Source organism: Triticum aestivum, chromosome 3B (assembly GCF_018294505.1).
Source record: "Triticum aestivum cultivar Chinese Spring chromosome 3B, IWGSC CS RefSeq v2.1, whole genome shotgun sequence".
NCBI lineage: Eukaryota > Viridiplantae > Streptophyta > Magnoliopsida > Poales > Poaceae > Triticum > Triticum aestivum.
In genome coordinates, this window is record NC_057801.1 from 841,870,099 (window position 1) to 841,942,187 (window position 72,089).

General features: G+C 45.7%; 1 pseudogene; it reads right to left on the bottom strand.

Moving 5' to 3' along the window:
- Positions 1–546: 546 nt before the first annotated feature.
- LOC123068111 (disease resistance protein Pik-2-like) lies at positions 547–50,753 on the bottom strand (annotated as a pseudogene).
- Between the last annotated feature and the right edge of the window lie 21,336 nt (positions 50,754–72,089).

Below are 72,089 nucleotides of genomic sequence, written 5' to 3' on the forward strand. Positions count from 1 at the left end.
TGTGGCCTTAGGGCCATGGGTGCGCGCTGGATCTCGGCCCTTGCCGGCGGGAGGGCTCCGTTTTCAGGTGCTTCTTCAAGTTTTAGGGTTTGTGTCCTGCTTAAGAAGACGAGACGGCGGCGGTTTCTTGAAGATGGAATAAAGTTTTCCCCGCCTAGCCCCCGTCCCAATGATGTGTCTAGCATCGTGGAGGGCATGTGGAGGTGTGTCTCCGCCGGATCTCACGAGATTTGGTCGGTGGTTGTCTTTGGTGGATCCGTTCGGATCCGGTCTTTGTTCGTCTTTGTTTATGTGTCTTCACGTTGGATCCTTCCCATCTAAAATTCTCTTCATCGGTGGCGGTTGCTGTTCTGGAGCGTTGGTCCTATGGGACCTTAGCACAATGACTTCCCGACTGTCTACTACAACAAGTGCCCGGCTCCGGCGATGGAGGGACGAGGATGGCGGCGCGCCTTCGGCTCACTTCAGTGCTTGTAGTCGTCGCTAGGTGGTCTATAAATCTGGATGTAATTTTTATTATTTCTGGTGTTCGTTGTACTGCCATGATTAAAGATGAATAGACTGACAGTTTCCTGAAAAAAAAAAGAATGAAAACTCATGAATGGTTACATTTGGTGGTGGATCTTTTCCATGCATGGGTGCATGTTGAGGTAGGTCATGCAAAGATATCACAATGCTCACGGAGGAAGCCGACGACCTCTATTTCCTACTATGAAAACTTTGTTTTTGCTAAATGCCACTCTAACGTCTGACATATCATTTCTACCACTCTTAGCTTTTGCCAATGTATCATAACTGCCATTCCGTGCCAAAATAAAAAAAATTCAATTCACTCTTGCCACTCTGGAACTTTTGACGATGTATCGCAATTGCCACTACAAATTTTGTTTTTGCCATAAAATTTGGCAAAGCCTAGAGTGGGAAAAAAATCCTTTCTTATTTGGGATCAATGTCATCAACAATCTCAGCTGTCCTGTTTGGGTCGTGGGGTGCACCTGAGCTTTCTCGGTGCCTATTGCCGACTGGAAGGACGAATCTAGAGTCCGTTTCTTAGCCCGAACCATCTCTTTTTTTTGCGAGGAAACTTCCAATCTATTCATTTTCAATCACGACAGTACAACAAACATTAGAAATAATAAAAATTACATCTTGAGCCGAAGGTGCGCCGCCAACATTGTCCCTCCCTCAACGGAGTGGGGCACAACTTGTTGTAGTAGACAGTCGGAAAGTCATCGTGCTAAGGCCCCATAAAACCAGCGCACCAACACAGCAACCGCCACTGATAAAGGATAACGTAGATCGAAAGGATCAAGCCCAAAGAAACACGAACATAGACGAACAATAACCAGATCCGAGAAAATCTACCGAGGATAGATCCATCGGAGGAACACCTCCACACGCCCACCAAAGATGCTAGACGCACCATCGGAACGGGGGCTAGGCGTGGAGACCTTTATTTCAACTTCAGCGAGCCGCCGCCGTCTTAGCTTCCTGAGCAGAACACAAATCCTAGCAAAAATCAAAAGAACGACTAACAAGGAAGCCCTCCCGCCGGCCCTTGCCAAGATCCACCACACCCCCATGACCCTAGGGCCACCGGAAGCGAGGCAAACCTGTGATGGCTCCAGCGAGAGGCACGAGCCCTAGCTTTTTTTTAGGAGGAGGCGGCGGCTGCGTTATGTGCATCTGAAGGGGCCTTAGCCCAAGGCATCTCAATTGGGGCAACAACAAGCTTATAAGTAACAAATTACGTTTCGGCTGCCAAGTTAGCATTTTTTTTTTGCATGCTTTGGGTTGCCAGGGATTGTGATCACTCCTTTGGGACCCACTATTTTGAATTTCTTTTTTTGAAACGGAGGCAAAAACTTTGCCTCATCCATTAAATAAGAGAGGATATAGTTTGTTATAAGCAACCCAGGCCCGGCCCTGATGAGTGATCACTCCAAATTTTGTATCTAGGTTTTCTATAGTTCTTCTCCAATGCCCCAGCCGGCCAAAACGGCAATTACTCCTTACTCTCCAAGAACTCAAGATCTAGCAATCAAAAGGAACACGGCACCAGTGCTCTCCCAGAAGTTTTGCTCGATGGATCCAGTACAAAATCGATCTAGGTTTGTCAAATATGTTCTTTCTTTACCTAGCATGTATTCAAACGAAAACCTTTGATCCCGTGTATTTATTAAAAACAAGAAAAGCACCATATGCATTCATAGATTATTTTCGAATGAAGAACCGTAGGTGTTGTATACCCATTGGTAATTTTGGATTTTATTAATTAGACTCCTGGACATAAAATGATAAGCTTTCTTGATCGGCTCTTGTAAGGGTTTAGATACTAGTGTTTGCTTTTACAAAAGCTGCTACAATGCATATATATTTCGATCCTTAAATTTAAATTTATCAAAATGTAGTTAAAAATTTCATTGTTTTGTCCAAAACAGATTTCAAAATTTACAAAATTTTGAAAATTTCCTATGTTTCGAGGTTCATTGAAATTTTCTTGCTATCAAAATTCGAAACCTGGGTGCCACGTCAAGCGCCCGGGATGACAGTTGAGCTAGGTGTGGGTGTGCGCAAGTTCACGTCAGTCGTGACCGGCACAGAGACGACGAAGCAGGATAAGTGCACTAGCTTGTGTGTTGCCGGTGGCGCCCCTCCACATTGTTGAGAGAAACAACTGGTCATGGTTGACCTGTCACCGGACGCGCCGTACAGCTAGCAGTCCCCGTGGCGACGCACTATCGTCCGTCATGTAGAACAACAGGACGGCTACTTTGCAGTTCGAGATGTACGTCATCAACTTTGCCCTCGACGACCACGATGGCCCCAAGATACCGACCACCTTTAGCATCAGTGTGCCAGGCTACACCTGCATCAACGCCACTAATGTGTCGGTGACGAGGTCCAAGGTCGACGAGCAGCGACATGAACAAGTTCTGCGTAAGCATTTTATTCTTTCTTCTTGCCAATGATCCACTGTCTTGTGACACGATGGAATCTAGTGGTGTGGCACCCTAACCCCCGGAGCCTAACGTAGCTCTTCAGTTTCAGCTACCATCCCCTCATCCAGTACAGCACCATCAGTAAGCACACTAGCGGTGGAGATTCACTAGGGCCAAGGGGGGCTATGGGCCCCATACCCTAGAGAAATTACGTGAAATATTGTGGTTTGAAGATTACCATTTTTAAGTTGAATTTGTCCTTTTAGCCCCCTTAACTCCGCTTTTCCCCCTCAACTGTGTCTGTTTAGCTCCATCACTGAAGCACACAATCTTCGACAGGGTTAACTAGCACTGTAATACTTGTTTACAAAGCAAGAGTGAGTAAGAATGTGCGGTTTGCAAAACAGAAATAGAAATCAAAGAGTCCTAGCGGATGAACAAAATACATACATGAATATTAAGATAGACGAAAAGGGAGTTCAATACAGGTACCTACGGCCACCTCTTCAGAAGGGGCTTGTTTTCAATCTCTGTGAGCTGGCCTTGCAAGTCCTCGACAAACTCGGTGTACATCTAGTCTGACTCATGCAGCATAAATTCCTTGAGACTTAGGAGATATGGTAACCCACACAAGAACCCAACACTGGGACTGCCCCAACCACAATACTGCAGGAACTCAAGCTTAGGGGTTGCTCCTTCTTCAAATCCCACCAGCTTGAGGTTTAGTATCACACACACCCGCAGCACCTTCAGGCTCGGGAATGCCTCCCGACGAAAACTGAAACGAATCCCTTCACCAACAAATGAGTCAAACAATAGACGTAGGGTGGCCAGGTTTGGTAGATCCCCAAGGACATGTACGGTTGCATCATGCTCTGATATCATGGACCCCTCTAGCTGCAGCTTCACGAGATTTTTGAGCCCCTAGATCCACTCCGACAGTTTAACCAGGTTGCCCATCAACTTGACGCTCTGCAGGTTTTCTGTAGGTGAGGATAGGCCATCCAAGAAGCCTGATAAACTTGTCTCTCCGTGTGACTGGAGCGACAATGACTCCAGGATGGTGAGAAGAGCAATCATTGAACACAACTCTTGCTGTTTCTCTTGTTGATGCCTGTCAATCCTAACTTGCGCAACCGGGTGAAGCTTTTTATATCTTCTGGAACAACCTGGTCTTTAGTTTCCAAATCACTCTCGGCACTTCAACACCACCTGGATTTCTTCCTCCTGCTACATAATAAGGTAATATCCTGCAACAGAACACGGTGCATACATCATGCCTGTTAAGTTGTGCAACATCATAAAGTCCAAGTTGCTCTCCCAGCCTATTAGGTGCACAACACGCCACAGAACACCATACTGAATATAAAGGTAAACTCACTAGGGACTGCTCATGTGCATATATATAGGACAAATGTTTCCTACAAGCAGTGGTAGTTACCACCACTTGCATTTTGTATGTTGTATGTAGTATCTGTCGGAACCGAGAGTATGTACGTGTAGTATGTAGTATATAACAATGATTAGGTAGTATATATACTAATTTTTAGGTAGTATGTACCATTTTTTGAGTATGCTCATTTTTACGTACAAATACGTACGTATTTTACAAATATAACAAAAACTATGGGCTCATATGCAATTTTTTCATGTAACTTGCTTTGAAATATCTTAGATATAGTATATGAACATATTTAAAATAATAAAATAGTATATATAGTACCACATGATAGTATATGAGACATGTGGGGTAACTACCACCAGGTGGTAGGATGGATTTTATATATATCACCAGCATGTGTCTTTCCTATGCCACCAGCAAGAATGCATTGCAACTTCACAAGCTTGATGACAGTCCTAGGTAGCTTTATTATGTTTGTATCAGAAATATCTAGTGTTTGGAGTTGTCACAGGTTCCCCAAAGAATTTGGCAGGTCAAATATTTCAGCATGTTTCCTTAAAAGAAAGATACCTAAGATGTGTAAGCTTCCCAATGTGCTCAAGATGATGATCAACCAGATCCCAAATGCTTTCCAACTCTAGCACTCATAGCAACCTCATCTTATCAGACATGGAAAACGGTTTCCAATTTCCAAACACTGTCAATGATCGTACACGAGACAAGTCTACTATATTCTCAAACTCACACTGTGCCTCGGTTGTTTAAGTTGCACCCTTCCTCCAATGTGAAACAAGATTTTCCTATGTAGACTTCGAGATGGCAATTTCAGGAATGAGATCATGAACATGGCAGGAGTCAATTCCTTTCCTACTATAAATTGATTGTTGAGATGGCAGGATCATGCTCCTACTTATGAGTTCCATGAAGTAACCATCCAATACTTCCTCCACAGACTTGCCACGCACCTCACTTGAGTAACCCTCTGCAAGCCACCGACACACTAAGCGTCTCCTTGCGATCTGCCGGTCTTTAGGAAAGATGCACTACAAAAAATAGACACATCCATGACATTTTGGACCGAACGATTTTTTTTTCTGTCATACATATGACACTTCTATGACGATAATTATGACAACACCCGGTATCATCATAGATGTGGTGGGCTCCTACTTCTATGACAAAAATCATGACAGAAAATGGGCTTTTCGTCTTGGGCGGGCCGGAGACGCAGCTGCATGACATTCTTTGGACCATCTATGACGGAAAAAACCGTGGTAGAAGCGAGGGGGAGGAAAATTTCGGGGAGTTGCCGGTTACAGTGGGAGGTCGGGGGCCGAGCGATGCGCGTTTCTCTCGTACACGTGTGAGGCGTTGGCTCTAACTGAACACGAGCAAGGCGTTGGGCTCTAACTGAACCCGAGCGATTGCACTGCAAGCTACACGTTACTGAACCCGAGCGATCGATCGATGGCTGTTAACTGAACCCGATCGAGCGATTCCTTCGCTACTGCTGCTAACTGAAGCCGATCGATTGGATGAACAGTGAGCGTTGCATGGGCGGGGGGGGGGGGGTTGGATGAGCAGTGAGCGATGGCATTGCCTCTGGATGAACAGGACCCCGTGGTGTGGAGGGCTGGATGAACAGTAAACGGTGGAGGGGTGCCCATGGAGGGGTGGCTGAACAGGACCCCGTGGTGTGGAGGGTTGGATGAACAGTAGACGATGGAGTGCTGGATGAACAGTAGACGGTGGAGGGGTGGTTGAACAGTAGCGGTGGAGTAGCGGACGGTGGAGGCTGGATGAACAGGAGCCCGTGGAGGCTGGAGGAGGTCGACCGTAGCCCGTGGAGGCTGGAGGAGGTCGACCGTAGCCCGTGGAGGCTGGAGGAGGTCGACGGTGGAGATGAACATTATCCCGTGGAGTCCCGTTTTGAGGTACGCCACACCCCTCCCGATGAACAGGACCCCCGTTTCGACCGTAGCGCTCCAACACAAGTCCATTTCGTCCGTTTCGCGGTACGCCACACCCCTCCCGATCAACAGGACCCCCGTTTCGACCGTAGGAGGTCCGTTTCGTCCGTTTTGCGGTACACCACACCCCTCCCGATCAACAGGACCCCCGTTTCGACCGTAGGAGGTCCGTTTCCTCCGTTTTGCGGTACGCTAGGCCTCGTTTCCATCGCCTGTTCCATCCAAGCCCTCCTGATGAACACGACCACGCATTCTATTCCGACCCAGCCGGTTGGCTCCCACGCGTTCTGTTGCCTCCCGATGAACACGACACATTCCGTTGCCTCCCCATGAACACGACGCATTCCGTTGCCTCCCCATGAACACGAGCCCTCGCCGTACGTATGCGCGAGTAGGCGTTTGAGACCCCGCCCGTATGTACACATACGTGGCCGTATTTTCTTTCTTGCATCCTGGCCGATGTACGTACGTGTACATGCTACGTGCGCGCCTCTACTACGACACGTGTGCGCCTCTACTACGACACATGCGTGCCTCTACATCGACCAGTATGTATGTACACGTTCGCGACCAGGATGACAACGCTACATACGCTTCGACCAGGTGGGTCCCGACTGTCAGGCACTTCCTTGCCTGCGAAGATGTAGCTGGTAGGTCCCAGCAGTCAGGGGGCGAATCGTTTTGTTTTTTTTTTGCCTGGACGCACTTCCTTGTGTGCGAAGGTCTAGCTGCTGGGTCCCAGCAGTCAGGGGGGCGAATCATTTTTTTTGCCCGGACGCACTTCCTTGCGTGCGAAGGTGTAGCTGGTGGGTCCCAGCAGTCGGGGGGCGAATCATTTTTTTCGGACGCACTGCCTTGCGTGCGAAGATGTAGCTGGTGCGTCCCAGCAGTCAGGGGGGCGAATCATTTTTTTCCCGGACGCACTTCCTTGCGTGCGAAGATGTAGCTCGTGGGACCCAGTAGTCAGGGGGCAAATCATTTTTTCGCGAAATAGGGTGGCCCGTTCGGTGGGTCCCCGCTGTCAGGTGGAGGAATAATTATTTTGCGCGTAATAAGGAGGCACTTCCTTGCGGCTGTCGTGGACCCAGCTGTCAGCCTCTCCACGTACAGTCCACGTCCGATGGAAGTCGTTCCTTGACCATGTTGACCACGCCACGCCGAGAGCACCATGGCGGTGGACGACGACGAGGCCTAGGAAGGGGATGACGTGGAGCCGGGGAAGACGCGACAGTTGATGCACACGCGAAGATGAGTACAAGGGTTCACTGGTTCGGCTGCGCTGCCGTCGCCGCAGAATAATAGGGGGTGTGGGTGAGTGGAGGGATGGCCTGACCAGCGGTGGGAGTAGTAGGGGGCCGTGAGGCCTCCGCGGCAGCACAGCCGGCCACGGACGGCAGGAGCAAGCGGCACGATCGGCGCTGCTTTGCGCGGCTGGAGCAAGAAGACCAGAGGTTGAAGAAGCACGACGGCCGTTGGATGGACATCATATGGTCACTGCAGCTAGAATCGTTTATATTTACTAAGTCGACAAAGCCCTTGGTACGTCAACTTAGTAGGCCCACAGGTCAGCTTCCGAAACGGTGTGCCCCAGATGTCAGGGGGAGGAATCATTTTTTGGGCGGGTGAAGCTAGAATATCCGAGATTGAAGAAGAAGCACGGCATCTGTTGGATGGACATCCAACGGCCACTGCTGCTAGAACCGTGTGTTGACTATAAGTTGACAAAGCCTTGCATACGCGTCAACTCTGTTTTTTAGGGGACGCGTCAACTTAGTAAGGCCAGAAGTGTGTGGCAGAGAACTTATAGCCCATTTGAGATTTGTAAGAATGTGTAGCCCATTTTTGAATTCTAATGGAATTTACTATAGCCCATTTACAGTTTGTTAAAAGTACAACCCATTTCAACCAACCGTTCAAAACAGAATTCAATAAAATTTCCCACATTTTGATGGGATCCGAATATTTTTATCCCGAAATTTCTAGTCAGATTAAATACAATTTCAATATAAATTTATATTACGTAAAAATCCAACGAAACATTGCGCTCGCAACAATTAATGAAATTAAAATTTTCAATATCCAAAAATAATATTTTATAAAGTAATCACTGTTTGGTGCATTTTTTATAGTTACTACCCAGTTTTTATAATTACATCCCATTTATTATTTCTTAAAGCCCATTTTCTTGTTAAGCCTAATGCATCCCTCCTAGGAAAGATTTGCAGCCCAGCGGGGCGGAGAATAACAACTTGACCTTGCCTGGGTATTCCTAAAAAAAGTATAGCTGGGCTAGCCATTTTCAGCTTGAAAAAAATTAATATCTGGGCTGGATATCTGGCCTGGGCTAGACGGGCCACAGCCCGCCCAGTTAATACCTGCAGCGATGTTTTCGTTGTTGTTCAGAGGAGAAAAATTAATATCTGGGCTAAACATCGAAAAACTCTGCAGTGCTCACACCTCAAAAACACAAATACTGCTCGAGCTGCTTGGTCCCAGCTGTCGGCCGCTTCTTGTGCAATTCTCTCGTTTATTGACTACTCCCTCCTTTCCGGTTTATAATGCTCAATTCAAAAATCTCACCAATCAAGGTAGATGGCGAGTGGTGGAATACTTTTTGTAGTTTTGCAAAAGCACCTAATTAATGTTCTTGTTATCCTCAAAAGATTATGTTTATCAATGCATTAATTGCAATGCATGCATGCATAAAGTACATGCATTGGTCAATTTTCTCTTAATACTTGCATGCAATGATTTAATGCACCTTGGAATCTGAACATGTGATGGAAAACAACCAAATTGAGCCTTATAAAATGGAAAAACTAAAATTTTGAGATAAACCCTATAAACCGGAAAGGAGGGAGTACATAGGTTGACAATGGTGTGGGACCGTGATGTCACGAAACCATGAGGAAGCAAAATAAATTATAGTTATATATATATATATAAAATAAGGAGGCACTTGCGTACGTGAGGCTATGGACCTGGTGGGTCCCCATTGTCATCCTCTCCAAGTAAAGTCATCTCCTCGCCCACGCACGCTTTCCACCCGAAACAGTCAGCGCGGGCCGCCCCGCTTCCCAGTGCAGGCGATTGCTTCGCCTTCAAACGACACAAGTGTCGTCCGTCCGTCCATCTGCCGCACACATTAATGATACGCGGTTGCCGAGGCGGCTACTCCGGCGCCACATGTCCGTCCCTCCGCCCGCCCACCATTGCTATATAAACTACTGCGCCGGCCATAGCCGCAGTCATCCGCATCCGTTCCCTTTCTCCTGTCCACACCACTACTACCCACCATGGCTTCCTCACGCTCCAGCGCTCTTTGGGACGGGCGGACGACGGACCACAAGGAGATGGCAGCCATGGCTGCCGACCGGCTGGCCGGCAGGCAGCCGGCGGACGACGACGTCCCAATGGAGAACATGGTAGTCGACGATCCAGCGCCAGCCCCCTCCTCCGCGCTATCCTCGCCGGTGCATTGCACCATGACCATCAGCGAGGCCCGTGCCCAATATATGGACAGGGTGAGGCAGATGCGTGAGGAGCAGTTCCGGGAGGCGCAGGCTGACGCCGCCTACAACCACCATCTCCTCCAGGAGCACCTGCAGGCGGAGGAGCAGATTGCCGCGGAGCGGGCGGAGCAGGAGGCGCTCCTCGACTCGCACTGCTCCGCCCGCAAGGGCCGCCTCGAGCGCTAGCGGTACCGCATGCGGGTGGCGGAGGCTGCGGCCACCTACAAAGAGGCTAGCAAAGAGGGCGATGAAGCGGGCGAGGCGCTGTTTGGCGAGACCGAGGACGAGGCAGAGGACAATGCCGGCTCCGAGGAGTCCCCGCTCCGCTGGCGTCGACAAGGCCCTACTCCACCGAGGCCCCGCGGTGCCAACAACGATGCAGAGGACACCGCTGGCTCCACCGAGGCCCCACGGCGCCAACAACGAGGCAGAGGACACCGCCTGCTTCGCCGAAGCCCCGCCCCGCCAACAACAAGGCAAAGGACATCGCCGGCTCAGCCGAGGCCCCACCCTGCCGGTAACGTGGGGGAGGATTTCCACCGCTCCGAAGGCGCCACCCGCCAGCAACGAGACGGAGGACATCGCCGGCTCCGCCGAGGCCCCGCCCCGCTGCCAATGAGGCAGCGCCACACAGAAAATGAGTAAGAGTAGAACACGGTAGGTCGCCGCCGCTCGGGTCCAAGTAAGGCCACTGCTGCTACCCTCCAGTTGAAGCCAAGCTAGGCGGGTTGACCATTGACGACCGGTTAGCTTCTTGGCGGCGATGTGGAGTCGGAGAGCTACGCTGGAGAAGAACGCTGCTTCTACTTAACTGCTGGTGCAGTTAGCTGACTGACACGTGGGCCCAACAGGCCACATGTCAGTTACGCAACTGCACCTGCAGTTAAGTCACTGAAGCTTCTGTTCGGCTCAGCGGGACACAGGTGGGTAGCTTCAGTTAATTAATTATACCTCCAGCGCACCCCTTTTTAGTTGAAGAATGTATGAAATGTAATGAAATCCGGCATGTTTATATGAAATCCGACCATGTATGAATGAATTTATTTCGATTAGTTCGAATTCCTGTATCACTGGCATTGGATGAACATGCAAAACAATATGTACTAGCATTATTCCCAGGGTGATCACCTCGTTTGCAGCAGTTTCACATGTACTCCCTCCGGTCCTTTCTAGTCTGCATACAAGTTTTGTCTGCAGTCAAAGTATCTCTACTTTGACCAATCTTATACAAAAAAGTATGCACTTTCACAATGTGCGAAGTAAAAAGGAACAGAAGGAGTACAAAGAGTTTGAGCAGCTTTTTAGCGTTTCTGTACATTGCAATCAAACACACAGGCCTGGCAATTCATAGAGAACATTCAAAACAATCGATGATTATGCATCTCAGCGACTCACATGTCAGAGGCAATATTTACTTCACAACTAAAGAATAAAGAAAAAATTGATCGACGCTGCTGACAGCAAAGGGCGTCCCATTCGAAAATATCAAACGCATGTCTTGCTAAAATCAATGAGCAAAATTTGACAAGGTTGTCCCATTCCAAAATATCAAATGCCTACGATTGTGGAATGGGCAGGGTTTGCCATCAGTTCGGACATTGACATGGCACCTCGTGCTAAATAAACCAGCTGTTCTTTTTGTGCAGTTCCACCAAAATCAACCAAATTCGCGCGTAGCTTGTATGATTTCGCCCTTATATGTTGCAACGCCTTGAACTTATGGGCACCTCCTTTCTTGTGGTGGAAATGAATGATTCGATGTATTCATGAACATTTTGTGCAGTTCCCATTGAAATCAAGCTGAGCACCCCTGTTTGCACAAATACAAAAAAGTGATTAGTATAAAGCAAACTGTACTATGAATTGACAGTTTCAACAGGCACATACATGGTCCATGTAGAGCACACTTTTAGAAAAATGGAACTCACCAGAAAGAATCCTAGAACAACATTGTACTCGCGCATCACAGCAAAAAAATGGAGATTTGTCAGTCCTTCTGAGCTGAAGTTAGTTTGGTCTTGTGGGGAGTAATGTAACCATCCTTCAACTGCTCCTTCTGATGAGAAGATAGACAGGGCTTCTTCATCCTGGCATAATCGGAACTAGTCACTTCACGTACTCCATATTCTTCTTCAGAGGAAGATGATCCTGTTGTGCAAAGACAAGAGGACTACTAAATGCTAGCATCCCTGTTTGCTCGAAAAAAAGGAAAGGAAATATTTAAAACAGCACAGATGAAGCACTTCTCAAGGACAATACCACTTTTTCATGACAGTATCTAAACAGTAGCACAACACCAATAGAGATGACAAAGCTCAATCATATGGATGAAATCAGTGGGCGAGTACCAACCTTTGTCAGGAGGCTGATTGTGTAGAGCATACAGATGAAGCACTTCTCCGGAACCATCTGTTGCTATCTACGGGGGTGGCCATGCTTACTATATACTCCTCGATTAGTTTAATGTTTCCAACATCTTCTTGTGCAGTTCCACTAAAATATATGGTATCTTCAAAGAAGATCCCTGTTTGCACAAGTAGAGATAATTACATATGGCATCAAATCAGTGGCAAAACAATTGCTCGTTCCAGCCATAGCAATAAATTAAGATGCAAAACTATATCATTACTTGTGTCATCACAGTTCCAGTGCTTCATTACAGCACCGGGAGTTGATTTTTGTTTTTCTTCCGCTTGTTCTTCCCCTTCATCACTTGGTTCAATAACAGACAAGCTTCGCCTTCAATGTAAGATTTGGCATGTCAATTAGGGAGCACAAGTATAGTACTAAACTTAATTTTCTGATGAAAGTGGCAAAATACAGGCCAGCAGTTGTGAAATATCCTTATCTTACCTCAATGGGATATTACGGTGCACATACAGATTGGAAGTCTTGTCTCCATTTGTGCAGTTCACTAAAATCAAGCAACATTATCGTACAAGTAGCACAACATATGAAAGCACACTGCAGAATCATGTGAAAGAAGGCTAGTACTGACCTCTCATGATGCGGAATTCAAACAACTCACAAGAAGAAGATCTGAACCAAATTCGCCTTAACGGATAGGAAGTAAGATCTCCTCTTGTGCAGTTCCACTAAGATCAAGCAATCAAGCAACGTTGTCGGTGTGACATTTTGGTTGAACTGCACAAAACACTCTTAAAACAAAAGTGTTTTGTGCAGTGCAACAAAAGGTCACAATGGCAACGAGGTGAAGTAGATAACCCTGTTTACACAGAGGTGCAAAGGAAACAATTAGTGGTCAATAACGGTGGATGACACAGAAGCCAACAAAAAGAAGCATCTACCTTATCTAAATGGGAAAGAAAGCAAGACAGTAGCATTTCTCAAACGGTGGCATTGATTAATATTAACATAGAGATTATATTAACAATAAAATTCGTTAAACATGTAATTTGCTTTTAACTGTGGCATTGCATCAATTTTCCAGCGGCATTATTAGAGGGTGTTTGTTTACAGGGACATTTTGGTGTAGGGACTAAAAAAACTCCGTGTCAGTCCCATCTAAACCAAACAGGAGGGACTTTTAGGGACTAAAAGTGGGCATTTGGGACTAAAGAAAGAAGACCCCGAGGGAGTCTTTTTGGGACTTTTTCCAACAGTTGCCCCTGCCACGCATCGCACCTTGTTTCTATTAGTTCATTACTAGGGGTAACATGGTCTTTTAGCATGTCATTTAATAACCTCTAGTCCATGTTTAGTCCCTGGAACCAAGCAGGTAGGGACTAGGGAGTTTTTAACCAAACAGGGCCTTAGATTAACAACAGCTAATGAGTTGCACGGGACAGTGGACGCACCAGCACCATGTGCATCTACCGATGTACTGTGGTCATGCACAGTCTGTTGCAACAAAGAACAAACAACCAAGGAGCATATTTGTGTTGGTCCCAGTTTTGTTATCTTTAGACACCTTTCCCTATGTGAGCGCAGCAAATCTAGTCCTGCTCAAACTCTACAGCCTTGTCCCTTCCTTTCCTTTTTGAACTAGTACTTTCTCCCCTTCCTTTCCTCTTTGAACCATGTCCTAGATTTATGCGATACAACTTTCCCCACTACTTTCCCCCATTCCTTTCCTCTTTGAAGCACATCCTAGATTCATGCTATACAACTTTCCCCCTTCATTTCCTCTTTGAACCACGTCCTAGATTCATGCTATATACAACTTTTCCCACTACTTTCCCCCACTCCTTTCCTCTTTGAACCACGTCCTAGATTCATGGTATACATGCAGCTAGAGCAATGCATGTGGAGTAAGTAAAATATACCTTAAGGTTCTTGGGGCGTGGTTCGGTGGGCGACGGGATGGCGGCGAAGAAGAAGGGGTCGGAGGCCCTCCCGCGCCGCCGCTGGGTGGAAAGTGAACAACTGCGCCGGTAGTGGATTCCCTCCCTCGCCGACGGCGACAGTGTTAAGCCTCCTTCCCTTCCCGGTAGACGGATCCTGCCGGCTCTTTGAGCAGCAGTGAGGGGAGAGAGAGGCCAACAAAGTCTTGTTTAGATCTGGAGAGGGCGAGAGAGTGGGAAGAGAGCAACTACAAGCACTGAGGCTCTAGCGGGAGAGGGCGAGAGAGTGTGAAGAGAGCAACTACAAGCGCTGAGGCTCCAGCGTGTATATATATACTAGAGAGAGAGTGTGAAGTGTGCAAACCCTAGAAAACATTTTGACCAGTCAAAGAATCCTCCTGGCAAAAATTATGCTCAAGTGGGGTTATCAAACCCGAGACCTCAAGTTTGATGAGCGAACGGGCTAACCAGCTACACAACCCTCCCGTTATGTTCAACAAGAGGAAAATAACCTTTTATACATTCCTGCATTCGTTTGACAAGCATGCCGTGTTTTTTTTTGTGTGTGTGGGAGTCATTGGGATTTCAATCATAATCGTGTCATGTGGCTTTGGTGGTAAGACTATCCACAGTGGTGCAGAAATAATGCAGCCTTAGTCACCTTACCTCTCTCCACGTAGTACATTGGATCCCACCAGTCAGAGGGTGAAACAAACAAATTAATAAGAAAAATTAAAAGCGCCAGCGGTGTATCTTACCTCACACATCTCGCTACTGGTCGGGAACACTGTCCAATTGATCCCTCTGTTCGCTCACGTATTATTTTAAGTGAATCCTTATTATAACATGCACACAAATTTTGGGCACTTGTATTCGACTTAAGTTAGTGTGCCACCGTATCTCGTATACTTACTACTCCCTCCGTCTAGGTGTAATAAGTCACGTTTGAAGGTGCAACGGGACCAAGGTGCATGCGTGTGCGTGTGTGTGTTTAACAGCATGTGTGTGTTAGAGAGTGCGACAAATCAACCTACTCCTACAGAGGGATGGTGTGTAGTGTACGATTTTAGCCGCGAGAGTCGGTGCATCCTCTCGTTTCCGGGCGTGTCCAGTAGGGACATGCGGACAGCTGCCACGCCCGCTCCTGACCAGCCTGGCCCACCCAAAGCCCCTCCATCACCCGTGCGCGCTTCCCGCCTGAAACGGTCAGTGCCGCTCCAAAGAATCGGTGCCGCATTCATGCCCGGGCAGAGCGGACGTGACCTCTCACTGGCACAAGAGTGATGGTTCCTTCGTCCGTCCAACTAACTACTGGGTCTATGTGATTTGATGGCTCACTGGTCTTTATTACTGAGGTGGTAGCACTAGTAGAAAAGGGGCCAATGGTCCAGGCCGGTCTAGCCCATTAGTCCCGGTTCAATCCAGAACCGGGACCAATGGGGGCATTGGACCCGGTTCATGAGCCCCAGGGGCCGGCCGGGCCACGTGGGCCATTGGTCCCGGTTCGTCTGAACCTATTGGTCCCGGTTGGTGGGACGAACCGGGACCAATGTGCCTCGCTCCTGGCCCACCACCATTGGTCCCGGTTGGTGGCCTGAACGAGGACCAAAGGGTTGGTCCTCGTGGCGGCCAAAGTTTAGCCCCACCTCGCCAACCAGAGGGGAATCAGGCCGGTTTATAAGCCCCTCCCTCTCTGCTTTATTGAGCTCCTCTGAAAATGAAAATAGATGCCCTTATATAGGGATTTTTGGCTAAATTCATACGAATTTCTCTTGAAATTTGTTATGAATTTAATTTGAATTTCCTCTATAAGCGCATCTATGCTCATTTCTGAGTAGCTTTTTATATAGTTTTTTTTCTTTTCTGCTATATTTATTTTTTTCTTTTTATTTCTGAGTTGTAATAAGTCATTAAAAATAAGCATCTATGCTCATTTTTTAGTAAAGTTAATCATAACTATATTTTTTTCTATTTATTTTTGAATTGTAATAAGTCATTAAAAATAAGCATCTATGCTCATATTTTAGTAAAATTAATCACAACTATTGTTTCTTCTTTTTATTTCTGAGTTGTAATAAGTCATTAAAAATAAGCATCTATGTTCCTTTTTTAGTACAGTTAATCACAACTATTTTTTGATCCATTTCATTTCTGAGTAGTTTTCTATATAGTTTTTTTTTCTTTTCAGCTATATTTATTTTTTTCTTTTTATTTCTCAGTTGTAATAAGTCATTAAAAATAAGCATCTATGCTCATTTTTTAGTAAAGGTAATCATAACTATTTTTTCTTCTTTTTATTTCTGAGTTGTAATAAGTCATTAAAAATAAGCATCTATGCTCCTTTTTTAGTATAGTTAATCACAACTATTTTTGCTTCAATTCATTCTGAGTAGTTTTCTATATAGTTTTTTTCTTTTCAGCTATATTTATTTTTTTCTTTTTATTTCTCAATTGTAATAAGTCATTAAAAATAAGCATCTATGCTCATTTTTATTAAAGTTAATCATAACTATTTTTTCTTTCATTTATTTTTGAATTGTAATAAGTCATTAAAAATAAGCATCTATGCTCATATTTTAGTAAAGTTAATCACAACTATTTTCTTTTCTTTTTATTCCTGAGTTGTAATACGTCATTAAAAATAAGCATCTATGCTCCTTTTTTAGTATAGTTAATCACAACTATTTTTTGCTTCAATTCATTTCTGAGTAGTTTTCTATATAGTTCTTTTTTCTTTTCAGGTATATTTATTTTTTTCTTTTTATTTCTCAGTTGTAATAAGTCATTAAAAATAAGCTTCTATGCTCATTTTTTAGTAAAGTTAATCATAACTATTTTTTCTTCTATTTATTTTTGAATTGTAATAAGTCATTAAGAATAAGCATCTATGCTCATATTTTAGTAAAGTTAATCACAACTATTTTCTTTTCTTTTTATTCCTGAGTTGTAATAAGTCATTAAAAATAAGCATCTATGCTCCTTTTTTAGTATAGTTAATCACAACTATTTTTTGCTTCAATTCATTTCTGAGTAGTTTTCTATATAGTTTTTTTTCTTTTCAGCTATATTTATTTTTTTCTTTTTATTTCTCAGTTGTAATAAGTCATTAAAAATAAAAAGAGGCGCAATGCTTGTTAATTTGCTTCAAGCCTTTCGGAATAGTGTCAACTGCACTGCACATAGCTCTGTGCAGTCTACCGTATTCCTCAAGGCTTGAAGCTAACCAACGTGCAGGAGCATTGAGCCTCTTCGTCATCGTCTCTGCACTCAGGGCTTATAAACAGCTGCGAGTGCCTCTCGCTTGGCGAGGTGGGACTAAAAAAACAGCTGCAGGAAGAAGCTGCAGGAAGAATCAACAAAAAAAACAGCTGCAGAAAATAAAAAAAGTGCCACCTAAAGAGCTACCATGGCTTGAATACGACTAGAAACCCAACAATGGGCCAGGATTTAGGCCCGCAATAGGCCCAATAGGCCCACAGGCACATATAGTGCGTTTAGGCCCGTAAATCTACATTTGAGAGGAGCTCGAGAGGGCAGCGGGACTGGGGCTTATAAACCACTCTCAGGCTCTCTCAGCTAGCGAGGTGGGACTAAACTTTCGTGCCACGACGCGGGCAGCACAGGGTCTTTAGTCCCGGCTGGTGGCTCCAACCGGGACTAAAGGGCTGCATTGGTACCGGTTCGAGGATCCAACCGGTACCAATGCCCCCCCTTTATTCCCGGTTCGTGCCACCAACCGGGACTAAAGGTCTTCGTTTCCCGCCCTTTGGGCTGCTGAAAAGAGGCCTTTGGTCCCGGTTGGTGGCACGAACCGGGGCTAAAGAGGGCATTAGTCCCGGTTGGAGCCACCAACCGGGACCGATGCTCTTGCTATATATACAGAACTTAGCAGTTTTCGATCTCTCCTGCTCCACTCCCGTCGCCGGGCGTCTCCCTGCCGCCACCTCGCCGTCGCCGCCCCACGCCGCCCCCCCCCCCAGCCCCGCCCCAATCCGTCGCCGCCCGCCTCCCCCCCAGCCCGCCCGCGCCGCGCCCTGATCGACGTCGCGCTGCCTCGACGCCGTCGCCGCCCCGCTCCGCACCTCGCCGTCGCCTTCGCCGTCGCCGTCGCCGCCCGTACGTGAGCACCTCGCCATCGCCTTTGCCGGCCGTCACCGTCATTTTTTTGTTAGATTTAATTAGATTTTTTGTTAGGTTAGATGTGTAGTAATTTAGATATATGTAGTTCATAGATTTTGTTGTTAGATTAGATTTTTTTGGTTAGATTAGATGTGTAGTAATTAATTTGTTTATATTATGTTAGATTTTTTTGTTAGATTAATTAGATTTTTTTGTTAGATTAGATGTGTGTAGTAATTTAGATATGTAGTTCATAGATTTTTTTTGTTAGATTTGATGTGTAGTAATTAATTTGTTTATATTATGTTAGATTTTTTTGTTAGATTAATTAGATTTTTTTTGTTAGATTAGATGTGTAGTAATTTTGATATGTAGTTCATAGATTTTTTTTGTTAGATTAGATGTGTAGTATTCAGAAAAAGGAAAAAAATAAGAAGTAGTTTATATATAGTTGAACTAGCTAGTTGATTTAATAAACTAATATATTTTACTATATATAGAAGTAGTTTGTTTTAGTAAGTACTACTTATTTATTTATAGTAAGTGCTTAGTAGTTGAACTAGATAGTTGATTTAATTAATAAAACTAGTTTTATTTAACTATATATAGAAGTAGTTGCCGCATCAACGTCGGCGATGCCTATCCCGCATCCTCGTCGTCGTCGACTCGGCGGTGGAGGCCTGCTTGATCAGGGCCATGTTCGGGACTGGGCTCCGCCGGGCTGATATTGGGAGGTGCTACCTTCCGGGGACGTAGGTTGGTGAGGAGGCAGCCCGTTGTTGACCCGATCCTTGTTTGGTGGCGGTCGCGTGGGCCAGTGACGGTGGTGAGGCATCCGGACACCACGGAGGTGGTACGTCACCGTGTCAGCGAGGAGGACGAGCACGTCCGTCGCTACATGGTTGCATTGGAGGGCAGATTCGACAATACCTGGCAGGTTCTTCAGGGATCTCACTGGAGCTATGATCCTGTGATGGTTCCTTATCTTTGGGTGTCCACCGCTCGCGTCGATACCCGTCGGGCGCTACGGTTCTAGTTGTATTAGTGATAATATTCGACAATGTACGGACACCAAGAGATGATGTACTTTTGCTTATAATTATTGAATGCATGCTAATTTGAATACTATACTTTATTTTATGATCTGGTTTTGCTTATTTTATGATTTGGTTTTGCTTATTGAATGCTCATATTGGATAAGTTCTCCTTCATTCCCGTGTGCTAGACAATTTGATATAATAATGCATTCGGGAATGAAAGGAGGAGCTACGTACATCGATCATCGATAGTCAACCCGTGATTAATAATTATGATCTAGTTTAATATTTGAATTATGAACGTAGGCCGGAAATGTCGTACTCATCGGACGACGAAAACCGCCCGGGGGAGTGCGACTGGTGCCACGACGACCGAGGTATCTACGACAGGTTCATTGTGCTGGACGAAGATCGTCGCTTCAGCATTAAGCTCGAGGAGACCTTCGATGTTCATACGGTACGCAACCGACGATAATAGTTTTTTTTCGTAATTACTCATGACTTCAACTATTTTAATCATGACAATATTTTTCATCTTTTCCAATTCGACTAGCTTATCCCATGCTTTGCAAGACGCTATGTCTTGGAGAGGATGGGTTTTGAAGACCATGAAAGTTTTGAAACCAAAAAAATTATCCTAAGTATCCTAAGTACAATGCTCAGAGTGTAACCCATTTTGGTTGCAAAAATTGGGAAACACTTTGCAAGATGTATGGTTTTGATGAGGGTATGCTTGTTACCATGGATCTTGGTGATCCTACAATCGAGCAAGAGAGACCTACGATTTTCGTCCTTGTGGATACACCTCCAATTCTTCACCCATGTGAGCTTAACATAGTTATTAAGTAATTTACATTGTTTATTTCAAAATAGTTGACAACTTATTCTCCATTGACAGCTTATTTTCATTCTTCAAAGAATGTGCGGAAGATGGTAGACAGAACCTACTACACCGAAGGCTCCGAACTAACGTATCAGGAGAAAAATCATCTGGTCGCATTTTGTACTGATCTTGAGAATTACAATGTCTACAATCGAACTCCTCAACATTATGGTCAATACGTGCCACTAGTGCATGTATTGAACTACGATAACTACCATGGAGATACCCTGGTAAGATTTTTGTACTATTACAACATCCGTGCATCTTTTTGCACACTTCTAAAACTAGTACATCATATCATTGCTAACTACGAAGTTATTACTATGTTTTTCAACAGATAATCCCGAATGATTGCGTGCCTCATCTGATGTATACACACGGTAGCCTTCATGTTTTGAACATACAACCAGGTCGTCCTACGAATCTCAACTGTCCATACCGGGTTTCTAAAATAAGTGGAGACATGAGAATCAAAGAATGGAAAAAATGTATGGACAGTCGTAAGGAGCTTCTTGGAAGCAACATTCAGCGAAGGGCAAAAATTGGAGACTGGATGATCGCCATTCTTCATAATGGAGAGTCAGGGTCTATATTGTTTTATGCTATTTTACCTTAAGGGTGTTTAGGTCCTACCTGATACTGATGATCATGTGTTAAGAACAATTATGTAGGGTTGGGTTCGATGACTATGAGGATGATGATCGTATGACTTATTATTAATAACGAGTAGAAGTTGTATGATGATGCATGATTAGTAGGACGAGTACTTGTTATTATATATGCTGATGTATGCGAGCATGCATAAGTTATTATATCAGCGGGTAAAATGAACATATATAGCAGCAGCGTTGGTAAACCAAGGATGAAGATATAAGATAGGACACTTCTCTCTATTAGCTAGCTAATATAACAACCTAAAAATAACCCCCAAAACCCCTAAAGCAGCCAATTTCCAAAAAAACATGGACTTTTGGTCCCGGTTGGTGCCACCAACCGGGACCAAAGGCCCTCTGACTGGGCTCGGCGCACAGAGCCACATGGAGGCACATTAGTCCCGGTTCTAGTTTGAACCGGGACTAATGGGTGGAGGTATTAGTAACGGCCCATTAGTCCTGGTTCATGAACCGGGACTAAAGGCCCTCACGAACCGGGACTATTAGGTGTTTTTCTACTAGTGTAGGACTGCTGGATGTCCCACGCTTTCGGTGAAAGGAGGTACTACTACTACTAGATTACAATTTTCTCCATTCTTACAGCGGAGGAGTGCAAGAGAAGTGAAAACACGCAGGCTCAGTGATTACATGGCCCACCTCACACTATCACCGTGCGACACCTAACTCTTTACATAGTACTCCCTCCGTTCCTAAATATTACTAGATGAGTCCCCACGCGTTGCCGCGGAACAGCGGTATATCTCTCTGCGCAAAATTATCGATTTCATAGAACTAAAAAAAACTCTATAACCGCATGACAAATGTGGTAGACAAACTAAATAAACTCCCATTATTATTTAGATCATCCCACATAAGGAAAAAAGATCAGCCAACTCCTACTGCATAATGGGATTATATTTTTCTTTTTGACATATTAATGGGACTTAAAAGCTCACTTACATGCATGCTACCGGTGCATGCTTGCATGCAGACATGTTGATGTGATTTAAAACCGACTCACATGCATGTGCCACGGTATTTCTGCATGCTTGCATGTGGCTTAGTGCGGAGCCTCTCAACGTCTAGATCAGACGGCTATTATGGACTGATTTACTTCATCTAAAAGCTACATCAATTTTCATGATGTGGCTCAAGGAGAGGATAGAGAATTCCTAGTAGTGGGGGCTAGCTATTAGTAGTAGATAAGTCTTTGTAGAGATTCCACTAGGTGAACTATATACGGAACAAAATGAATGAACCTACACTTAAAATGCATCTATATACAGCCGCATGTGGTTCATGGTGAAATCTCTACAAAGACTTATATTTAGGAACGGAGGAAGTACTAGTATAGTACTACGTACTGTAATTTATCAGCGAGATAAATTTGTACAATGCTATGAAGCTTCCAGCTCCTGTTACATGTATCTTGCGTCCAAGGTTGCCCGTTGCAACATTTCATCAAATACAAAGGAGACTAACATGCATGCTATTGCATCTCAATATTGACAAATCATAGCAAATATGTACTCCCTCCGTTCCAAAATAAGTGTCTCAACTTTGTGCAAACTTTAGTACAAAGTTTTACTACTACTAAAGTTGACACTTATTTTGGAACAGAGGCAGCTAAAGAAAAAAACGATCCATGCAGTCCCTAGCCCTTGAACCGTGAACCCTGACCAGGCTTCAATTTGCTGGCAACGTTCGAGCTTCCTAATAAATGAAGTTTGCAACCTTTTGACCATCGGATCATTTTGTGCAGTTTCACCAAAATCGAGATGAGCATCCCTGTGGCAAAGAAATTGAAGAAGCGTGATTAGAATAAGATTACTGGGACTAGTTGATGAGAGATAAACACATCACAAATACAATACGCAGAAGCCAGTAGAGGTATCAGGTATGTGCGGGGCAAAGAAGTAGAGAAATATCCACAGGGAATGATGTGGGCAGCTGGAGCAGTGGTGCAAGCCAGTTGTAAAGGGAGTTGTAACTGAGGGACGTCGCTCAACCTTGAGGAGGGCGGCGGGAGGCGGCAATTGCCCACATCGCGGCAGTGAGCAAGGGACGAAGGCAACCTCACCGGGTTTGTGAGAGAGAACGGTGGGGACCCCTGATCGGGACATGGAGACAGTGGGTTTTTGCCGTCGGCGACGGCCACCGCATCTACACTAAGCATCCACCCCTTCCCCAAGCGGACGTGATCCGCCGGGATGTTAGAGATGTGGCCACAGTCGTTTGGTGCGAGAGAGTGTGAAGAGAGCAACCCCAGCAAGCAACCGTGTAGGCTGGCCCGTCCTAACTATGTATATAGTGGAGCGGTTTCCTTTTTCTCCATATGAACCTATCGTATTGCGTAAGTGCCACTAAAGAAAAAAAACTTTATTTATAAATGATGCGGCACCTACTACTCGTTCTCCTATAACCTTGCACTTGGCATCTCCAAAATATTAACCTTGCGATTGGCTCTTCGCCTCTTCGGGAAGTCAAGCAATAATGGTAGTGCAGTATATATCGTTCTGGCTATATGAGACCGAATGAATTGCTGCACGTCCACCATGTGGGCAAGAGTCGAGGGGCAAGGGAGAGTGCTACTACCTCCGTCCTAGTTTATAGGTACCTTTTATAGTTTGTGCCATATTTTGACTAAACATTTAACTAACAAAACGTTAATGCATGTCAAGAAAAATTATCTCATTGGATTCGTATTTGAACATAGTTTTCAAAAATATAATGTTTGGTGACATGCATGAACATTTTCTTAGTTTAATCTATGGTCAAAATTTGGCACAAAATACAATGGGGACCAATAAACCCGGACAGAGGTAGTACATACGGAGCAAAATGAGTGAATCTACACTCTAAAATATGTCCATATACATCAGTGTTTGGAGTATGTACTAGTAGTTCATATTGAAATCTACTAAAGGACATATATATTTCAAACAATATGATATAATCTCTATAACCAAGGTAGTAAGGACGAGGAGAAAACGGAGGGAGTAGTAAATTTTTCTCCTCGTCCTGCGAGCCACCGCGCGCATGGGCGAGGGAGCGGGCGTAAGGCGGAGCAAGCTTCACCTCATCCTGCGAGCCACCGCACCCATGGGCGGGGGAGACGGCGTACTAATCAAGCTTCTCCTCGTTCTGCGAGTTGACGGGACACATCAAAAGTACTCCAGTGTATAGAGCCTTGCCTCTAAGGTAGGCCCCACATGGTTTGCCTCTTTTTTTAAATTTAACATAGCGCGTCAAGTCGCAATTTGTTTGTTCACTCATGGTAGGCGATCCTCCCTCCACCAACTGGACAACCAGTACACGTGCCAAATTACCATGTGGGCAGCCTTTTTCGTACAGAAATGAGCTCACCGTGTACCCACGCGCGCGGGTGTGGTTGGGAAAGAGACGGGAGTATGTGCACCGTGCATGCACCTCTTCTCTTCGTGCACGTCCCCCACCTATGTGGGTGTGTGTGAGAGATATAAACCGCGCTCGAGAATGTTTTTTGTTTTGGGGTGGGGGTGGGGGTGGGGTGGGGGTTGATTTCGTGAATTATTTGTGGGATTATGTGTCGATGACATCTCAAACAAAATTTTGCATGCAATGTGTGTGAAATGGAGGCCTATCCATATCATGCATAGAGGGTCGGGCAATTCACGAGAAGAGAAGGAGGGATCATAGCTATCGATAGTGTCGAAGAGAGGATCAAGTGGGTGGTTGCGAGATCGATGAACAGAGCCATCAAAATTGTGTGTGTGTGCAAGTCAAAGATATAGCGCGACTGGCCTACCGGAACGTTAGAGGGCACATGTCAAGTTTGTGTGTGGCAGGGAGACATGACTAGAGCGCTCGATGTATCGGTGTGTGTGGGGGGGAGGGGGTGGGGGGAGGGGTAGGCGGAGGCCTAATTATAGAGGTAGAACGACTCGTATATGTGTTGAGAAGGAGAGACCCAGCTATGTCTTGAGGGAGATCGGTCGACATCCATACATAACTGAAGGACGGGAAATATGATGGGACAGAGAGAGAGAGGGAGGGAGAGAGAGGGAGGGAGAGGGGTAGAGTGCTGGATGGGTGATGGAGTTGCTTCTCAGAGATGTTGGCAGAGGCCTACTAGACAAACTGAGGGTGGAACTGCAATGTTATCAATAAGAGTGGGGATGTGTTTCTGTGTGTGCCTGTGCGTGATAGATCTGTCGGGACGCATCCATGGATGATGAAGGGGAACCATGTGTTTGGTAAGCAAACCTAACTAGATCGGTAGATCAATTGTTGTTTGTCGGAGGAAGGGAGAGACACAACTAATGAGGTAGATCGATCGACGTGTGGGTAAAAACGAGTTATAAGGACCTAGCTAGCTATATGTATAGCGAGAGATCGGTCGGTGTACGTCCATTTGTTAGAGGCAAATAAGGCCCAGCGAGATGGATAGACAGAGAGAATGGAGCTAGGAGGTGGTGCGAGAGGCCCAACTACTAGCTAGATAGGGGGAGGAGTGTGCGGTTGTGAGATCGATGAAAAGAGGGGCGAGAGTTTACACGTGTGTCTGACCGTATGAGAGACACGAGGCAAGGACACATAAAGGAGGAGATTGAAGGTGTGTGTGTATGTTGTAGGCAGGCATCGCTGGAGAGGTTTATCGATCGGTGTGTGTCGGAAAGGAGTTGTGGAGACTCTGGGAGAACGACCTAAAGAAAAAAATGAATGTGCCCAGTGGATAGAATGCCGAGGGAGGGGGAGGGCGAGGAGGGCGTGTGCATGCACGAGAGAAAGTTAGTGGTAGCTACAAAGGTTAGAGGATTGTGTGGGTGTAAGAGACTAACAAAGATCATAATTTGATATGAAAGCGGATTCATATATTTGAATAGGAGATCATAGTGTTTTAAACATTGCATGCATGAATATAGCGGTGATACACGTGTTGTGCACATGTTATACCATAATGTGATAATGCATGGCGTTTGCAACTCACAGCTAAATGCCGAACAATCTAAACCATACTATACATCAAACAATCTCACATTTTATTTGAATTTGTGATAATGTGGCATTTGCAGCTTACAACTAAATATCGAGCAATCTAAACAATACTATATATCGAACATTCTCACATTTTATTTGAATTTGTGGTAATGTGTGGTGTTTGCAACTCACATCTAAATACTTGTAGGCGTAGGGGGCGGGGCACCATACATAATGTGATAAACACATTATACATATGAGACATGGTTTAGATTATGAAGATCTAGCTAGAGCTAGAAATGTAATGTGATTTGAAATCAAAATAAAGTGGATTCAAAAAATCTAGTTCGAGTTCATATAGTACACATAGTTCATATGTAACTTGAGACTAATCATGTGGTGTGCTGTGAAGATAATACACAAACGATGGTTTAACTTGACAATAATGATGATTGTAGATCTTATTAAAACAGATAAACGAATTCAAATGCTTTGACTTCACAACAATCATTACTGTAGATCTTATTCAAATTTAGTTCATATTGAAGCGGTAGTATATACGTTTGGAATGCACTAAAACGTTCGTTTGAGTAGTAGGTTGCATGCATTATACACGTAGCGAAATATTTTAATTGAACATAACATGAATTCAAAGTTTTGAATGACATTTGTAGTGCGCATTGATTTGGTACAGTACACGTTAGGCTTGTCCGGAAATTTCAAACCGCGCCTTGTTAGCCCGAAATATTTAAGATATATCTTTGTCTCGTTGTGCTCCGACAACTCTCTCCATCTCAACCCGCGCCTTGCTATTCCAAAATTACAACGCGCATGAAAACTCCCACCTCCTGTGAAATCCCGACACGCGAAATGCCCGTGGTACCCCTGAACCGAAAGAACTGCCTCAAATCGGTGGGGGGTACTTTTGTAACTTACCCCACATTTCGGACAAGCGCGTCTCTAAGCCATGGTTCCCCACTGCCATCACATCCTCCCACCCATTCGTACACCGAGGCCGCGAAAACCCGCGATGAAACCCCACACCGTGCTCCGCCCGCCACCCAGCCGGAGCCTCTTCCCCGACGACGTCGTCCACAGCAACACCTCGACGTCCCTCATCCACCGTACCGGATGAGGATCCGTCGTCGATCTCATTGTCCCGCCGGTTCAGCCACCCCGTCCTCCACCTCCAAGGAGCTGCCCTGACGTTCCCCTCGTCTTTCGCGCCACCTCCATTCCCACACTGCCGTCTTCACCTGCACCACCGGAAGAGCATCATCATCATCGTTTCCTCGGATGAAGCTGCGGCCTAATCGGCGCCACCAAAGAGGTTGTACACTAATCACTGCATTTTCTTCTTGATTCGATCTCACGGTGCTGCCGGCGCTCGGTCCCGAGCCGACAAGGCGCGGCTCCATCCACGGTGGCGTCACCGGCCACTTCCTCCACGACATCGCTCCCTCGGCGGTGACATCCACATCAGTAGGAGCTGCTGCTGCTTTAGCTCTCGCTCGCACTGCTGCTCTGCTCTTGCTCTCGGTACCCTACCTGGTCTGCTCTTGCTTTTGCTCTTGCTCACGCTGCTGCTCTCGCTCTTGCTCTTGCTTGCGATGCTGCTCCAATTTGGCTACACTCCAGTCGACTGAATCAACTTTTGGGTCAGTCAATTTTCAAGGGGTGGGCTTGCCGGGGTGAAGGAAGAACCAGCCGCAGCGGAGAGGGGGGCTTGCCGGAGAGGTACCCCACTATCTATCTTAGGGTTCAGGATGGGGGCGGTGGTCACTGGTGGTGGCGGGGTGTTGGCGGAGCGGTGGCCTGGGGATCGCCGGAGAAAAAGCTCGGCACTGGGGGGCCTAGAGAGATGGCCAGGGCGGCGGCGGACCGGCGGTGGGGAGTGTTTTCGAGGAGGGTGGGGCGGCGCACCTCCGGCCGCGGGCGGCAGGGGGCTGCTATTTGGCCGGTGGTGGCTGGCGGCTCAGGGGGGTGGAGGTTGAAGATGAACCGCATGCCCTTGCTTTCGTATCCAATGGCTGCAAAATCGACTGACTAGAGATGAAAAAGTCAGTCGACCGACGTGTAGCCTCACCTTGCTAGTGTGTTCAGTTTCGACATCAAAATTCAGTTTCGACAGCAAAATTTAGTTTCGACAGTTAAGTTCAGTTTCGACAGTTAAGTTCAGAGATGAGAGGCTGATGTATTTTACATCTAGCACTTTGTGGTTATGTATTTTACGTCATGTATTGGAGATGCTATTAGAATTCCACTCAGGTTAATGTTGTCCGTTGTCTCTCTTGTCCTGCTTCAGCCTCGGCGTCGTACAACTCATCGGAGCTGCTCCAACAACGAAACCCTCCATCACAGCGGAGCAGTACCTCGGGCTCCATCTCCAGACGCCTAAGATCTTCTTCCTCTCCTCCGACAGCAAAGTCAGCCGGAGCATCCTCACCGGCCAACCCAATCACGCTGACATGGCTTCGCCAAAGAGGTTGTACACTTGTTGCATCTCTTTTTTACTCTACATGTTATATATATTGTCCACTAAGCACACGGATTTGTTCCTTTAGTGTCTCGTTGAAATAAAAAATGTAGGAATTTTAATTATCACTTGTCCTCCTTTTCAAATTCCTATTCATGAAGCACAAGACTAAGAGATAGTAGCATAATAGCATTATAACCGTACATTTTCTTGTGGTTTGACTTAATCTCACCATGCTGCTTTGCATCCTGCGATCTTCCAATTGTTGTGAATCAAACACCCAGATTGACAGAAATCCTGTGTTTTTAAATTCTCTGTTTTGCACGTGCATTCCTATCCTATTCCTGTCTATTTCCTATCCCTGCATTGTTGGAATCCTCCAATTCAAACGAGCCCTTACAGAATTACTTCTCTTACAGATAGTTGTAAAAGAAAACCTTGCGTGGTTTGTCCCGCTCCTGCTACGCCGTCGTCCACCCCATCTCAGCTGCTCCAACGATAGAAGGGTCCAGCACAGCAGGGATCCGGCCTCCAGACTGTCTTTCGCCGCCTCAGATCTTCTTCCCCGCCGCTGGCAGCCATGAAAATTGCATTACCATCATCAACCGAGCAGATGACCTCGAGGACTACACGGGTCCGCAAGAGAGGTTGCACTCTTTCGTGTCTACTTACGTTATGCATCGCTTAATAGTACATGCTACTTTATCGTCCTATTCACCGATTAGACTCTGAGTCAGCTCTAAACTAATGGTCAAACTTAAGTTTTTAAATGGTTGTGGGGCACATGTCAGGGCCGCTATCCATAGTATCTATCTACTATCTGGTTAATCTCCGGTGTCTACTATGAGTTTCATGTTGGGTGGGAAACAAATAGTAAAGAAGCCATTATCTGTATTTTTTAACTGAAGCCATTATCTGCCTGCTATTATTGGTTTGGTCTATCCACAGGTTGCTACCATGACTCTGGATTTTTGCATGCACTCCTTATATAATCTCACTATGTTTTATTCCTATGCATGATAGTTATTGTAAACAATGGAACTGAACATGTAGAGCAAAAGAGACGAGCCTTGCATGGCAATAAAATTTCATGCAGACGTCGCTCCATGGTAGGCGCAAAGGCAGCCCCCCTCCATGCATTTCAGATTGTAATCGAGAGGAAGATATCTGTTCTGAGGGGGATTCAGAAGGAGAAGACAACTCCAATTTACCCCCTGAGGTCTTCGCTCTAACTTGGCATGTTGATGTTGGTTATATCATGTATATGGTGTCTTGCATTGCTTACTTTATACATCAAATATGTCATTTGCTTAGTTTAGACATCCTTTGTGCGAATGCCATCTGTTTAGTTTATTCATCGTTTATGTGAATTATGCAACGCCATCTTGTTTAGCCAGGCATTATATATGTGAATTTTTCAATGCCATCCTGCTTAGCCAGTCATCTTATATGTAAATTATATCAGGCCATCCTTTTTTCGTTACATATTACATTTGTCAACAATGTTAGTACATTCAACTTCTCTTCATGTGCATCAGCCATTTGACACGGCGATGGCAAATTCTGGAGTGAAAACAAGGTCTTCAGAGCAGACTATGTTATCTGACGAAGCGCATATCTCGCTGGTTACGGATAGCTCCTCAGAGGAGGATTCAGAGACAGATAACCAGTCCTATCCCCCCCCCCCGCCGAGGTGTATGCTCTAACTTGGCAGGGTTATGTTGCTCATATCGTGCGTATGGTGTCTCGCATTGCTATGTCATTTGATTAGTTTAGACATGCTTTGTGTGGATGCCACCTGTTCAGTGTCTAATTACCATATATGTGAATTATGCATTGCCATCTTGTTGCAAGACATTATATATGTGAATTATACAATGCTATCTTGTTGCAAAGGCATTATATATGTGAATTATGCAATGCCATGCTGTTTAGCCAATCATCATGTATGTGAATTATATCATGCTATCATTTTTTGGTATTACGTGTTCCATTTGTCGACAAAGTTTGTATATTCAACTACTCTTCCTTTTGCATCAGCCATTTGAAGCGGTGATGGAAGTATCTGGAGTGAAAACAAGGTATTCAGAGCAGACAATGCTACCTGCTGAAGCAGACATCTTGCTGGTTACAGAGAGCTCCTCAGAGGAGGATTCCGAGACTGATGACCAGTCCTGCATTGCACCTGAGGTCTATACTCAAACTTGGCAGGGTTATATTACCCATGTCATGCATGTCGTCTTGCATTGCTTAGTTTTTACATCATATATGGATTGTCATCTGCTTACTTGCTTACTATATAAATCATATATTTGAATTATATCATGTCATCATGTTTACATAGTACATACACATCATCTATCTGAATTATAGCATGGCAACCCATTTAATAAAGACATCATATAGTTATATCATCTCATCCTATTTAGTGTTTATAGTCATCATATTTTGAATTATTGCATTCTATCCGTGAATGTATGTGAATTATGGCATGCCAACCTATTTAATAAACACATTATATAGTTATGTCATGTCATCCTGTTTACATAGTCTCATATTTTGAACTATGTCTTTCCATATTTTTTAGTTAGCCATCATAATGTGAAATCGTGTCATGCTATCCTATTTAGTTAGCCATCATATATGTGAAATTGTGTCATGCTATCCTGTTTGGTTAGACAACATAAATATGAATTATTTCATGCCCTCTTTTATTCCCCACTATCCATTGCACCTGTCTATCATACAATGTCTATACTTTCAATTACTTTTCTTGTTTATCAGCCATTTGAATTGGAGAGCGTGATGGCAGTATCTAAGGGAGTAACAAGACGGTCTTAGAAAAGATAATGCTACCAGTTGATGCAGATAGAACCACGGTTGTACTTGCCCAAGGACCAGATCCACCACACATAACCCAGACTCTCGCAGATTGTACCCCTACCCAGTTGGACAGAGAACCAGCTACACCCCTTCTAACCCCAACCCCGGCAGATAGTAACCCAGTTCCAGTTGACACAGCACAGTCTCCACCACAGTGCACCCAAACACGAGCAGTTAGTAAGGGAACTGCAGTGCCCAAAGTACGAGGACCACCACTATGAATCCCAACTCAACGCTTAAAGGAGAAGAAGATTTGTTCTCAGGTCAGGTTCTGTAGCTATGGTTCATACTCCTTTGCTCTTGCATTACTGTATTTACTCATACCAACTATTTTCAAATTTGAAGGATGGAACTGAAACTCCAATGGCGCAACAGGTATGTTTTAAAGCTATTTCTTTAACTGGTTTGCTGTTGTAACCTCCTCTATGTTGATTTCAGTTTCAATTGAATAAACAGTTATGTTCTCATGTGATGCACATTAAAAGTGTTGTTATTACTCTATAGTTACCCACACTTATATTCTGTCTATTCTTCTTTGTCTTGAACAAATATTATTTGAACTATGTCTCTATCTTGATTTGGCAACAAAAACTAGAATGATATAGACCATAAAGTGACCATGGTACATAGATATATGTTTGTTTCATGATGTTATCCTATCCACTTTACTACTGAACTCATTTACCAAAATGAGTTTCATATACAACATGGTAAACATGTGATGTGTCTGCTTGTTTCTCTTTTAGAATGCGGACAAAATATTGGAGAACAGTACCGCGTTATCCAATGGTAAAGGAAGTAATGCAGATAAGGTTCAAGATAGTGAGACATCCCTGTTGGTCTCCAAGAAAGCTGATAAAAACTATCTTGACGATAGTGAGGGAACCCAAAAGTCCTGTCTTGATGTAGTGTTCGAGTTACTGGCCACTACTGCTGGCACAATCTCTTCGAACTCGCTGCCTGAATCAATTCGTCTTCTTGAGTCTCAACTTCAAGTTGAAAGACATCGATCAGATGTGCTGCGACAGGAAGCTGAAGGACTGAGGAAGTCCCTGCAGAATTCAGATGCATATTTTCTAGTGCAACAACAAGCGCTGGAGGATTTAAGCGCCAAACAAGAGAAAGTTAATAAGCTTGCTAAGCATCTTGCCAGCATTATGGGTACCCAGGATATTGTTTCTTGAGATCTTCTGAAGTGGTTTTAGTTCTGGATTTGTTTTGTTGCGGCGTTTATTTGCGCTGGTCGCCAACTTTGACAACCAGTGTATATAATATGCTGCTTTGTTCCCTATATTTGCACTGGTGGCAAACTTTGATGCCCAGTGGATGTAATATGTGTAATAGCCATGATAGCCTAGTGTTAGTTTCTTGCTTATTTATTTCCTTGTTGTCTTGTTTATTTGTTTGCTTGTAGTCATTGCAGTTCTTTTTCCGCGGTTTGCTAGTGGCTGCAATAACCTATTTTTTAAAACTAGGCCACAATAACCATGGGCTAATATTTACTGTAGTGACACTGGGCCTCCTACTGGCCGTAGAAACAGTGGGCCTTCTACGGGCCGTAAAAACAATGGGCCTCCTACGGGCCGTAGAAACAATGGGCCTTCTGTGGGCCGTATCATCAATGGGTCTTATACGGACCGTATGATCGATTGGCCAAACATACCGCATTATGGCTGTAAACGGGCTAGAGTTGGAATCGTCTGTTCATGGGCCGACCATAACGGGCCATCGTTAATAGGCCGTATTTGATGACGCTATGAAAACGGCCCAACGTATTAACGGACCACAAACGGGCTGACTATAACCACGGGCTGAATTTGGCCCACAAGCAGAAAATGACAATAACGGACCGTAAGTAAACGAATGTTGGAAATGAGCCCAAGAATAAATGGGCTCTGAGAAGGCCGAAAGATAACATGGGCTGGAAACGGCCCAACGGAATAACGGGCCATTAATGGGTATAAAGTGATACACTGTTCATTACGGGCCAGTTTCACCACAGGCCGTTAATGGGTGTAAAGTGATACACTGTTCATTACGAGCCAGTTTCACCATGGGCCGTTAATAGGCCAAGAGTTACATAGGGCCTCATATGGGCCGAAAGACGTCATGGGCCATACATGCGCCAGAAGTGAAAATGGGCTGGAATCATATTGGATGGCCCAGATGATGCTACTGGGCCTAATTCGGATAGGGCGTAACGGGCCTTGGGTTAGCGGGCTATAAATGGGCTATATGCGAACAGGCCGTTAACAGGCTTTCCATGGGCCGGCCCGCCACCTTTTGACTAAGTCAAACGGGCCGGCCTTTTCACAAGAATGGGCCTCTGTTGGGCCGTGCCACGTGTCGACGTATCATAGGCGCCTTCCGTCCAATGAGTGGATGACATCTGTCCCAACGATGAGCCGACACGTGTTTCCTCCAGCCAATGATGATTTTACATGTGGAAAATCCCCATTGGTCGGGGCTGTTAACGGGTTATCGGATGCAAAACCTGACCCGATAGCTTAACAGCGTTCCGTTACGGTGGATGCCACGTGTCGGTCACCCTTGACGAAAGCACTTCTGTGACGCGCGATTTATCGTCATGGAAGTGGACACTTCCGTGATGATAATTTTGGTAATGTTATGGAACACTTCTACGACAGCACAGGTATGACTATCTTGATTCTGTCATAAAATCGTCATGGATGTACATGCATGACAAAAAACGCGACCTACTATGACAAACACGTATCATCAGGGAAGTGTATTTTTTTTGTAGTGATGGCCAAATACAAGAAACAAGCCTTGAGGTAATAGGGTAAACCATCATAGCTTTTCATAAGGACTGCTTTTATGGTGTCAAGTTTAGGATTCATCTCCAACTCAGCACTTATACGCTCATTCAGTTTTCTCCATTCAAAAGCAGTTTTTGGTTGATTAGCCAAAAAGCTACCTATGGTGATTAGTGCAAGGGGAAGCCCCCCACACTTCCTCAAAATCAGTTTTGCTTGTTCAACCAGATATGGGTATTGCTCATCCAAATTTGTGATCTCCTTAAATACATGAAATCAATATGAATAGAGTTACTTAGTACGCCAACGAATTGTAACCATGCATAACACATTTTATATTTTCCACTGTTGCTTATGTGGGAGTTTGTATAGTACCAAGTTGAGGTGAGACATTTGGCTTTTTAGCTATATAACAAGTTTCTCCGCCTTCTATCTTTTTGGTTGCTATTTGACGTATCATTAGTTTCTCATCTGAAGACTTCCTCCCCCTTTGCGATCATCCTAGTGAAAGTACTCCAGTAATAGTTTACGTGTACGGCTCTGGTAATCGCCACATTAATGATCATGTGCAAAGGACTAAATTAATCAAACGATAATGCTAGGCATGCAAAAAAAGCCTACAAAACCATTCATGCATGTTAAAGTGGGAAGCAGCTTGGCTGACGCATTCGCGGTCCAAGCTTAGTTCTAGACACATGGAACATGGTTTAACCTTCCAGTGATGTCAAGCATGCTGCTGGAGGTGGAGGACGTGGAGATGCAGAGGGGTTTAACCAAGTTGTGGCATGCCAAACTACACAGACAGATGCGCCTGAGACTTAGTTCATCATGGCCATATATGTTGCAGAAATTAGGGTGTGACATTCCACAAAGGACGCCAATAACGCCCACACGTGTGGGCGTTAAGGGATCTGGCCACACATTTTGTGTGGTGTCTAAGAGGACCAGCCCACACGCCTACGTGTGGGCAAAACAACTAGCGTCCACACGCCTTTTTTCCCTCGTGGTCCCTCTCACACGCCTACGTGTGGGCAAAATGGATAACACCCACACGATCTCTCTCAACCACCTACCTCACGGTCCCGCATGCCACGCGTGACAGTCACCACGCGTCCCCGCAGTTGCCATGGTCCGGACCCTCTTCAATGTTTGTTTAATTGCAGTTGTCATGTCGCTGAACTATAGTTACCATGTCGGACAACTACAGTTGCCATGGTTGCTCAACTGCAGTTTTCATCTCAAGTCAATTGCCAGATGCCATTTTGGACAACTGCAGTTGTTGCCATGTATGGTCTGATTTACTATAGTTGCCATGATTTGAAAATTTTAGGGGTTGCCACCTACTAACACTAGGCAGTTGACATGTATGGTCTGGTTTACTACAGTTATCATGATTTAAAAACCTTAGGAGTTGCCACCTACTAACACTAGGCAGTTGCCGTGTACCCTGCAAAACACATGGCAACTGACATGTTCGGATAAAAAAAAGAGAGTTGCCATCTGCTTACAAGCACACTAGGGGTAGTTGCCATGTACACTGCAAAACACATGGCAACTGGTAGCGTTGGGTCTGGGAGAGGAGACGAGCGTGTGGGCAAGATGGCAAATGCCCATACACCATCCCTTGTGCATGAGTGAAAACAAACGAGTGAGTGAATTGCTAAACGCCCACACACCGGCCATCCCGTGTGGTGAAACGGACGTGTGGGTGACCGGATGAATGCCCACACATCAGTCCAGTCCTACGTGGCACCACAAACATGACAAGATTCGTGCAACCATAAACAGACGTGGATCCACGCGTATGGGCGAGATGCAAACGCCCACACGTGTGGGCGTTAGTATTTCCGTCCACAAAATAACATGTGCGCAAAGGAAGTCAAAAGTCTACCAATTTCCCTGCAGTTACCTTCCCAAAATTTCTTTGTTGGTCTAGTATTTCCTCTTCAGCTCGCAAGACGAACAAGGCAGCTAGGATCATAGAAGCTACGGTGATCTAACTTGAATAAGATTTTTCTAATGTGGCCAAATTCCACATCCACAGGGAGTTGAAGCCAGCCCGGTGCGGACGCGCCACTACACTCTCATGTACCACCGGGCTATCGCCAGTCCTCAATTTGTATCTGTTAATCACTCTGGCTTTCATAAGTTCATCTAATGACCAACTGAATGGCCCATACTAAGAACTAATCCGTTGATTGGCCAGCTAGATGAGAGCAAGAATCCAGACCATGTTCCACTAGTAGAAAAGGGGGCAATGGCCCAGGCCGGGTCAGCCCATTAGTCCCGGTTCTGCCGCGAACCGGGACCAGTGGAGGTATTTGTCCCGGTTCGTGATCCCAGGGGGGCGGCCGGGGCCTCGTGGGCATTGGTCCCGGTTTTTCTGGCCCTATTGGTCCCGGTTGGTGGGATAAACCGGGACCAATGGCCTCGCTCCTGGCCCACAACCATTGGTCCCGGTTGATGGCTTGAACCGGGACCAAAGGCTCCCCTTTAGTCCCGGTTCATGCCACCAATCGGGACCAATGAGGTGCCTATATATACCCCCTCGCGTAAGAGCAGAGAACAATGCTCTGTTTTTTCTGGCCGCCGAGGGGGAGAGGGCTTGGTGGTGCTCTAGCTCACCTCCTATGCACACAAGGTGTTCGATGGAATGCCCGAGCCACACTGCTTAAGCTTTCTTCTCTCCAAACTCGACCTCCAAGCTCCATTTTCCTTAATATTTGTCTAGGTTTAGCAGTTCGTCACGCCCCGTCCTCGTCTTCACCGCCGTCGATCACCCGCGCCGATCTCATCGCCGGCACCACCGTAGTGAGCCTCTTGTTCTTATCTTCTTTCTGAAAGGAAAAATATTCTTACTTGTATGTTTAGATAGATACTTGTATTATTTTCTTACTTTTATTATTGCATCTTATATAGTGCGATGGTTTTGGTACCCGCCCCCGACGGCCCTCGTCCTGTCTATGATTCGGATGTGGTATATATTATCTTTTCATAACTATTGGATCATTTGTTGTTTATGAAAATTATGCCGACCAACGTGACATAGATTTTATTTATCTAGGAGGTTGTTGAACCGGAAATTCCTACCGACCCTATTGTCGAGAGGTTAAATTTAGTTGAAGAAGAAAACAATTTCTTGAAGGAAAAAATAAAAAAACTTGAGGAGGAGAAGATGATATTGGAGTTGCATGTTGCAGATGTCGTCGATGATCACAAGATCAAGATGGATGCAATGCGCTTGAAGATTAGAAAGATTAGAAAATATGCCATTCATACCGAAGCTTGGTATCATTATGCCGTTGGATCAGTTGTTACCTTGGTTGCGATTATGATCGCATTTGTTTTCGCATTGAAATGTTTTACATAGTTTCAATGTATGGTTTAATTAATTTAGATGCTCTACAGAGCTTTATGTTGTTAGATGAGAATTATGTATGTACTTTGGTTTTTATGTGATGATGAACTTCTATTAATTTGGTCACTTAATTATCTATTCATGATGTTCTGTAATGATTTTTGACACACTTAATTATATATAATGCACGCAGATGAACTGGCAATGGATGTACGGTGACAGACACACCTCCGAGTACATTAAGGGCGTGCATGATTTTCTCGAAGTGGCTGAGGCAAACAAGCAGAATGGTTTTATGTGTTGTCCATGCCCTATATGTGGGAATACGAAGTCTTACTCTGACTGGAAAATCCTTCACACCCACCTACTTTACAAGGGTTTCATGCCACACTATAATGTTTGGACGAGGCACGGAGAAATGGGGGTTATGATGGAAGACGGCGAAGAAAAAGAGTACGATGATAACTATGTGCCCCCTGAATACGGTGATGCTACTGAACATCAAGAGGAACCAGACGATGTGCACGATGATGTTGCAACGGGCGAAGCTGCTGAAGATCAAGAGGAACCAGACGATGTGCCCGATGATGATGATCTCCGCCGGGTCATTGTCGATGCAAGGACGCAATGCGAAAGTCAAAAGGAGAAGCTAAAGTTCGATCGCATGTTAGAGGATCACAAAAAAGGGTTGTACCCCAATTGCGAAGATGGCAACACAAAGCTCGGTACCGTACTGGAATTGCTGCAGTGGAAGGCAGAGAATGATGTGCCTGATAAAGGATTTGAGAAGCTACTGAAAATATTGAAGAAGAAGCTTCCAAAGGATAACGAATTGCCCGACAGTACATACGCAGCAAAGAAGGTCGTATGCCCTCTAGGATTGGAGGTGCAGAAGATACATGCATGCCCTAATGACTGCATCCTCTACCGCGGTGCATACAAGGATCTGAATGCATGCCCGGTATGTGGTGCATTGCGGTATAAGATCAGACGAGATGACCCTAGTGATATTGACGGCGAGCCTCCCAGGAAGAGGGTTCCTGCGAAGGTGATGTGGTATGCTCCTATAATACCACGGTTGAAACGTCTTTCAGAAACAGAGAGCATGCCAAGTTGATGCGATGGCACAGTGAGGACCGTAAGAAAGACGGGAAGTTGAGAGCACCCGCTCACGGGTCGCAGTGGAGAAAAATCGAGAGAAAGTACTGGGATGAGTTTGCAAAGGACCCAAGGAACGTATGGTTTGCTTTAAGCGCGGATGGCATTAATCCTTTCAGGGAGCAGAGCAGCAATCACAGCACCTGGCCCGTGACTCTATGTATGTATAACCTTCCTCCTTGGATGTGCATGAAGCGGAAGTTCATTATGATGCCAGTTCTCATCCAAGGCCCTAAGCAACCCGGCAACGACATTGATTTGTACCTAAGGCCATTAGTTGAAGAACTTTTACAGCTGTGGAATGGAAACGGTGTACGTACGTGGGATGAGCACAAAAAGGAGGAATTTGACCTAAAGGCGTTGCTGTTCGTGACCATCAACGATTGGCCCGCTCTCAGTAACCTTTTAGGACAGACAAACAAGGGATACCACGCATGCACGCACTGTTTACTTGACACCGATAGTATATACCTAGGAAGCTGCAGGAAGAATGTGTACCTGGGCCATCGTCGATTTCTTCCGACCAACCATCAAGGTAGAAAGAAAGGCAAGCATTTCAAAGGCGAGGCAGATCACCGGAAGAAACCCGCCATGCGTACCGGTGATCACGTACTTGCTATGGTCAATGATTTACACGTAATCTTTGGAAAGGGTCCCGGCGGACTAGCTGTTCCGAATGACGCTGAGAATCATGCACCCATGTGGAAGAAGAAATCTATATTTTGGGACCTACCCTACTGGAAAGACCTAGAGGTCCGCTCTTCGATCGACGTGATGCACGTGACGAAGAACCTTTGCGTGAACCTGCTAAGCTTCTTGAGCGTGTATGGGAAGACAAAAGATACACCTGAGGCATGGGAGGACCTGCAATGCTTGCACGAAAAAGAGGGCATGCCTCCGAAGCAGTATGAAGGTCCTGCCAGCTACGCTCTTACGAAAGAAGAGAAAGAAATATTCTTTGAATGCCTGCTCAGTATGAAGGTCCCGACTGGCTTCTCGTCGAATATAAAGGGAATAATAAATATGCCAGAGAAAAAGTTCCAGAACCTAAAGTCTCATGACTGCCACGTGATTATGACACAACTGCTTCCGGTTGCATTGAGGGGGCTTCTACCGGAAAACGTCCGATTAGCCATTGTGAAGCTATGTGCATTCCTCAATGCAATATATCAGAAGGTGATCGATCCAGAAATCGTACCAACGCTAAGGAGTGATGTGGCGCAATGTCTTGTCAGTTTCGAGCTGGTGTTCCCACCATCCTTCTTCAATATCATGACGCACGTCCTAGTTCATCTAGTCGACGAGATTGTCATTCTGGGGCCCGTATTTCTAAACAATATGTTCCCCTTTGAGAGGTTCATGGGAGTCCTAAGGAAATATGTCTGTAACCGCGCTAGGCCAGAAGGAAGCATCTCCATTGGCCATCAAACTGAGGATGTCATCGGGTTTTGTGTTGACTTCATTCCTGGCCTTAAGAAGATAGGTCTCCCTAAATCGCGGTATGAGGGGAGACTGACTGGAAAAGGCACGCTTGGAAGGGACTCAGTAATATGCAGGGACGGATATTCTTGGTCTCAAGCACACTACACAGTTCTACACAACTCTACCTTGGTGACCCCATATGTCGATGAACACAAGAACAGTCTGCGCTCCAAACACCCGGAGCAGTGCGACGACTGGAATACATGTGAACACATCAAGACTTTCAGCAGTTGGTTGGAAACACGTCTCAGAGGTGACAGCACTGTTTGTGATGAGCTGTACTTGTTGTCCAGGGGACCATCTTCGACTGTAATGATTTGGAAAGGATACGAGATAAATGGGAATACATTTTACACGATTGACCAAGATCAAAAGAGCACGCCAAAACAGCGGTGTCCGCTTTGATGCAGCAACCGAGAGGGGAAAGGACACATATTATGGTTACATAGTGGACATATGGGAACTTGACTATGGAGTAGATTTTAAGGTCCCTTTGTTTAAGTGCAAACGGAATGACAACAGTGGATCTGAAAAATCTTGGGTACACTGACGAACCGTTCGTCCTAGCCAATGATGTGGAACAGGTTATCTATGTGAAGGACATGTCTACCAGACCGAGAAAAAGAAAAGATAAGGAAGCGAATACATCATACGATGAGACAAAGCGCCACATAGTTCTTTCAGGAAAAAGGGACATCCTGGGAGTGGAGGGCAAGACAGACATGTCTGAAGAGTATGAAAAGTTTCATGAAATTCCTCCCTTCAAAGTCAAGGCTGACCCAAGCATCCTGATAAAGATGAAGATTATCCATGGTTACAGCGCAATAAGCAAATGCCACAAGCGAAGAAAAAGTGAAGACTTTCTACCGCAACTATTATGATGATACCATGCCAACTTTGTAACAGACGAGTATGATACCATTGTCCGTTTTGTACATGCACATGCTATGCCAACTTTTTCAGAGTTCATTTGAAAACTATGAATTTAGGTCGAATTTTGTCTATAGGTGCGTATATGTTCATTAGTCCCTGGCCCACGCGGCTCGCCCCTGGCCCATGACCATTAGTCCCGGTTTGTGCCACAAACCGGGACTAAAGGGTTGGTCCTCGTTGCGCTCAAAGTTTAGTCCCACCTCGCCAACCGAAGGGCGCTCATACCGGTTTATAAGCCCGTCCCTCTCTGCCTTGCTGAGCTCCTCTCAAAGTGAAAATAGATGCCCCTATACAGGGAATTTGACCCAAATTCATAGTGAATTTCTCTGAAATTCATAGAAATTGATTATGAATTTAGGTCAAATTTTCTCTATGTGCATCTATGTTCATTTTTTAGTAAAGTTAATCACAAACTTGCGATTCACACAAATTTCAAAGAATTCAAATTTTAACTATTCAAATTTGAACACTAATGGCACAAACAAAAAGTTTATAATTTTTCTAAAACTAATGGCACTAACAGAAAGTTTATAATTTTGCGGACCTAAAAGCGAAAGAATTAAAAAATAAAGCAAAAAACCAAAAGAAAATAAATAATGCAGAAAACAAAACAAAAAACTGGAAAAAAATAAAAATAGCAACAATAAGTATTTTGTTGTAAGTAGAAACAAAATAAAATAAATAAAGCAACAAAGAAAACAAAAAAAGTGTTTTCAAATTTGAAAACTAATGGCACTAACAGAAAGTTTATAATTTTTCTAAAACTAAAAGCAAAAATAATTAAAAATAAAGCAAAAAACAACAAAAAATAAATAATGCAGAAAACAAAACAAAAAAACTGGAAAAAAATAAAAATAGCAACAATAAGTATTTTGTTGTAAGTAGAAACAAAATAAAATAAATAAAGCAACAAAGAAAACAAAAAAAGTGTTTTCAAATTTGAAAACTAATGGCACTAACAGAAAGTTTATAATTTTTCTAAAACTAAAAGCAAAAAGAATTAAAAAATAAAGCAAAAACAATAAAAAATAAATAATGCAGAAAACAAAACAAAAAACTGGAAAAAAATTAAAAATAGTGCCGCCTATTGGGCCCCCATGGCCTGAATACGACTAGAAACCCTACCATGGGCCAGGATTCAGGCCCGCGGGAGGCCAAGTAGGCCCACAGGCACATAGTGACAGATTAGGCCCGAAAGCCTGCAGTTGAGAGGAGCTCGAGAGGGTGGACGCAGCAGCGCTTATAAACCACTCTCGAGCCCTCTCAACTAGCGAGGTGGGACTAAACTTTTGGGCGCGGGGCAGCACAAGGCCTTTGGTCCCGGTTGGTGGCACCAACCGGGACTAAAGGGGGGCATTGGTCCCGGTTCGTGCCATTGGTGCCACCAACCGGGACCAATGGCTTTGCTATATAAGCAAAGACTTAGGAAATTTTCATATTTCCCTCGCAGTTGCCCCTGACGACGCCGAGCACATCGACGCCGCCAGGCTGCCCCGACGCCGCCCGCCGCCCCCGCCGTCACCGTCGCCCGCGCCCGTCGTCGCCGTCGCCCGTGCCCTCGCCCGCGCCCTCGCCTGAATCCATCGCCCGCGCCCGCGCCCTCGCCCGACACTACCGTTGCCGCGCGCCGCCGTCCCCTGCCCCGACGCACGCCGCCCCTGCCCCGTCGCCGTCGTCGTGCCGCCGTCCCCTGCCCCGACGTGTCGCCGCCTCTGTGAGCACCGCGCATCTGCCGCCCCCGCCGCTGCCATGCAATTTTTTACATGTTTTTACATTTTCATATATATATATATGTATGTATGTATTTTTTAGATATATGTATTTTTTGATGTATGTTCATATATGTATGTATGTATTTTTACATGTTTTTTGTATGTATGTATGTATTTTTTCAATTGTAATGATGTTTTAAAAATACATATATGCAAAAGTTAGGTTTTTAATTAGAAAAGTTTTATCTATATATGTTCTCTGATTTAGTACATTTTAGGTTAGTTTTATATATTTGGGAAGAAGGAATAGAAGGAAGAAGAAGGAAGAAAAGGTTTTATATATGACGAATCCGATATGACCAATGTCCCCCTCCGGTTAACTCGGGAACACTAACTCTCTCGGAGAGAAAAATGTTATCGGGGAAAAAATATGTTATCGGGGTCGAGGGTCGTCGAACATGAGAGGAAGAAGAGGATAAAAAAAGAAGAGGAAGAAGAAAAAAAAGAGGAGAAGAAAGAATAGAGGAGAAGAGGAGAAGAATCTCCTCTATTCTTTCTTCTCCTCTTTTTTTTTCTTCTTCTTCCTCTTTTTTCTATTGGGAACGAGGGTCATCGAGGGTCGCCGAGCGGTAGAGGAAACCCTAATTAAATAGAAAGTATCGTCGGTGTGAGATACATGTGGCCGTTGGTGTCGGACACTACATCCACGTCCCACAAGTGACGCGGGCGTCGATGCCCACGTCACTTGTGGGACATAGATGTAGTGTCGTCGTTGTTGTTGTCGATATACCCCCTCCCGATAGCTTCATGCATTTTTAAGAAGGAAAAAACAAGCATATTATTTTCCCATGTACGTATGTCGAGGCCACTCCTTGAAGCGTTCTCAAGGCCACCCCTAACCATTGAAGCGTTGTCGAGGCCACCCGAAACCCTAGAGAAGCAGCGTCGAGGCCACTGATTAATATGATTCCTTATTGTGATTACCTAGCTATCTAGTTATACGTTTGCCACTAATATATCCATATATGTCATGTTTGAATAATAATTGCCATGTTGTAAATATTTGTAGAAACTATGGACAACCCCCGAGACGAAGCACAAGAAGCATTGTTGAGGGACATAATCGCAGAAGGAAGTGATGCCGTCTGCTCGTTGATGTTTCTCAACGACACCGATGGTCTGGAAGGAGAGGGTGAAGAAGCAGCTGGCTATGATTATGATGGCTCCGATGGTCTGGAAAGACAGGGTGAAGAAGCAGTAGACCATGAGGACGGCTCCGGTGACTGAACCGAGTTCGGCCAGGTATATATAGTAGTTAAGCATGTGCTGACTAGCTAATTGATGCATTCATTGTTTTGGTATGTACACATATTAATTAACTCTCGTCTTTGTTCTTTTTTCTAGCCCTCCGGATCGAGCACAACTTCGGTAAAGAGACGAGGCCCGAAGAAAAAGTTGAGCTCGGATGAAAGGTTTGAGATCATAGCAATCGTGTGCGACGGCCAACCGATTGAACCCATCCGGACAAAGAAAGAATTTGTTGCTCAGTGAGGGGTTCTGGTTAGGGACAAGATCCCGATTAGCATCCAGCAATGGTATAAGCCTAAGAACGAAGACCCTGAGGTGTCTTATGTCAATGATATGCCGAAAAATGATCTTTGGACTGAGCTGAAGTCAAATTTCACCCTACCGCCAGAGGATGATCCGGAGAAGCCAGTTGAGCAATTAATCAAGTCTTTTGCTCTTAAGAAGATGGCAGACCTATTCAGGAATTGGAAGAAAGACCTGAATAAGTTTGTCGATAAAAAAGAGACCCCAGAATTCAAGGGCAAATATGAGAAGATCAGAGATGACTGGCCCGCATTTGTGGCCCACAAGACATCGGAAAAGAGTAAAAAGATGTCGCTGACAAACAAGCAAAATGTTGCGAAGAAGAAGCTTCACCATCGCACGGGGTCAGGTGGCTACCTCATAGCCCAGCCTAAGTGGGCCAAGGTTGAGAATTATCTACTTGATAAAGGGATCGAACCAGAGACAATGACTTGGCCAGACCGTTGTCGGACTTGGTTCTTCGGGGCTGGCGGAACCTTGGACCCTGTAACAGGGAAGTGCATTTGGACGGACGATCAATTGGACATACCAGTCAAGAGGCTTCAGCAATATATCGAAGCAGCGCAGCAAGGGACGTTCTTTCCAGACAGAGAGAACGACGAGCTCACAATGGCCCTCGGGAATCCTGAGCACCCTGGACGGACACAAGGCACGCCAGGCTCCTTTTCGTGGAAGGCTGGGTTTCCGAACGCAGGCGGTTACAAATGCCAGGAGAGGAGGAAGAAAGTGCAGCAGACCGAACTGCAGGCGCTGCACGCAAGGATACAAGCGATAGAGGAACGAGAAGCAAATCACAGCAAACGACCTGCCGAAGCTTCCCCCGAAGCTACCCCGCCATCTCAGCGGAGAAGTAGCGTGGCTTCCACCGAGCTGCTTCAGTCGGAGCATGCCTTCACGACTACTTCCAGCTATCCCGTGGATGCTATCATGGAGGTTCAAAATTGCCAACCTTATGGCGCAAGGGATGAATTTGAAGGTCAAGGCGGTTGTTGGCTCTGTTTATCCTACTGAATCCGGCGCAACTTTTCACTGCTGGCCGATTCCAGAAGGATATGCTAGGGTGATGGTGGATGAAATAATGGAGGGATTTGAGGACCTCCGGCTTGACCACCCTACCGGTGAAGGGGAGACTCGGCTGGGTTCTGCTCTGAAGACTCCATGCCTATGGCCGAAGGATCTCATCAACCTTCTGAACTGGACGCCTCCCCCTCCTCCTCCTCCTCCGGTGAGTCAGGGCACTCCGCCTCCTCCACCGCCTCCTCCTCCGGCGAGTGACGATCAGGGCACTCGGCCGGCTCCTTCTCCGGCGCGTGGCGGCACTCCACCTCCTTCTCCGCCTGCGCCGGCGCGCCCGAGCAGCCAGCCTCCTCCTTCTCCGCCTCGTCAGCAAGGGCGGAAGAGACCCGCCGCCGCTTCAGCTGCTCCGGCGCGTCGTAGTCCTTCTCCTCCACCTCGTAAGCAACAAAAGAAGACATCCGCTCCGTCTGCTCTGCCGGCGTCTAGCAGTATAGCAAAAGGCGGGAGGACATACAGATTCGGTCCTTCTCTGAAGACTCCAGAGAAGTTACCATACGAGATGACCCCGGAGGAGAATGCGAAGATCGCGCGAACCGAAGTGAAGGACTGGTTTCAAGGGTTGAAAGCACAGAGACATCCACCTCCGGAGGAGAAGGTAGATCCGGTGAAAGCGAAGCGCACTCTGGCTGCCCTGACAAAACCACCCAAGTCTCCGCTGAAAGGCAACTATGAGCGCATTATTGGAAGGCATTTGCCGAAGCGGAGAGGTCGGAAGTACTGTTAGTGATCAAAGGATGAAAGAACGACGAGCTGGGAAACAAATTGCCCAGCTCGGCGAACAAGCAAAGCAATCGTGCCCCCCGCTCAAGGTGCCTGCTAGCGACATCGTCGATCCGAGGATGGTGCCCGGTTATAGCAATCCTGGAGATTACCTGTCCGACGATGTACATTATGATTTCTTGGAGGTGCAGATACAAAGATACGAGTACGGGAAGCCTCTCGTCAAAGATGAAAGATCTCTATCAACGATGATGCAAAGATTGCATGATTGGTACATGAAAACCTGCACAGAGTCTGACGGGAGGAGTACTTTGTATGTGAGAGTTAAAAAGGAGCATGACCTCGTTGGAATTGAACTGTTGCCTATTCCATTTGAGGAGTTCTATCAGTTTTTCAATCAATTGGCCCTCGATAAAGCAACGGTCACCTGCTACTGTCTGTAAGTAGTACTACTTCTGTCATTAAGTCTCTCTATATAACTCAGCTCTTTCATTGCATGTATTTATAATTATCCTCGCTATATTATGCAGATTGAAGATCGCCGAATTGAAGAAAAGACAAGTGGGTGATATTGGGTTCATTAACACAAATCTCATAGATGCAACTGAGGTTAAATATCATGCCGAAAATACCGAGGCCAACTTGCTACAATCGTTGGTAATAAATGAACACAAAGATATAATACTCTTTCCTTACAACTTCAGGTGAGTGTTACTGTCTTGTGGCATATTCGGTTTCCCTTATTAGTCCAGGTTATAGTAATGTAATATTGATGAGTTATGCATGCGTGTGCAGGTACCACTATATTCTCCTAGAGATTAAGCTTGAGCAGGGAGTAGTAATTGTCTTAGACTCCAAACGAAAAAATCGGAAGGAGTATGCGGACATGACTGAAATGCTCGAGAAGTAAGTTAAATCGATCATTATCCACCATATCAGCAACTTTGTTCATTTCTGATATCAAGTAATTGTTTTCTTTGCATGGCAGGGTTTGGAGAAAATTCACCAAAAAAGCTCCGGGACTGCCGAAGAAGCTGCAATTTAGACACCCGAAAGTAAGTACTATAGTAGCATATTCCACGCATCTCCTAGTGATTCAAAGGCTAGTTTCATCAATACCATTTGGCATTCTTGCTTATCAGTTTGATTGACCTATATTTCTTGTAAAGTGGTTGTGGCAGGAATAAGGGAATGATTTCTGTGGATACTACATTTGCGAGTCCATCCGCCACACGACCTGTGAGCGGGGCTACTCTGACAAACAATATGAAGTGCGTAAATAACAATATTCACAATTTTAATTTATTACCATCATTTGTGTTGAGTTTCATTCATTCATATATATATATATGTATTGACCCCCTTCTTAAAATTAGATGTTTCGGATGCGGGATGAACTCCTAGCACCAGATCGCATGCGAGCAATTCAAGAGGAATTGGTGGCATTCTTTCTTGACCACGTGATTTCTGAAGACGGAGAATACTATGTGGACCACGCGTACGTATGTTAGGAGATTATATTTGTAAAAGATAATTAATTATTGTATATATGTAGCCGGTAGTGTCGGATAGATATAGGAGAACTTGTTGTTCGACCAATCTCTCGGAGAAGGAGAGGTGGTCGATATCACTTCTCTCTGTATGCATATATGTTCATGACGATCTTCTGTTTCCTTCGTTTGCTTACTAGCTAGCTAGCGTGTCTAGCTAGTCCTCTCTATACGTATGTATAGTACGTAGCGTCGACCAAGCACGGACAAAAGAGATGACACTTCTCTCTATTAATTAGCTAGCTAACACAATATATGAAACACCTAAATTAAACCCCCAAAACCCCCAACCCCCCCCCCCCCTTTTCAAAAAAAAATCAAAAACCCAAGCCACAGAAATGCTGACGCGTGGATGCCTATTGGTCCCGGTTAATGCCACCAACCGGGACTAAAGGCCCTCCTACCTGGGCTCGGCGCACAGGCCACATGGAGGCCCATCTGTCCCGGTTTTGGACTGAACCGGGACTAAAGGGTCAGGGCATTAGTACCGACCCTTTAGTCCCAATTCAGGAACCGGGACTAAAGGCCCTTACCAACCGGGACAATAGGCCCTTTTTCTACCAGTGTTCAAGATTCTCCCCAAGATTTTTTTTAGAGAAGGAGGAAGAACCCGGCCTCTCCATCTGGGCGATGCATGCATCGGCTTTATTAATTACTAGTCATAAACCCGTGCATTTGCACGGGCTAGCACTTCTATTATTAGATAGAAAAACTTGTTACTAATTAGAAATGTCGGACAATAATATGAGTATGTCGATATTGTTACATGGCTTCAGACTATTTTGTGAGGGTTCGGCAAAGCTACATGGCTATCTTTGTTGGACATAGGGTTCGACAATGTTACATGGCTTCAGGCTATTTCGTGATTAGATTGTGTCCAGTTGCATGAAAACCTTATAAATATTGTCATTGTGTTATGGCGAGGAACCACATATTTACAGATGAAATGTGGAAATATGTATATGCTAACTTATGAAAGTTATATAAGTCAGAGGATATATGTGGTATGTTTGTAGAAAGACATGGTTACAAATGCATATGTTGTTGCATGTATCATGGATTCGTGGCCTATAAGTTTCTAAAAGGTAAAAAGATCAAGTATCCTATTGTAACATATATCTTCACGTCTTGTCCTTACTAAAAAAGACATATTTCTTTATCTTTTTGCCACGCTAGCATGGTGGAATTATGAAAAGTCTATTTTTGTACATACGTGCATGGTTTTCTATCAACATGCCAGATATCATAGCAGATAATATAGATATACAAAGAAGAATTTGTTGTATATTTTCATTACTATATGCAGCACAGATTATTCAAATTTTAATTTCTTGTCTCAACCAATAAATTCGTAAAGAATTTCTTTTATGATTAACGTGAATGGAATTTTTAAAAAAGTTCTATCCATACTTTATACATATCTATATCACATAAATAATAATGTGTTTATATGAGATCTTTGTGTCGCATGATATGTCCAGATTTTATTGTTACGTCATTAATTTATATGTATTTAAAGATGATTTAATAGGTAATTTTCACTTTGTTCTAAGGCCAAAATAAAGACATGTATAGATGTATAATATATGCATATACATATTATCAATCTGCTCCTAGAAAGAATCATCTGAAAAAATTCATGTAATTCACCAATCGCATGCAAGCCTGCCAAAGTAGTACATCTTTAAAAAATATGGTATTATGCACATGCATAGTACTAAGTGACACTGCAGATAATTCACCACATATGCATCACGACACCACTACACTGCACCTGGCCACATTGGATGTAGCTGAATCTAGTCCGCTCCTCTAATACATAATCGGGCGAAGTGTGCTCATGGATAGGCATGTACATAGCAATTTTTATATTTATCTGACGCTTTGTTTTGGCATGAGTCCAGACATCCAAAAATCAAGTAGCACATTCAAAAATTTCAGGATAGGTTTTACATGCATTTGGAGTTGGAGAACCAACGACGAACTGGACCACATTGGACACATAAATTGGTGTGTCCAATGTAGGTCCTCCGATGGCGAATTTACCAATTACCACAACAACACAATCTACTTTAGACCACAATTGGTACACCTCATCCTAAACTGCATCGACCATTAATCCACAATTATCATGGTTAGATTGTACTCTTCTCCAAAGATGAAGCCAAGAAGAACTTGTTAGATGTCGTACTTGATAGTTGGCCTTATATCACAAACGTGAGTGTACTTGGATGCCTGGGGAGGGTGGAGGGAGATGTGGCGACACTAACAATGAGGAAGACTGATCACCGCTAGGGGTCATAGTCGAGCTCTCATCATCCCTCGCAGCACATGGCTTCAGGTTCTTTGCAGTTTGCCGCTAGCCATGAGGGTGGGAGAGCGCAATTGCTGGTGATGGGGAGTTGGGGACATCCTTTGGTGAGAAATCGCCACCACTGGCCATATGTTAGAGAGCAGGATTGAAGGGGACGTGGAGTCAATGACCAGGTACAGGAGCCGAGGAAGATGTTTTTCCTCTTTTAATCGATCGGCAGAAGATTTTTTTTATGGAGTTTCACTGGCCATCAACTGGATTCTATCTCTTTTTTTTATCGGTAGAGTTTTTTTCTAAACTAGATGATACCCCGCGCATTGCTGCGGGAATGTTGTATCACCGCAGTCGTACCAGAGGTTAATTCATAGTCGCAAACAGTGTAACAAATAAAAAAATTGTGGATGAAAGTCATTACCAAATAAACAGGAACAATATGTTAAGAATTTGGTATGGTACAATTGCAAGTAGAAGCTGACTGGAGAGACTAATGACAATTTTCTTGATTACAAAGGCGATTGCTCTACTGATTTATTTATTTTTTGAGAATGACTACCCAAACACCACAACCCCTCAGTTGTTACATTCAGATAGCATGAGCGGACGTAGCCCCTCTGGTACGTTCGCAATAATCAGCAGGTCTCCCTCCCGTCTGCTGTATGCCGCCAGCTCGTGGGCCAGAGAATTCCTGCAGCGTTTCAAAGCATTGATTCCAACAGACTTGAACAGCATTGCCGTGTTTTTTATATCGCTAATCACTGGGAAGCACTCCGATCGATTTGAGGAGTCCATCCTCAGTTCCTTGGCAATCATTGCGCAATCAGTCTCGATGATTATATCTCCTCGGTGCATAGCTGACAATGCGGTGATCCCCATGAGGAAGGCCTGTCCTGCTGCCTCCTCAACCGTTCTGCAAGCGCTCATCGCCCTGCATGCCGAAAATAGAACCTGGCCGCGGTGGTCTCTAGCGACAGCCCCTGCCCAGCATTGTCCGGTTTGCAACTGAAAGGCCGCGTCTGAACCTGGCCGCGGTGGTCTCTAGCGACAGCCCCTGCCCAGCATTGTCCGTTCTGCAAGCTCTACTGATTTTAGGTAGAATCTATAGTGTCGTTTGTAAGAAGCTGCATGCATTTTCGATGATGTAACATGTGAGGTCTTCTCATAGGGAAATTCTCAAAGAAATAACAGAGAACACTGCATCTTGTATATGTGAGTTGAATATGAAACATTTGGATGAGTTCGTAACAGCAGGCCTCTATAAAAGGAAAAGTAATGCAAAAAGTAGGATAGATAAATATGAACAAAAAATGATTTTTCTAGTTTTCTGCTGTCAAAAGATATAACATGAATTCCTCGCAAAAAAAAGATATAACATGAATTACCTTTACCCTCACAATTATATATGAAGTATAGAGTGTAACTACATATGGTAAGAAAGTAGATGTGTGAACTAATTTGATAGCTCAACGTAGATAAATATGATAATCTTTTCCAACTGATGCGTGCATCTTAAAAATCAAGAACCATTTTTGTGGCTGTAGGAAATAAGGAACAAACTCATACTCCCTCTGAATATAAGACCTTTTAGATCACTACTTTAGCAATCTAAAATGTCTTATAGTCATTTGCAGAGGGAGTACATTTTATTGGCACGTCACTCTAGCATAGGACATATTCTTTGCCATGCATCTATCTCACTTGATGACGTCGTCACAGAGATTACAGCACAACAGTACTACGTACTTCATATAGCAATTAGTGAAAGTCATGGATTCTAGGGTCAGACGTCGATGGGCTCATGGAAATGATTTTTTCATGCACAAAGTTTATTTTGCGTCCACGTCACACCCTGATACAAAATGCTTCTGCACGTCAGAATAAACTGAGGAAATATCATCAATCGGATATAGTAAAAAAAAACACCAATCACTCGAGTGGTTCATCCAGACAAAACAGAAAGCTGCAAGAATTTTTCTGTATCAGCCAATACAGCCAGAACGGAAATAACTCGGCAATTAAGAACAACTGTTATGAATATAATATAGCAAAGAATGGTATGGCGGTCCAAGAAAAACTTACTTGTATTCATCCACTCCGGGGTACAGTTTTATATGAGATGCATCAGAGGGGAGAGGAGGGGTATACATGCACGCTTTACACAACACTCAGGCGCCTAATCCTATCTGTACGTGTGAGCTGATGCTAGATGCGTGCGGCATGATTTCATGCATGGCCGCGCAGAACGGCCCGTTAGACTTGCTCATATGAGAAACGGCATTGGCTAACACAATAGAATCGCTTGAGATCGCAAGAACAAAGTTTTTAACTTTTCCAGCGTCACCAATTGCATAATCTAAAAAGCATTGTATTACCTGCCAACAATACGGAGTAATCCATGGAGAGACGCAGGCTGTAAGTTGGCTTTTGGGTGAATTCAAGAAAAACAGTGATCGGATTTGATTGAACCGATGATATGACGACGGCATCGACAGCACAATCAACACTTCAGCTTCTATAGGCTTGAACAACCAGATTAAGATTCGAAGGAGTATATGGAGGGGCTCTTGATCTCCAAGTGCTTTATAGATCGAAGGGATCATCTTAGTAGAGCAGCACTTGTTCGGTTGCCTAGATACTAACTTAATGGAGGAAGATACACATATAGGGGAAGAGGAAGGGATGGGATGAGATGTGTAGATCAAGCAGCGTCTTAGATGTACCTGGCCTCTTTGACTACCTCACTATAGAAGATGGAAGAGCGACCGATCGAACGATGGCTGATCTTTTGTGCTAAATAAAAAAGACGTATCTGAAGAGCAAACCATCAAGGAGTAAATAAAAGTTGTATCGCATGATGTGTGGGGCATGTGGGATGACGTGGACAGCATGCATGTAAATGTAGCATGGGTTTTTCTAGTTGAAAGGTGTGGGTCATATAGGATGATGTGGATAGTTTGCATGTTTTTTTTTTGCGGGTAAGATAGTTTGCATGTTAAGAGAACTAAGATAGTGGGGATGAACTATTTAGGTATTATAGTTGACACAATTTTTTTTGAAAGAGCGGATGGATGCTTTTTGTTACAACATCGGACGTGACAGATAACATTTTTTTGTATGGATCATATTTGTTCTGCATGTTTTCTTTTTTATATTGGATGTAAATTTTACAATTAATGGTGTAAATAGTTTCAATGACATGGATTAATGAGAAGGATTTAAAGGTGCGGCCATGTAAAGGAGTCGTGGTTGTCTTAAAAATGTATACGTGAGCCCAGGGAGATGTTATCTATTCTTTTCAGGAGATGTTTTTCTTTTGTAAAGGAGTCGTGAGGAACGGCGATGGTGCACACGGCCTCGCGTGCTCACGGTAAGTGTACGAATCAAACGATGGCAAGTGTTACGGGGCATTGAATGCGAGCGAAGGGCCAAAGCAGACATACGTAGCTTGGAACAGTAATGTACGGTGATCCCCGTCGCTTGACAAAACGATCCCGTCACGGCAGGGTTTACATGTTCCAACAGTACATGACGAGACTACCGGTCCAATGTATTTAATATGCTAGGAACAAAAGGCAGAGTCTTATTCACCGTCTACCATAGGAAATAGCATTATAGCAACAATATTTTTTTGTCATTTACAATTTTTCTATAGTTGAAGCATATAGTTTGTTGTTGTTCTGTCCAGAAATAACAGAACAAATAAAAAGAAGTATATGGTTGCACCAATTAATCACTATGATTAACAAACTGAAGAGAATCATTGCAGCCTAAAGCATGCAAGCAAATACTAATTTTGCAAGGTTAAAACAAAACTTTGCAAAATGGTGTCCATAAAAAAATATTGTAATATGCATTGAAAAAAGTAAAGACATGTATGACGCAACTTTGGGAAGCTTTGTGGCAATAAGAGTAATAAGGTGATGTAAATGGGCTGTAAGGATTTAAATTTTATGTTTTTGCTAAGTTGGAACAGAGAGAAGAGGAGAGAGAAGAGAAGCACGTTGTACATTCATAGAAGGCTGTAGCACGCGCTCTAAGAAATTTTATGAGTGAAAGCTGGGTCATATGTTAAAAAAATAGTACTACCTTGTTGCGGAAATCCGTTGGTGCTCCTGGGAGTGCGCGCTCCTGCACGCGAAAATATATTTCAAAGTGCACATTAAGTTTCAAAGAAAACCAACATTTTTTGTGGTTTGTGTAAAAAAGACAAAATGATGTTTCGTGAGAAGCATTTTTAACACTGAATTTTGTTTTTTTTTCACACGCGACACATAAGTTGTCGGTTTTTCACGAAACAACTTTGTAAGCTTGTACAATATCAAGATGTACACACCAAGTTTTTGTTTGAAATTTGTTGACATTTCAAAATATGTTTAAAACACATTTTAAAAACCAGAAGCGCGCACACCCATGTGCCAGAACTCTACTCTCTTGCGGAAATCTTGTACATATTGACTATTACATTGACTATAGATGACATGACAACAGTAAGGATTTAAATTTTATGTTTTTCTTGAGTTGAAATAGAGAGAATAGGAAAGAGAAGAGAAGTAGGTTGTATATTATAACCGACTGTAGCACGCGCTTGAGGAATTTTTATGAGTGAAAGGTGGGTCATATGTAAAAAAAAATAGTGCTACGCACTTGTTTCTAAATATTGTACATATTAACTATTGCATTGACTACAGATGACATGGCAAAATTACATATTAACTATTGCATTGACTACAGATGACATGGCAAAATACTATAGGCAGCAGCTGGTTATATTATTAATCATGCTCTGATGAAAATAGTGATGATCACCGCGTAAATCGTAAGGGCGTAAAAGAATTCAAAAAGCAGTGTTGAACCAGTACATATATATAGGTAAACACGTGTAAAGCAAAGAGAGCAAGGACGCCCAACATTTCAAATGAATGACGTGCAAGCTTGCTTAGCCAACTTAATATATTTGTATAAGTTGTGCTCCATGTTGTTGAGAATGCAACTTTGGAGCAGATTTGCATTTAAAAATCTGCAGACTGTTGTGTTGTTGAGGGCTCCGTAGCCATTTGGCACTTCGAATAGTACAGATTGCGAGTGATCAATGTGTGCTGCTGTCGCCATTATGTCTATCCTTGGGTTTATAATTCTGTAGTCTGCTGTTTGCACCTACGACACACACGTTGATACAGTACCTTAACTCCGTCGCTATGTCCTGGACGTCCGTCACGCACTCACGCTCACCGTCCAAACGATCATACGCATTAACTGTCCCGCGTACCCGCCTTTGACTACGGCGACCATCCATATCCCAGCGCGAACCAACGCCCCGAGATACCGTGAGCAGGCGCGGACGAGCACGCCAGTGAATTTTCGAGGAGTCGTGCTTCTACACTATCTTCTACACTACTATTAAACAATCCAACAAGAATTTTCTTAAGTGCATCCAACAATTACCCCTAGTGCACCTCACAGAATGTACCTGAATCCGTTACCACCGCATGATTAGACCCACTAACTTAATCTAACAGCTAGCATTAATCTAATACATACTTTGTGTGCATTTAGCAAATTGCATTGACTGATCTACATCTACATCTATACTACTATTAAACAATCCAACAAGAATTTTCTTAAGTGCACCCCACAATTACCCTCAGTGCACCTCACAGAATGTACCTGAATCCATTACCACCGCATGATTAGACCCATTAACTTAATCTAACAGCTAGCATTAATCTAATCCATACTTTGTGTGCATTTAGCAAATTGCATTGACCGATCCTACTCCACCTCTAAAGAAAATTACCCACCATGCCACCCGCAAGTGAAAAGTAACGATTCGACAATAAGGCGTTTTTTTTCCATACCTGCATCGAGCCTCCGCCTGTGCCACGTTGCTGCGCTGTTAGGCCTGCTCCGTCCCTCACATCCTTCCCGATTCAATGCCCCCCCAACCCTAGCCGGTTGCGCCTCCGCAGAAAAGGAATCGGTGGTGGAGAGGATAGGTCAAACCCCGGAGGTCCAAGACCTGCGACTGATTTTGCGGCGCATCAGCACCAGGCGATGGCGGGTATCCTGTGCGTGCATGTGGATCTACATAATGTGTCGGCACAGGGCTGGCACTGCGGCCAGGTGACGTCGCTACCACCGCCGAGCACCATGTAGAGCTGTCGCGCGAGCCGGCCCACTCCGACGCACGAGAAGTACTCGCCGCTGCCCTGCCTGACGCCGGACACCATGGCCCCTGTGTCTCTGTTGCCGACGCCTTGAAGACCGGCGTGGTGTTGGCCGGCTTCAGGTCGGCGGCCCGGGAGTCGCGGTGTAGGCGGGCGAGCACGTGGGACCTGTAGCTCTGGTGCCGGCCCTGCTCCTGCGGGAGGAAGTCCCTGGAGTCGAGCCGCAGGGTGAGCCTGCTCTGGTGAAGGAGTGGATCGAGGAGAACGACCTGCGCTGTTCTTCAATCATGTTCTGGTGAAGGAATCGATCGCCGGTGAACGACGTGCTCAATCTTGTACGTAATTCTGAAGTTAGCTTTTCTCATGCTATCTTCCCCATGAATCGCTAACTGGAATTGATGGAATTAGGAACATCATATTGCTTTCAACTTGATCAACATCTGCCCTTTTATTCGTGGAAGAAGCAGCCCGTGAGGACGACCTGCTCTCCTTTTCAATCTGGTGAAGTTTCCCTTTCTCATGCCATGTTCCCATGAATAGCTCCCTAGAACTGACAGAATTTTGATCGAAGAGACTGCTTTCAACTTGATCAAGCTTTCCCTTTTATAAGAAGAAGAAGAATCAGCCGGGCTTGTATTTTGTCTATTGAGATGGAAGAAGAGGCTAACACATCGTACCATGGTACCATGCCAACATGAGGTACCAAGCTTTCCCTTTCACATTTACTTTTCTCTCATCCTGAAATATGACACTTGCATAAGTGTTTTTTGCTCATGATTACTTTACAATTGCATAGCTATATTGTCTGTTTTGGTACCTCATGTTGGCATGGAATTTAAAAATTCGGACGAAGTTTGGGCATTTTGGTTTAGCTGTGATTGTCAAAAGGGCTTTGAGGTCTGAAAAAGGTATACGAACAATAGGTCTGCCGATGGCAAGGTAACGTCATGTCGATTTGTTTGTGCAAGGAAATGGAATGGTTAATCTCTTTTCCTAAAGTAAATTTAGTTAGCAGGTCTGAACATGTACAAGTAGCAAGGGCTACATGGGCTAATTCAGTTAACAAGTCTGAAAACTAAATTCAGTTATCAACCAATCGGCCCGGTGCGGCAACGATGGTCTGCGCAGCCGACCTGAAGCCATGGAGATGGGTGTGCAGGTCGTCGACGTGGGGTTGCTGCGCGCGTATGCCGAGGTGTTCATCACGCGCGATGACCCATCCTAATCTCTTTTCCCAAAGTATATTCAGTTATCAAGTCTGAAAATGTACAAGTAGCAAGGGCTACATGGGCTAATTCAGTTAACAAGTCTGAAAACTAAATTCAGTTATCAACTAATCGGCCCGCAACGGTGCGACAATGACGGTCTGCGCAGCCGACTTGAAGCCATGGAGTTGGGTGTGCAGGTTGTCGACGTGGGGTTGTTGCGCACGTATGCCGAGGTGTTCATCATGTGCGATGACTCAAGGAGGCCGACGAACAGGACGCCCTTGGACCGACATGGCGCCGGAGGCCATGTAGCACGTGTTGCTCTTGTTGCCCTATATCCTGGACGCCGCCGACCACAGGGGCTCCGGCTGCACGTGTTTCCTAGCCGCCTCCGACCAGGGGGGCTCTTGCGACGTGTTGCTTTGTATCCCAGCCACTGCGGACAGCGAGGGCTCCCTTTGCATGTGTTGCTTTGTACCCCGGCCGCCGCTGACCACTCGGGCTCCGGCTTCACGTGTTGCTCTGCGTCCACTGCTTCTTTGGCGAGCTAATGGCGACGGCGAGGACGCGCCGAGAGCTCGTTCTAGCACGACGGAGAACTGGATGTGTTTGTTGAGAGGGACAATGGGAATTCTAGGGTACGAGGAGATTATTGAAATTAGGAGGTCATCATGGTTTGGATAATTTCATTGTTGGATTTTGTTGTTTCTCACCAAGAGCTATTTGACATATATAATCCCAATGTTCTGTTTTTTATTTTCCAAACTATTATAAACTGGGTATGTGCTTTATTGTGAACGTTCACGAGAGAAGCTTACTACTATTTGGAATAACAGGTTGCAAATACCTACGTTGCTCTGGACTTTGTCATGGAAGGATTAAGACTAAATGACCATAAATGAACTACATTAGCTAGGACCTTCAGATTATGAGTAAGCGTGGTTCCACCTTTACTGGTTTGTGCATCTAATTTATCCGTTAGAGAGTTCCGTGACTGGTTTCACGTGTTCCTGACATTGCTTGGTACAATCGCAGGGGCGAGGATGTCTTATTGATGCAACTTGATGGTTTGTTTCTGTATGAACTAGCAATGTTTTGTTTCTTAGATGCGCAAACTGGTATCTCAAAAAAATAAGACTAGCAATGTTTTGTTTCTTAGATGCGCAAACTTGTATCTCAGAACTATGATGAATTGTGTCATTTAATGAGCTTGTGTGGAAACTACTAAGTTCCATTGCCTCTATATACACACTTACATATCTTTTTTCCCGGTGCCTATTGCCAGTGACACATTCTTAGGTACCAACTAAAAGAAAATAAGATTGAAAATGTATTTTTCTTTGGTTGGGAGTATTATACCTCAAATTTAGTTTAGTTTAGATCTAATGATTACTCTAAGCTATGAATAACACGTGAATTGTGTCAGTTATGCAGTTTAAGAGGTCATGGGTGCGATATATGACAAACAATTATATCTGCGTTACATGATAAGCATCTACATAGTACAATGGTTGCCCGCGAGGTGTTAGTGATGGCGTTGGTTGCCAAGATGCACTGTGGGGGGGGGGGGGGGGGGGGGGGGGGGGGAGGGGGCGTATACTTGGCCACAATTTAATTTTCTTCATGGACTGATTTTGTATCAATATAGTTAACTATATTCGGTACTTGTTACGCAATGGACTTGGGCATGTATTCATAAAGCATGATATTTCCAGTCATTTTAAGGATTTAGAAATTATATGCTATCTGCATGAGATTTCGGCTTCACAGAAAGTAGGTTTACATTATTAATAGAATTATGAAATATATTTTTTGTCGAGACGTGAACGCACGTGCATACTTACTAGTGCCTATAAAAAACTACACCGGAGCCCAGGAGATGTTTCAGGGAGAGATGTTTTTCTGTTTTCAATTGGAATAAGACTTTCACGGATCCCATCTTTTTTTTTTGAAAGCTTCACGAATCCCATCTTGGTTTCCTTTTCACAGGTAGAGTTGCATGGGAAGTAGGCTATATCTTTTTAGACGGAGACCATCTCTTTGGAACGGATGGCTGCTTTTTTTTAGAAACATCGGACATGTGATGTGGATTAATTAGAAAGCTTCAAAGGTGTCTCCAATTAGTAAATATAAGATTCACAAAAGATCTTACAAAGAAATACATCAATGAAGCCACCATCTAGGCAACATCTGTAGCTACTCCTATCTAGTTGATAAAGGGATGATGATAGTCCGGGCTTAATACCACAGACCTCGCAGCCAAGCCTAACATCTAAGACCTGAGGCCCCAACCAAGCCACTTGCCGGGTATGGGGCACACACTGGTCTGGTGCGCTCTCAGAGGCCGCCGCCGCCGCCAACTGCCACCACACCATCTTCAGAGCTGTACTGACGCATCATCCTTGCCCGATCTAGCTGTCTTCGACGCCATCACGGCGCCCAACTTCAGCACCTCCCTGCGCTCAAAATGTTGAGCACGTAGCGGTCCCCGACGGTACACCTCAGCACCATGCCTCCAAGTACCACCAGCTGACACAACTTGAAGTCTCAGGAGATCTGTCGTGCGTAGCACCTGCCGACCAGGCATGACAAAGCGTAGTAGCTGTCGGCCAGGCATGACTTGACATCTCCACCGAATCTCCATGCAAGACGAAGCCGCTCCACCTCCTACCTATGACTTCCAGCACTGATAATCCTGGTCCAATATACAAATTCAGTCCTACCACAAAATAAAAATAAAATGATGCAACTGTTGAAAATCATTCATCGCCTAAACCTTGACACTACTAGGGAAAAGCCTAGCAGTAGCGCGGGTTTTTGGTGTATTAGTAGCGCGGGCGCCCGCGCTACTGATACGGCGCCACAGCTAACTTGTAGCAGTAGCGCGTGTATAACCCTCGCTCCTGCTACTTCTGATAGTAGTAGCGTGGTTGACGCCCGTGCTACTACTATTTAGCTGTAGCGTGGGTCATCGCCCCGCGCTACTACTAACTATTTGGGAATTAAAAACAAATCCATCCATGGTTGCTGCTGCTAGGCGTCATCGTCATCTCCAACCATGGCAGCTGCTGGTCCTGGAGGGATGAAGTTGTCCATGGTGATGGTGACCGCCAAAGTTGGAGCCGACGCTCGAAACCTATATGAAGCTGCTCGTGCTTATCCTGGTGCTGATGCTTCTCCTGCCGCTCCTCCTCCTCGTCGTCCTCCCCCACATCGGAATCTACAGAGCCCGTCAAACACGCAGGCCAATCAGCGACCCCGGCGAAGAAACAAAGGATGCGATGCGTGCATCGCGTGGTGGGAGATGAGTTGGAGGCGCGCGTCGCTGGAAGCAGAGCTCTCACCGCCACCGTCCTTGGCCAGCTCCGCGGAGCCCCCATTGGCGTCCCTCTGGACGCCGCCGCCGCTCTCCGTGTCGGACCCGGCGGCCCCGGCAGCAGCAGCGGCAGCCTCCTCCTCCTCCTGGACGTGGCCGTTGTCCGCGTCGGGAGACACCGAGGGAGAGGAGTTCACCGAATTTGGGGAAGGCGCTGAGGTGCGAGATCGGCGGCGGCGGTGGGTGAGGATAGGAATCACGGGTGGGAGGAGAAGGGGAATGGGAGAGTGAGGGAGAGAGGAGGGATTCGGCCGAGGATATGGGGACTTCACCTACCTTTTACTTAGTAGTAGCGAGGGGTATAAACCCGCGCTACTACTATCAACTTAGTAGTAGCGCGGGTTCATACCCCTCGCTACTACTATGGCATATGTCCCGGGGGGCATGGTAGAGACTGCTTAGTAGTGAGGGTTAAAAACCCACGCTACTAGTAAGTAGCAGTAGCGAGGGTTATAAACCCGCGCTACTAGTAAGCGTCTACCTATAAGCTTTTCTCTAGTAGTGTGAGTTCTAAATCTCGTTTTTTTGTAGAGTACTAAATCTGAATAGTTCCTTTGACATGGCATTTCATGAACCAATTTACATATGTGCAGTACTAATGTCCGTATTGTTAAGCAATCTTCCATGTCTTAATTATTTATCACACACCACCACCATGCAGCAACATTGCCTTCCTAGCACGGTTCACCCTCGCGATTGATCTCTTGTGCGCCCTACTGTGATGGTGTTACTACCGCTTGATCTCATGTGCACCCTGGCCGAACACGTCCCATTGCTAGGCCCAATCTGCCATACATCACCGCGAACAGATCGCCCAACTAGAGAAGGTATGTCTCCAATTCTCTATCTATAAAAACCCTATGCCATACCTGCTATACAATTTTGCCATGAAAACTGATAAACAAATTATACATGATAACCAATATTAAGAGGGCCCCAAGTCTTGACTTCGTCCCGGGCCCCCGAAATCTCAAGACCGGCCCCGAAGCAACCCGATTACACGGCATGGGAATTACTCTCGCAATATTATGGACCCTAGTTTTTTTGCACCGGCGATAATCAAGAGGCTAGCCTCGGTCGTGATGGAGGCAAGCAATGTAGTCGGTGGCGCGCTCTTCTGCTTGAACACTCTCGCGTTTCGCTCGTTCCAAATAGTCCATGAGATGAGCATGGTGAGGGATGCCTTGGCTTGTCTGAATGGTGTGGCGCTGTCGCATGTACTTGCCCACCAAACCTCAACCGAGTCGAACAAGGGCCAAGTGTTTATGTCGAGTCCGAGAATGTGGTATTTGTCAATGACCAAAGACCATAGCCTTCTGGTGTAGCAGCCCTTGTAGAGGAGGTGAGTCCCCCTTTCTTGCATCCTCTTGCAAAGAGGACACATGTCACAATTTGGCCATCCACGCTTCGCCAATCACATTTTGATCTTCAAGTACACATAGCATGGACGGGCCATAATTTTTGTGTACATCGGGCCAAAAATGGTGTGGTACTCACTCTTGAATTTGACCACCGCGGAGGACAAGGAGTCCTTGCGGAAAAATTTCTCGTCGCCGTAAACGACTTCCTGAAAGATCTGCCCAAGTGGTTTGGCTCGGATGCTAGGGACCACCCCGTGGAAGGTCATCAAGTCGGATTAAGCCTCGGCCGGGGAATTCTCATTTTCTCCAAAGTACTTGCATATAATATGTTCAGTCAGGCTCCTCCATCCACCAATATGTTTCGTAGTCGAAATCTGTTGACAAGCGGATCGACCACAAGAGCTTGCCGTTCGGGGTACGACATATGAGGTAAACGATCCGACCGGCCAAAGGTAATGGGCTTCTCCGACTAGTTCATGTATTTGGGGATAGTCGGGCTGCCATGTTGGCTTCCCGATTCCTGACCTTCCGGATCCGATTGGTCTGCAGCCAAGAAAAATCGCCGGACATCCTTCTCGCCAGGGTATCCACGTGCAGGATATTATGATTCCTTGTCACCTTCATCATAAGTCATTTCTTTGTCCTTCACCGATTGCATCTTCTTCAGAGCCCTTCACTCTAATAGTGTATGCTTAGTTGGGCCAAACTCCTCATTGTTGTGAATGCAACAAGGCTTGTCCAGTACTTTTTTTTTTCGCTTGGCCACTGCAGTGACCAGCTATGCTCCACTGACCCCGTCTAACTGGCGGCGCTTGTTCTCTTGTCATTCCGTTAATTTTGGTTGTCCTGCCCCTTCTGAGCATATGGTTGGTTCCGTGGCCCGCCTTTCAGAATTATGTCATCTTCCTCACCATTTGCATACCGGTTGGCAACGTCCATCAATTGGCACATGGTGGTTATCTCCGTTCGCCCAAGCTTGAGTTGGAGGTGCTCATATCTCACACCTTGCTGGAAGGCAAGAATCACTTGGTCTTCTGTCACCCCTTCCACTGAGTTGCAGAGCTACTTTCGTATCTAAATGTAATCCTGAGCGGACTCCTAGGCTTATGAACACAGAGCATCAACACTTGATATCCTCTAGGGCGTTTGTATGTGCCTTCTTGAAGAAAACATCTTCGAGTTCTCTACAGCTATTTATATTGTCCTCTTGGCAGATTTTTCAACTAGGCCTGAGCTAATTAATCCCTCAAGGTAGAGAGAAAGATCCCACATGGCCATATTCTCATTGCCACCTCTGATCTGAATGACCAGAAGATAATCTGCTAGCATGGTTTCCGGCTTAGTATTGCCATCATAATTCACAATTCCCGAGCCCATCCGGAATTGGTCGGGGAAGGGGGTAGTATGAATATGCCGACTGAAACACAACGGGCCTGAAGTTCTTGATCCACTCGGTCTATTGCATTCTTGTTAGCGCTGCGCGGCTCTTGTGCGGTCCATTAGGCCGTGAACCACGACTTCACGTGCGTTGTAATGTCGATCATCCCCATATTGTGGTGAGACACCCCGTCTCTTGGGAGAATCTCCATGGCATCGAGGCTAATCATCGTGCCCACAACACTGGTCACCCCGCCTGAGCGGCGGATCATCCCACAGCCAGGGAGAGGCATCACGATTGCAAGGCGAATCACCACGCTGTCGGGGACAGTCATTCAGTGGCATGAAGAAGCATCACGATGACTAGGAGGATTACTTTGTTGTCATGGCGAATAATCATGTCGTCCACAAGGCTCATCTATGTGCCCTCATGGCGAAACGTCATCATGATGCCGAGGGGAACTCACTCGGCGTTGCGCAGAAAGGTCATCACGTCCCCGAGAAGGATCCTCTCGGTGACGTGGTGACGGCCCATGCCCAACCCATGCCCGACTGCTCAACCCCTGACTATCGAGGATGTGAACATGCCACTATCAGCACTCAGTCGTCCCACCAGGCACTCGACTGCGAGATGCTAGTAGATATTTTTTTTGATAAAAGAAGGGTTCTCCCCTTCCAATTTTCATTATAGAAAACCATAGCATTCGAAAACAAACTACGAGACCATAATCGACCCTAACATACCCCCCCCCCCCCCCCCCCCCAAGTATGTCAAAACCCCCGGAGGGGAAACGAAAATATATTTTAGAGCACCTGCACTCAGGCCCTTCTTATCTAGCCATCCATTCTTCGCATCAAGATCTGTGCAAGTACATTTCTCTTTTTTTTTCTCTCACATAGAACATGTTTTCAAGTTCAAACCTTTACAGAATAGTAAAGCTTTCTAGCTAGAATCTAGGATAAAAATTTATATTCATTTGTCCAACATAAATATACAAAATAAGTTTTATTTGATTAAAATATATATTTTTTAGTATTTATGTTGGACCAAAAATTCTGAAAGTTTTATCCCACATTCTAGTTAGTAAGTTTTGCTGCGCTGCAAAGTTTGAAGTTCAAAACATGTTCTATATGAGAGAAACAAAAAAGAGAAACTTTCATATACGAAGTTAGTTGTCTCACACAGATCTCAAAGCAATATTGAAGAGCCGGGATAGCAGGGCCTGGGTGAAAGTGCTCTAAAAATCTGCGTTCGGAGGGGAAATGATCCAGAGCCAAGCGAGGTGACGAACAGCACACGCATCAAAGTATTTAATAAATTCATCCCATCTTAATCATCTAGGCATTGCGTACCCTACGCCCTGGCAACAGACTCCAAAAGACAACTACTAGAAAGTAGAACAGCAAATTAAGAAACTAGCAGCTACAGCGGCCAGCGGGGGAGGACTTTTGCTCATCCTTGCGGTCACGCCACGTTGATTCTCCATCCCTGCGAAGCTGCATATATCTCATTTGCTACCCGCTCTAGCAGTTTTGCTCCCGAGATGCTAGTAGGTCACGAGACTGAGAAATCATCTCATTTTGTGCGACTCTTGCCTTTAGGAAATCGAAAAGGTGCCACATTTTAATCGTTGTTGAATGCCATCTGCAATAACTTCGTCTCCAAGTTGCTGGATTGCGTTTGCCAGTCAGGTTGCAGCCCGGACATTTTAATCGGAGTGCGAAGAACGCGAATGTCTCCTGATCCTCCTATTGTGAAGCTTTTATTGATGTCACGTTTCGCGTCAAACCACTAATGTAGCTGGCTCTCGGTAGAGTATTTAACCAAAAACTACCATATTTCATGAAAACGTGCCCAAAAACTACCACCTTACGAATTTGTGTCGAAAACTATCACATTTTTGCTAATATGTGACTAAAAACTACCATGTCGGGAAACTGACCGATTCGCCTCTTCTAAACGCCTTTTTGACAGGATGGGCCCACAAGTCAGGTTGACCGTTAACTTTGACCGTTATAATAAATGGAGCCCACACGTCAACCCTCTTCTTCCTCCTCTCTTCCTTTCTTTGGCATTTATAAAAACACCTCGTGTGCACCTACAAGCCACCTCCGCCGCTGACCACTGCCGGCGCTCACTTACGCACGACGGCGCACACGCTCGCGGCAGCAGCGGCATGCACACAAGCTAGCATGCAAAGCCAGCACAGTGCACGTGAAGCTACGGCTGCATGCAGTGGGCAGCGATGTGCGGCAGCGGCAGCGGCGGGCGCGGGAGCAGCGGCGTGGCACGCGACGGAACGGGCGAGCAGCAGCGGGTGCGGCGCGGCGCGCTACGGACGCGGCGAGCAGAAGTGGGCACGGCGGGCGACGTGCACGGCGAGCAACGAGGCGAGCTGGTTGCCGACCGCCCCTAGCCGCCGCCACGGGCAGGAGCGCGTCCAGGCTGCCATGCTGTGCGTGTTTGATTCATGCTGATCGTGATGTGCTGCTTGATGTATGTGTGTGTGGTCTGTAGGTGCTCAACAACAAGCAGCGGCGGGAAGCAGCAGAAGTTGCGGCGGCAGCGGACAGTAGCAAGGGCCCGTGGCCAAGCAGGACGTCCCGGGCTTCCTCCGACGTGAGTTGCCCCTGCTCAAGGCGTCCCCGCCTCCGCGGCTGTCGCTCTGCTCCTTGCCGGAGCTGATGGCCACGGACGAGCAGCAGAGGCCGAGCGCCGAGGTCGGGATGCACGCCGCGCGCCGCGCCTTGAGCGGTTGTGCATCTGGGCCAGCCTCGGCCTCGAGCATGCGTCTGGCGCGGGCCAGCACACAACTAAGTTGCACGTAGGCGGCGGTGCTTGGGCACATCCCGACGGCATACATCTCCGGGATCTCGGGCGAACTGCAGGTGCACACGACGTGTTTGTAGAAATGTCAAAGAGAGGAAGAGGGGAGGAAGAAGAGGGTTGACGTGTGGGCGTCATTTGTAATAACAGTCAAAGTTAACGGTCAATCTGACTTGTGGGACCATCCTATCAGAAAGGCGTCTAGAAGAGGCGAATCGGGCACTTTTCCGACATGGTAGTTTTTAGTCACAGATTAGCAAAAAAGGTGGTAGTTTTCGGCACAAATTCGTGAAGTGATAGTTTCTGGACATGTTTCCATGAAATGTGATAGTTTTTGGTTAAATACTCCTCCCGGTAGGACCGATTGTTGGCTGGCAGCGCCTGCTCTCCAATAGTCAAATTATGCTCAATTTACGCCAAATGGGCGTGCTCAGCCAGGATGGTCCGCACGCGGCCTCTAGGGCCTTGTCAGCCGGTGATTCTCCCAGGATGGGAGTGTTAAGAAGTTGCACGACGGTCTGCTGTTGTTCTATAGCAAGTTGCGGACCGCGGCGCCATTTACCACCTGCCGCAGCATTGCCGGATGCGACAGATGGATCAACTGGCACGTCCCTCTGATTGCTTGTCTCGGGAGTCTCTGATTGCACGTCCCTCTGATTGCCATGAAGACTTCTTCTACGGACGACTGAGTCCTACAAGTATCTTCCCCCCTTGAAGGCTGACTCCAAGGCGGGGTAAAGTTATTCAGAGTCCATCACCCCCACAAGCTGACTCGTGGAACAACGAAACTGAGGACGAGGTTTTCCCGAGCGCTTCCATCGACGCAAGGCACTAGCTGAGCCAACTGGTATGAAGCTGAAAGCTGAAGACTCGGGATGCCCGAGCCATTGGGCAGATAGTCGACACTCCCCCGAGCTAACATATCAGTGTTGTTCTTGTTCAGCGGCGCACCAGGATGCCACGCCGAGCCATCGATGGCGAACTCAAGGACGCCGAAATGAACGATGCCGGAAGGAACTGAAGATAAAACCATCTACACCATAATGTTGATAGACACTTGCCCTCAAGGTGGGCGCCAATTGTCGTGGATCTTGTACCGTTATACAGAACTTGGATCAAATACATGCATTTTGTACGTAACACTTCATGTCTCAGTTTCATCTTAGAACTCTTGATAACTTATCAGCACCTTGTAATTTATTTTTCATTACGACACATATCTTTTTTCATGTTATTTTGTTCTTTAATTCTCTTGGATATATTTTTTGCATGCATTAGGGGATGGCTACTTAGAAATTCAGGCTGTGATGGCACAAGATTTGGCAGCTTCCACGACCATACATAATTATTTGTTCCAAAATTCTCTATCAATATACAGAACTTGTAACCAATACATATACTAACATCTTGTAGCATACCATATATCCCAAAGAAAATCCTTCAAAACGCAACTGACCAGGAGCCTCGCATGTCGAATAGGAATAAACTCATTAGGCACAGAAAGCTGCCTCCTAATCAGCTTTACAACTTATAAGCCAGTGATCTATGAACCTATGTGATGCGGAGCATCCCTCGACTACTCGCACCGGCACTCCATCACCACCACAAGCACCGAGTGGACCAATGACAAGAGCACGTGTACGCGCCATCGAGAACGAGGTTGACTCTCTCCTCTTCGAGTTTCGTTCGGTTTCACTTGAGAATGGGATTCTACCTCAAACGGAAACATTGCTCGCTCTTAGGTACGAGGAAGTTGACCGCGAGAAGGAGAAGATGGAGCTGCGAGCCTCCATGGATCAAGAGAAGGAAAGAGAGGCAGAGAAGAGTGAAGAAGGAGAAGGGGAGGCAAGACCCCCTGGACACCCCGGGTGCCGGCACCTGCAGCCCCGGGTGCCCGGGCTCTTGCCCACCTACAGCCGCGCCCCCCGGGTGCCCGGCCCCTGCCCCTCCAACCGCTGGGCGTCGCCCCGGGTGCCCGGCCATACCTCCAGCCGGCCTCCTGGCGCCGCCCCGGGTGCCCGGGGTTGGGACCCCCGGGTGCCCGGCCCACTCCCAGCCGGCCCCCTGCCCAGGCCGGGTGCCCGGCCCCTCTCGCCCCGGGTGCCCGGCCGAACCTGGGCCTCCCCCTCTGACCAGTCCGGGTGCCCGGTCCCGTGGCCCCGGGTGCTCGGACGAAACCGTGGGCCTGCGTGCCTCCTCGGGGCTTTGCCCTTGTATCCTCCCTCATTTCGTCCCTAAAGTATATAAGGGCATCTCCTAGTTCATTTGTAGGGTTAACAAAGAGATTAGAACACAAAAGAGGGCTTTGCTCATCTTCCTTCTTTAGGAGATCTAGACCTCCACTTGGAGAAGCTCCTCTTGGAGATCAAGCCCAACTCTTGGAGAAGATCCTCTTTGGATGCAAGACCTCACCTAGTGAGAAGACCTTTACCCTAGTGCTATTCCCCTTGGATTGATCTTGTAATCTTGTGGATCTCATGTATGCCCCTCTAGTGGATGTGATATTTGGGTTTGTTTGAGAGTTTTGTTCTTGTGTTCTTGAGTGTTTTCCTCTTTTTTTCCCCTCCAAGTGTGAAAAGATCCCACCTAGGGTTTGATCCTACAACATCTTGGTATCATGAGCAGGTTTATTCACATCTTGGAGTCCCATCCCCCCATTTGCTAGCTTGATTTTGTTGTTTTTCGTCCAAATCCGAAAATCCCCACAAAAATAGCCCCAAAAAATTTCTTGCAATTTGTTGGATCTTGTGAGATTTGGTTGTTTTGGTCCATGGATTTGATGTTTGGCAAGTGGATCTAGCCCCTCCCCGACAATCCCCACCCTTCCCACCACGAAATTCGCGGAATTTTGCTTTTCCCTCAAATTTTCCGCCCATCCCGAAGAACACCGGGTGCCCGCACCTGGAACCCCGGGCACCCGCACCCCCGGGCCATTTCGCCCAGCCACCCCCGGGCACCCGCACCTCACACCCCCGAGTGCCCGCACCCCCCCCCCCAAATCAGCCCACTACCAACACCATTTTGGCCATAACTTCCACCTCCCAAGTCCATTTTTTGTGTTCTTTAGCTCGTTTAGAAGCTCTTGACATCCCCCATCCACTCATCCCACTACCACCACCATTAGCCCCCATCCAAAAAAATCATCACAAGAAGACCCACCTTCCGCATTTGAACGATTTTGTGTTGCCATTTGCGTTTCCTAAGGTGTTTCGGCTACTTAGGAGCGTGTGACATCGTCCTCACCATCATCGACTTGGAGACATCTTCACCGCTAACCGTGAGAAAGGACGGTAAACTCGACGACACTTACTTCTTGCCTTGCTTTTTGCATTGATAGCCCGAGCCCTTTGCGTTGCTTACCCATTGAGACTAGCAAGTTGAGAATTGTCGGGCCACGCTATTGTGCACCGTAGTGATCGTGTTATCATCCTTGTGCCATAAGTCTCTCCCGTGCATATCATATATACTTGTCTCATATCATACTCAGCTCGAGCATCAAGCATAGAGAAAAAAAGAAGAAGAAAAGCTTTTAAGAAAAAGAGGAGAAACAAAGAGCTTGTATGCAATAGAGTTGAGCCATTTGCATACCTATATCATCTTGGTCATCACATATATACCATAGTTGGGATTGAAGACGGCACGGTTCTCTCATAGGTAGGTGCACAAGCGTATCTTGCCCATTTGAGCAATCGAGCTAGTGTCTCTTGAGCATTCGCACAACAAGAGCATTTTTCGTGGTTGCACATTTTGAGCTCACTCCTTGGTTGTGCGGATCCCTTCTATCTTCCGTGCGTGTGTACTTAGTGATACCTTTGGGTTTGATCTATTTGCTTTACTTGCATTTTTGTGAACCTTCTCAACCTTATCGATATCTTGACTAACATTTGCTTGAAATTTTTGCCACCATCCTAACCGAGCTACTCCATAAGCCTCTTACTTGTAGGTGTGAGAAATAAAGCCGGTTCCAATTCTCCTATTGTGGCATTACATTGCGTGACACTTGTTACATCTTCAATCCTCGGAGAAGGTAACTTTGGTATTGTTCTCTCATTTTCCTACTCACCCCACTTGGTTATGATGGATAGGCCAAACTCGTCGTCGAACCCACTTTTCGAGGAGCAAGGTGATGATTCTGGCTTCGTCTCCAAGAACCACTTCTTCATCGCGCAACGAGCGGTTCATCAAGAAAACGTCGCATTGGGTGAACGCTTGGAACAACTCGCCTCCGACCTTCGTCAAAACATCGACGACAAATTCAACACACAAATGGAAGAGCTCTGCAACATGATCGTACGACGCCCGTCTTCCTCATCGGCTTCTTCAAGGCGGCGCCACTCAAGTCACCTTACAAGTCGGCAATCTTCGGACTACTCCTCTTATGATGCAAGTCCGCCATGAGCTCGCCCTCCTCGACGTGATCATCATCAAGATCACCAAGCTCAAGAAAATCCATTCCATGGCAATGGCTTACAAGACCGAGTTCGAGCACGTGAACGGATGCGACACCAAGTCCCTCATGGAGCAATGGAGTAAGAGCAAATACCTCCACAAGTACCACGTCAAGCCCCTCAAGTCGGTGATGCACTTCGACAAGCACAAGAGCAACGTGAAGCACAAGCCCTCGACCGTGAAGCACAAGCACTCGAAGCTCAACGCACACTCGCCGAGGCCACTAGAGCCGTCGAAGACCGCAACCGCCAAGTGAGAGAATAAGAGGAAGCTTTTTGTCACGAGATACAAGAAGAAGCCGCCCGACGCGAAGAGCAACAAGAAAGGCGCAACCAAGCGCACATTCCTCGCCCTCCTCCAAGACAAGAGAGACACCAAGTGGAACAAGTGCTTCAAGACCCTCCTCCACGCCAACAGCGACATCACGAGGAACGAGCATTTGAGGACTTTCCAAGGCAAGAGCAATATCACAACCGCTATCAAGATGAAGAACTCCGCTACGGCAAGCTCAAGTTCACCATGCCAAAGTTCTCCGGAAGCAATGATCCCGAAGAATATCTCTCTCGGGCATTGAAGGTGGACAACATTTTTCGCCTCCACAACTACGATGAAGAAAAGAAGATCGCCATGGCCTCCCTCGAGTTCCAAGACTACGTCCTCAATTGGTGGGAACAAGTGATCGAGCGACGACATACAAGAGGCAAACCACTAATCACAACTTGGGAAGCCATGAAGGAAGTCATGAGAGCCCGCTTTGTGCCTACTCACTACACTCGAGATCTTTTCAAGAAGTTGCAACTCCTCAAGCAAGGCACCAAGACGGTGGAAGAATACTACCAAGAAATGGAGATTGCCATGATACGAGCCAATGTCAAGGAAGATGACGAGCAAACAATGGCACGCTTCTTGAACGGCCTCAACCACCCAATCAAGAGGATCGCCGACTTCCAACCATATTCCAACCTTCTTGAGATAGTTCATCAAGCGACCAAGGCCGAGCGACAAGTGCAAGATGACTTCAAATACGCCAAGTACTCATCCAAGACCTACGGCTCCTACTCTCAAGCTCCCGCGACTTCAGCACCTCCTACATCAACTCGAGCATCACCAAGTACCGGCGACAAGTCAAGTTCCAAGCAAGTGGCACCTTCCTCGACTCGTCCTCCGGCAAGCACCTACAAATCCAAGACTCCTTCATCTTCGGCGCCTCCCGATGAGAGAAGTGTGTGAGAACCCATCGAGTGTGATGCACTTTGTCCTTGTGTGCAAGGATGGAGAACCAAAAACTAACACCTCTCACGAGCTACATTTGGTGTTTCAATCTCTTTTGCAGGAATTTCAAGATGTTTTCCCCGATGAGCTACCTCCGGGTCTACCTCCTCTTCGAGGCATTGAGCGTCGAATCGACCTCATCCCGGACGCACCTCTTCCAAACAAGGCTCCCTACCGTGTCAACCCTAAAGAAACAAAGGAGATTCAACGGCAAGTACAACAACTC